This window comes from Rattus norvegicus, chromosome 10, assembly GCF_036323735.1.
Source record: "Rattus norvegicus strain BN/NHsdMcwi chromosome 10, GRCr8, whole genome shotgun sequence".
Taxonomy (NCBI): domain Eukaryota; kingdom Metazoa; phylum Chordata; class Mammalia; order Rodentia; family Muridae; genus Rattus; species Rattus norvegicus.
In genome coordinates this window covers 3,314,271-3,386,359 of record NC_086028.1, presented here as the reverse complement: position 1 = coordinate 3,386,359, position 72,089 = coordinate 3,314,271, and the positions used below count along the sequence as shown (strand labels likewise).

Genomic DNA, 72,089 nt, shown 5'->3' with positions numbered 1-72,089 from the left:
CAGACTAAGAGAAGTCATGAACCAAATGGACTTAACAGATATTTATAGAACATTCTATCCTAAAGCAAAAGGATATACCTTCTTCTCAGCTCCTCATGGTACTTTCTCCAAAATTGACCATATAATTGGTCATAAAACAGGCCTCAACAGATACAGAAAAATAGAAATAATCCCATGCGTCCTATCAGACCACCACGGGCTAAAGCTGGACTTCAATAATAGTAAGCGAAGAACGCCCACATATACATGGAAGTTGAACAATGCTCTACTCAATGATAACCTGGTCAAGGAAGAAATAAAGAAAGAAATTAAAGACTTCTTATAATTTAATAAAAATGAAGGTACAACATACCCAAACTTATGGGACACAATGAAAGCTGTGCTAAGAGAAAATCTCATAGATCTGAGTGCCTGCAGAAAGAAACAGGAGAGAGCATATATCAGCAGCTTGACAGCACACCTAAAAGCTCTAGAACAAAAAGAAGCAAATACACCCAGGAGTAGTAGAAGGCAGGAAATAATCAAACTCAGAGATGAAATCAACCAAGTAGAAACAAAAAGGACCATAGAAAGAATCAACAGAACCAAAAGTTTCTTTGAGAAAATCAACAAGATAGATAAACCCTTAGACAGACTAATGAGAGGACACAGATAGTGTGTCCAAATTAACAAAATCAGAAATTAAAAGGGAGACAAAACTACAGAATCAGAGGAAATTAAAAATTCATCAGATCCTACTACAAAAGCCTATATTCAATAAAAGTTGAAAATCTGCAGGAAATGGACAATTTCCTAGACAGATACCAGGTACCGAAGTTAAATCAGGAACAGATAAACCAGTTAAACAACCCCATAACTCCTAACGAAATAGAAGCGGTCATTAAAGGTCTCCCAACCAAAAAGAGCCCAGGTCCAGAAGGGTTCTGCTCAGAATTCTATCAGACCTTCATAGAAGACCTCATGACAATACTATCTAAATTATTTCACAATATTGAAACAGATGGAGCACTAACGAATTCCTTCTATGAAGCCACAATTACTCTTATACCTAAACCACACAAAGACCCAACAAAGAAAGAGAACGTCAGACCAATTTCCCTTATGAATATCGACGCAAAAATAGTCAATAAAATTCTGGCAAACGGAAACCAAGAGTGCTTCGAAACAATCATCCTCCATGATCAAGTACTCTCCATCCCAGGCATGCAGAGATGGTTTAATATACGGAAAACCATCAACATAATCCATTATATAAACAAACTGAAAGAACAAAACCACGTGATCATTTCATTAGATGCTGACAAAGCATTTGACAAAATTCAACACCCCTTCATGATAAAAGTCCTGGAAAGAATAGGAATTCAAGGCCCATACCTAAACATAGTAAAAGCCATATACGGCAAACCAGTCGCTAACATCAAACTAAATGGAGAGAAACTTGAAGCAATCCCACTAAAATCATGGACTAGACAAGACTGCCCACTCTCTCCCTACTTATTCAATATAGTTCATGAAGTTGTAACCAGAGCAATCAGACAACAAAAGGAGATCAAGGGGATACAGATTGGAAAAGAAGAAGTCAAAATATCATTATTTGCAGATGATATGATAGTATATTTAAGTGATCCCAAAAGTTCCACCAGAGAACTACTAAACGTGATAAACACCTTCAGCAAAGTGGCTGGGTATAAGATTAACTCAAATAAATCAGTAGCCTTCCTCTAAACAAAAGAGAAACAAGCCGAGAAAGAAATTAGTCAAACGACACCCTTCATAATAGTCCCATATAATATAAAATACATTGGTGTGACTTTAACCAAGCAAGTGAAAGATCTGTATGATAAGAACTTCAAGCCACTGAAGAAAGAAATTGAAGATCTCAGGAGATTGAAAGATCTCCCAAGCTCATGGATTGGCAGGATTAATATAGTAAAAATGGCCATTTTACCAAAAGCGATCTACAGATTCAATGCAATCCCCATCAAAATACCAATCCAATTCTTCAGAGAGTTTGACAGAACAATTTGCAAATTCATGTGGAATAACAAAAAACCCAGGATAGCTAAAACTATCCTCAACAATAAAAGGACTTCCAGGGAAAGCACTAACCCTGAACTCAAACAGTATTACAGAGCAATAGTGATAAAAACTGCATGGTATTGGTACAGAGACAAACAGATAGAGCAGTGGAATAGAATTGAAGGCCCAGAAATGAACTCACACACCTATGGTCATTTGATTTTAGACAAAGGAGCCAAAACCATCCAATGAAAAATAGATAGTATTTTCTGCAAATGGTGCTGGTTCTACAGGAGGTCAGCATGTAGAAGAATGCAGATCGATCTATGCTTATCACCCTGTACAAAGCTTAAGTCCAAGTGGATCAAAGACCTCCACATCAAACCAGATACACTTAAACTAATAGAAGAAAAAGTGGGGAAGAATCTCAAGCACATGGTCACTGGAGAAAATTTCCTGAACAAAACACCAATGGCTTATGCTCTAAGATCAAGAATCGACAAATGGGATCTCATAAAACTGCAAAGTTTCAGCAAGGCAAAGGACACTTTTGTTAGGACAAAATGGCAACCAAAAGATTGGGAGAAGATCTTTACCAATCCTACAACAGATAGAGGGCTTATATCCAAAATATACAAATAACTGAAGCAGTTAGACCGCAGGGAGACAAATAACCCTATTAAAAATGGGGTTCAGAGCCAAACAAAGAATTCACAGCTGAGGAATGCCAAATGGCTGAGAAAAACCTAAAGAAATGTTCAACATCTTTAGTCATTCATAAGGGAAATGCAAATCAAAACAACTCTGAGATTTCACCTCACACCAGTGAGAATGGCTAAGATCAAAAACTCAGGTGACAGCAAATGCTGGCAAGGATGTGGAGAAAGAGGAACACTCCTCCATTGTTGGTGGAATTGCAGACTGGTACAACCATTCTGGAAATCAGTCTAGAGGTTCCTCAGAAAATTGGACATTGAACTACCTGAGGATCCAGCTATACCTCTCTTGCGTGTGTACCCAAAAGATGCCCCAACATATAACAAAGACACGTGCTCCACTATGTTTCTAGCAGCCTTATTTATAATAGCCAGAAGCTGGAAAGAACCCAGATGCCCTTCAACAGAGGAATGGATACAGAAAATGTGGTACATCTACGCAATGGAATATTACTGAGCTATCAAAAACAATGACTTTATGAAATTCATAGGCAAATGGAGGGAACTGGAAAATATCATCCTGAGTGAGGTAACCCAATCACAGAAAAACACACATGGTATGCACTCATTGATAAGTGGCTATTAGCCCAAATGCTTGACTTACCCTAGATGCACAGAATACATGAAACTCAAGACAGATGATCAAAATGCGAATGCTTCACTCCTTCTTTAAAAGGGGAACAAGAATACCCTTGGGAGGGAATAGGGAGGCAACGGTTAGAACAGAGGCAGAAGGAACACCCATTCAGAGACTGCCCTACATGTGTCCCAGACATATACAGCCACCCAATTAGATAAGATGAATGAAGCAAAGAAGTGCAGGCCAACAGGAGCCGGATGTAGATCTCTCCTGAGAGACACACCCAGAATACAGCAAATACATAGGTGAATGCAGCAGCAAACCACTGAACTGAGAACAGGACCCCCGTTGAAGGAATCTTAGAAAGGACTGAAAGAGCTTGAAAGGGCTTGAGACCCCATATGAACAACAATGCCAACCAACCAGAGCTTCCAGGACTAAGCCACTACCCAAAGACTATAACATGGACTGACCCTGGGCTCCAACCTCATAGGTAGCAATGAATAGCCTAGTAAGATCACCAGTGGAAGGGGAAGCCCTTGGTCCTGCCAAGACTGAACCTCCAGTGAACGTGATTGTTGGGGTGAGGGTGGTAATGGGGGGAGGATGGGGAGTAGAATACCCATACAGAAGGGGAGGGGGAGGAGTTAGGGGGATGTTGGCCCGGAAACTGGGAAGGGGAATAACAATTGAAATGTAAATAATAAATACTCAAGTTAATAAAGATGGAAAAATATATTTAGTATTTGTGGGTTTAAGATATGGTAAATATACTAAATATATGTTTAGTATTTTATAAACAAAAAGAAAATCAAATCAAATATTAAAAAAAAAAAGAATGGACAAATTTGTATTCTTCTACATGCTGACCTCCAGTTGAACCAGCACCAGTTGTTGAAAATGCTATCTTTTTTCCATTGGATGGTTTTAGCTCCTTTGTCAAAGATGAAGTGATATTTCACTGATCTACCTGCCTGTCTCAGTGCCAATTCCATACAGTTTTTTTTTTCATTATTGCTCTGTAATATTGCTTGAGATCACGGATGGTAATTCCCCCAGAAGTCCTTTTATTGTTGAGTATAGTTTTCGCTATCCTGGGATTCTTGCTATTCCAAATGAGTTTGCAAATTGCTCTTTCTAACTCTATGAAGAATTGAGTTGGAATTTTGATGGGGATTGCATTGAATCTGTAGATTGCTTTTGGCAAAGTGAACATTTTTATTACATTAATTCTGCCAATCCATGAGCATGGGAGGTCTTTCCATCTTCGGATATCTTCGATTTCTTTCTTCAGAGACTTGAAGTTTTTGTCATACAGATCTTTCACTTGCTTGGTTAGAGTCACACTGAGGTATTTTATGTTATTTGGGACTATTGTAAAGGAAATCATTTCCCTAATTTCTTTCTCAACCTGTTCATCCTTGCTGAAGTTGTTTCTCAGGCTTAGTAGTTCTCTGGCAGAACTTTTGTGGTCACAAATAAATACTATCAAATCATCTGCAAATAGTGATACTTTGACTCTTTCCTTTCCAATTTGTATCCCTTTGACCTTGTTTTTTTTTGTCTGACTGCTCTGGATAGAATTTCAAGTACTATATTGAATAAGTAGGGAGAGAGTGGGCAGCCTTGTCTAGCCCCTGATTTTAGTTGGATTGCTTCAAGTTTCTCTCCATTTAGTTTAATATTGGGTACTGGTTTGCTGTATATCACTTTTACTATGTTTAGTTATGGGCCTTGAATTCCTGATTTTTTCCAGACTTTTATCATGAAGCGATGTTGAATCTTGTCAAATGATTTCTCAGCATCTAATGAAATGATCATGTGGGCTTTTTCTTTGAGTTTATTTACATAGTGGATTACATTGATGGATTTCCGTAGATTGAAGCATTCCTGCATCTCTGGGATGAAGCCTACTTGATCATGATGGATGATTGTTTTGATGTGTTCTTGGATTTGGTTTGTGAGCATTATATTGAGTATTTTTGGCTCAATATTCATAAGGGAAATTTTCCTAAAGTTCTCTTTCTTCGTTGGGTCTTTGTGTGGTTAGATATAATTGTAATTGTGGCATCATAATGGGAATTGCCTAGTGCTCTCTCTGTTTCTATTTTGTGGAATCATTTGGACAGTATTGGTATGAGCTCTTCTATGAAGGTCTGATAGAATTCTACACTAAATACATCTGGTCCTGAGCTATTTTTGGTTGGGAGACTTAGGAGTTATGGGGTTTTTAGATGGTTTATCTGTTCCTGATTTAACCTAGGTACCTGGTATTTTACTAGAAAATGTTCCATCTCCTCCAGTTTTTCAGTTTTCTTGAATATAGGCTTTTGTAGTACAATATGATTTTTTGAATTTTTCTCATATTCCATTGTTATATCTCTCTTTTCATTTATGATTGTTAATTTGGATACACTCTCTGTGCCCTCTGGTTAATCTGGCTAATGGTTTTTCTATCTGTTTGATTTTCTCAAAGAACTAGCTCCTGGTTTTGTTGACTCTTTGTATAGTCCTTTTTGTTTCTACTTTGTTGATTTCAGCCCCGACTTTGATTATTCCCTGCCTTCTACTCCTCTTGGATGTATTTGCTTCTTTTTGTTCTAGAGCTTTTAGGTGTGCTGTCAAGCTGCTGATATATGCTCTCTCCTGTTTCTTTTTGCAGGCACTCAGAGCTATGAGATTTTCTCTTAGCACAGCTTTCATTGTGTCCCATAAGTTTGGGTATGTTGTACCTTCATTTTTATTAAATTCTAAGAAGTCTTTAATTTATTTCTTTATTTCTTCCTTGACCAGGTTATCATTGAGTAGAGCATTGTTCAACTTCCATTTATATGTGGGATTTCTGTCATTTTTGTTTTTATTGAAGACCAGCCTTAGTCCATAGTGATCTGATAGGATCCATGGGATTATTTCTATTTTCCTGTATCTGTTGAGGCCTGTTTTGTGGCGGATTATATTGTCAGTTTTGGAGAAGGTACCATGAGGTGCTGAGAAGGTGAATCCTTTTGTTTTAGGATGAAATGTTCCATAGGTATATTTTAAATCCATTTGGGTCATAACTTCTGTTTGTCTATGTCTCTGTTTAGTTTCTGTTTCCATGATCTGTCCATTGATGAGAGTGGGGTGTTGAAATCTCCTACTATTATTGAGTGAGGTGAAATGTGTGCTTTGAGTTTTAGTAAAGTTTTTTTATGAATGTAGGTATCTGGTATTTTGAGCATAGATACTTAGGATTGAGAGTTCATCTTGATGGATTTTTCCTTTACTGAATATGCAGTGTCCTTATCTTTTTTGATAACTTTTGGCTAAAAGTCAATTTTATATGATATTAGAATGTCTACTCCAGCTTCTTTCTTGTCTTCTCTGTATTCTATACCAATTATCCTTAGGTGTGCTCTTCTCGTGTCCTGGATTTGCTGGTTGTTTTGGGTTAGGAGTTTGCTTTTTACATTATCTTTGATGGTTGTCTTGATGTTTTCTATGGTATCTTCTGCCCCTGTAATTCTCTCTTCAATCTCTTGTATTCTGTTGATGATGCTTGCACCTATGACTCCTGATCTCTTTCGTTATCTCCAGGGTTATCTCCCTTTGTCCTTTCTTTACTGTTTCTATTTCCATTTTTAAATCCTGGATCAACTACTTCACCCATTTGGTTCTGTTTTTCTATAATTCTTTAAGGGATTTTTGTGTTTCCTCTGCAAAGGCTTCTACTTGTTTACTTGTCTTGTCTGTATTTCTTCAAAGGAGTTATTTATGTTCTTCTTAAAGTCCTTCATCAACATCATAAACTGTGATTTGAAATATAAGTCTGACTTTTCCAGTGTGTTTGGATGTCCATTATTTTCTTTGGTGGGAGAACTGATCTCTGATGATGCCAAGTAGTCTTGGTTTCCATTGCTTAGATTCCTGTGCTTGTCTCTCACCATCAGGTTGTCTCTGGTATTAGCTTGTCTTGCAGTGGTTTGGCCCTCCTGTAGGCCTGTGTGTCAGCACTCCTGTAGAACTGTTTACTTTCAGCCAGATCTGGAAACACAGAACACTGCTCTCAGGTGTGTCTGAACTTCTGAGGATCCAGCTCCCTCCCCCATGGGATCTGGGTGCAGGGAGCTGTGCACCCAGCTGAGTTTAGTTCTAAGCACAGGCAGAAACCAGCTGGTTTCTGCCACTGACTGCTCCTATATTCCTACATCAAGAGGCACTATGCAGTTTCCTACTGGCAAAGGGATGTGGGAAGAAGTGGTGGTCTGTCCTGGAGTCTCAGAATTTTCCACACTTCTGAGGGTTCAGTTCTCTCCCCAATGGAATTTAGGTACAGGGAGCTGTGGGATCTGTTCAGTTAAGTTCTGGGCACAGCCAGAAACCACAAGTGTCCTGTCCCAGAGGACTTCTTCTACCTTTGTGTGTCCTAAGTCTACCAGACAGGTCACTTGGAGCAGAAAAGTTGGTCTTACCTCTGCTCTCAGGTATGTAGGCACTCCTGCCAAATAGCTCTCAGCTCTCAGTGCAGACAGAAACCTGAAGGGTCCTGCCCCTTACTGCTCCTGGGTCCCTGTGCCCAGGGGGCACAGATGACACTAGGTGATTTCCTCTTGGGTCAGGAATGTGAGAAGAAAGTAATTGTCCCCTCTGAGTTCTCAGGAGTGCACTTCTGAGGGTCCAGCTCTCTCTTCCAAGGGATTAGCTGTCTCTGCCAGCTTTTCTAGGCTGGGCTCAGAGAAGAGCTGACCTTCAAACATTCTCCTACATCTCTTGTATTTTGAGGTATTTCCTTTTGTTCCCTCTGACTTGGCCCCATTGGTGAGGCACCATCTTCCTCATCATCTGCACAGAGAATCCCTCTGTACTTCTGCTATTCTCCTTCCTTCCCTTGCCATAAAAAGTAAAGGCTTTCAGCAGAGATTTGCCATATTCTTGATGGATATATTGTGGCTTCATGGTAGCAACAAGTCTACTAGTTATATGTCCATCAAACTTTATGTCAGAATACCATCAATGGACAAAAACTTTTAAAAAATCAAAACATATTCCTGTGTTTATGTGTAAAATTTTCAAAGAACAAATAAAAATACATACTGTGTATGGCACTCCAATCCAAAAGAAGGCAGAGAGCCTGGAATCTTTGCCTTCTATACAGAAATTCTTGGTAGAATCTGTGAGGGGCTTAGGGGCTTTTTCTTTCTTTCTTCTTTCTCTTTCTTTCTTTCTTTCTTTCTTTCTTTCTTTCTTTCTTTCTCTCCTCTTCTCTTTGTCTTCTCCTCTTCCTCCTCTCTCTCTTCTCTCTCCCTCCCTCCCTTTTTCTCTCTCTCTCTCTCCCTCCCTCCCTCCCTCCCTCCCTCCCTCCCTCTGTGATTGAGTTGCCAGTAAGCTCAGGGAATGACCCCTCAGCCACCTAGCATGAGAGTTACAGTTGCACATCAGGGTACTCAGTTTTAAAATGGGTGCTGGGAATCAAATCTCGGGTACCAATGCTTATAAACTACTTTGCTAGCCCCTTCTGTTGTTGTTGCAGCTGCTGCTGTTTCTAGCCATTCAGTAGCTGATATGGAGTCTCTCAGTAGTCTCCAACTTACCATGGTTTAAGGTTTCTCAATTTCACAGATAACAGTGGAGCAAAAGCAATCTAGATTTAGGAGAAACCTTATTTCTTCTGATTTTTCCTCCATCCTAATATCATGATCCTCTTTTACCATAGTGAATGTTGACTGTGCAGAATGACTGGGAATTTAGCTATGTTGTAGAGTGGTTGACTGGCATGCATGAATGCCTGAGTTCTGCAACATAAACAAGGTTGCAAGACTAGAAGGCCAATGTCATCATCAGCTACATAATGAGTTTGATGCAAACTTGGAATGAAAGACCCCCAGAGAGGACCTTTCCCTCAGGAGGAGTCCCAAGCGCCCAATGACCGAGCCCAGTCCACTCGGATGCAATCAGCAAGAGGGTTTATTGGAAAACACAGGTACCTGCAGGCACACAGTCTCTTCGGAGGACTTGCGCACCCAGCGGCTCCAGCATGGGGCTTTTATAGGGATTGGGGAAGCAGAAGCGGGCGTACAGAAGCAGATGCATAGTTACGGGGATTGGTGGATTCAAACGAGGCACATAGACATGTTCACATATGATTGGCTAATTCACATGATGAGGTAATAAGGTATAGCTACACACATTGGCAGGTTTGGGGCGTCCTGGATGTCGGGGGCTGGGGGCTTATCTCTTCCTGCCAGGTGGCCTGTGAGTCAGATCTGGTACTCCTGGTCTGTTCTGCATTCCTTTCCTTTTATGGTCTGTTAGTTCTAGCGGCAGGGCGGGGCTGCCTGGACTTGCTTTTCACAGTGTTTAGTCCTGAGTTGAAACATACTCTTTTAACTTCGTATTTTTAAACCTTAAATCTGTGTAATTTTCCTTTCATTCCCCTCTTCTTCTACTAAGTAATTCTAATCTTAGAATTTTGATATCAAGTCTCGTATTTGGTCTCACCAGTTGTCCTAACTGACTGGTACTGTTGTCTCAGAACCATCAACCGCACAGCACTCACTCGATTTGTAACAAAAGCAATTAACCTGTTTGTCATGCAGGGTCCAAAAACTAAAACCAAGAAAATTATTAGTAATGGCCCAGCCATATAGCAGAGAGTAGGGTAGTCATCCAGGGAGACCGAGTGAACCAAGACTCAAACCAACCTTGTTGAGCGTCTCTATCTTTTTGTAGGAGTGAAACCTATTAACTAGTTTCTCTAACACACATGGACCTATAATCAGAAGCAGAAGCAAAACTAAGAAGGGTCCCATAAGGGAAAATACCAGAGTAGTCATCCAAGGAGATCTACTAAACCAGCTCTCAAACCATCCCTGATGCGCTTCTCTGTCTGCCTTTTGTCTAACCTTTCTCTAAGTTTATTCATGGAATCTTTAATTACTCCTGAATGGCAGTTCTGAATTCTCTATAAGCCTTGCATTGCAACAGCAGATGTCCTTGTGCTGCCCTTGCAGCACCTAGATAGCCTTACCCCTAAGTAATTCTCAACTCCTTTTTTGTGTCTTACTAAGTCTTTAGCATCAGGATTCCAATCTGGACACTATCTAAACCTACACACCAAGGTCATGACTAGCTTTTAGAACTTCTAAACTTATACAGATTGTGATCCCTGAGGCACAGTCCCAAGAAGTGTTAGGAGTACTAATATATGCAATGTTATATCATTTGTAATGGAAATCAAGCCTATCCCACACCTATCTTGATAGAACCCAGGACAAACATGACTGAATCTCCCTCTAGGTCCCAGCTCTCAGCCCCAACAGCTAGTACACGGCTGGTGAGGGCTGAGAATTGACAGCTGTCAGGGTGGTCAGCAGCACCAGTGAGGCTCGAATGTCTGGGCTCAGTGTAGCTGCAGTCTCCGACCTGGAACTCAGGGGTCTCCGGGGCATAGGCTGCTGTCAGCTGTGAGCAGATTTCTTTCTGTATCACCTGTAGGTCTTTTAGCCTAGCACACAAATCATTATTACTATGGCACTATGACATGTTGGTTCAGTAACATCATCTAATACAGTCAGGGGGGCTGAGGCCCCATTTAAGATCTCAAAGGGGGTAAGGCTGAATCTGGAAGGGGTATTTCTTGCTCTGAAGAGAGCAAGAGGGAAGGAGTGTCACCCAGTCTGCACCAGTCTCCATGGTTAATTTGGTCAGGGTCTCTTTGAGAGTTCTATTTATTTACTCTACCTGTCCTGAACTTTGAGGTCTGTAAATACAATGTAATTTCCAATCGACCTCTAAATACTTGGCCACACCCTGGCTTACCTTGGCAACGAAAGTAGGGCCGTTGTCTGACCAGATTACCTTGGGCATTCCAAATCGGGGGAAGATTTCTTCCAGTATCTTCTTGATGATTGCAGAGGCCGTCTCTCGTTTGGTGAGGAAAGCTTCTATCTATTCCTGAAAAAGTATCTACAAGCACTAGGAGATACTTGTGATTATATTTTTCTGGTTTTATCTCAGTGAAGTTCACTTCGACTTTTCACCAAACTCTCTAGGTCTCTTTGCCCTGTTTGCTAAGCATTCACTTATTGACATACCTTATACTTTCTACTGCCTCTCTGGCTAAAATCTTAAAGTCTATTACATACACTTAACTACTTGGACAACCTTTTTATCTCCTAAATGAGTCCATTTCTGTATTTGGCAAAGTGAGTCTTTTCTTTGTTCTCTGGGGAGTATAGCTTTCCCCTCAAGTGCGTCATTGTCTTTTTTTTTTTTTTCGTTTAAGCAATTTGGGCCTTTTCTTCTGTTTTACATTCTAAGTGAGGCCATCCCTTAGTCCGATCCTAGTTCTCAGTGGCTGTCTCTTGCAGGCCTGCAACCAGGATAGGCTCCTGCATCGCCATTTCCCGAGCCACTTTATCTGCTTTGTTACTGTCCAATGCCACTGAATCTCTTCCCTCCTGATATCCTGAGCAATGAATAGTACTCACAGTTGTTGGCTTCACCAGGGCATCCAAGAGATGGCAAAGGCATCTGCGGCACTGATGTACTGGGGGGTTGAGGTTCAGCCATCCTAGATGACATTGTGTTGTCCACCATGGCAGCACCCACTTATCTCTGACCTTCATGAAGAGAACTGTTCCCGTCTGTGGACAAGGTAGCCTCGGCTTTCAGCAGGGGTCAGTCAGCCAGTCGCAGAGGTCTTTCCTCCACCCATGGGCTTCTGCCAGTGCTTGACACTCGTGCTGTGGTGGCTCCAGGTCAGGATTGGGCAGCAAGGTGACCAGATTGCCCCCAACAGGTGGAGAATCTAGTCCATGGCAGCTGACCAGTGGTCCCATCTTTTGGGACACTCTATTCAAAGGCAAACATCAGCCACTCTATCACAGTTTAAGTCCTGGATTGGGTGATAATTGTTAGTGCCCGGCTGGCAGGAGTGATATGTTCCAAGTAGAACAGCGCTAAGCCATTCATCTCCCAGCATCAGGTACTGGTGCACTGAGACAGGTCTTAAGCTCCGCATACACAGTCTGTAGATATGCATACACATGGCCTCACCCAGCCGTTTCAGCCCAAGCAAGCCATTTTGGGGAGCAATTTTCTCATGAGCAAGGGATGGGGGCAGTCAGGGATGACTATGAACTAGTGGGTTACCCGGCCCACGCCAAGGTCCACTGTTCTTCGGGCAGTCCATAAGTATTGTTTGTTGCCAGTAGGCCCCTGTACCCAAGGTCTTTGGATACCGGCCCACTGGAGCATAGGAGCACAGAGCATTGGGTCCCTGTATCCATAAAACAACTGGGCAGGCTTCCCTCCTATCTCTGCACATAGCCAGCACTCCAGGACCGAGAGGCTCTCCAGTGTCCCCTCTTGTTCTTTCTGGGGCAGTCCCTGACCCCGTGTCTTTTTTTTTTCTTTGCATTAGGCACACTGATCTTTAGCCAGGAATTCTCTTCTGTTGCCAGGTACTGTCTTCCTAGGTTCCCTAACTACTGTGGCCAGTATATGTTCCTCTCTTGTCTTTTATCTCTCTTTAGCTCTCTAGCTTCCTCTTCTTTTTGTCTCTTTCCTTCCCTAGCTTTCTGCTCTTTTTACCTTTTCTCTTTCTCTTTGTTTAACCTTACTTTCTCTGTAACTTATACTAACTCTCAGCAACTTAGCTTAACCCTTCAAATTTCTGTAACTTTCTCTTCATACCCTTTCCTTATCTTAGCCAAATTGGTGGGGCATTTTCCAGCCCCTAGGAGACCCACCCTTGGAGCCTGGGGGCAGACCTGGAGCACTCCCTACCTTCAGGCGTATTGAAGTCAACAGTCAGGAGCCTTCCATCCATGTCAGGAACATTCTTTCTGGCCTCTAGCAGGATTCTGTCTTTCCTCGGTGGTAAAGAAGATCTGTAACAGTTACTAACAAGCATCCCACGTGGGATGGTGAGAAAACAAGAAGGGAATCTAGAGGAGAGAGGTCCACTGAAGAGGACAAATAGCATTTAGTCACACAGCTAAACCAGGAGGCCTTTTTTTGGACAAAAAGGCCACTGTAAATATAAGCACAAGCTTTGTCTATGAAACAGAAAGGTGAGCAGAGAGGCAGCCTAGCTGTTACCGGCTGTCTCTCTGGGCTTAGATTTTCCCTTAAGGAGTACCTACCTCCCTTCAGTGTCAGCTTGGTGGCTTTGCCTCTCAAGAGAACCAGCCTCCAAATGACACTAGGCTTCTAGTAACAACTAATAACAAAAGGATGGAGAGATGGTTAGAACCTGGTTGCTAGATGCCAGGTGGCTGAAAAAAGAATCGTAACCAGTTCACCTGGGGCTATCAGGACCTCAGTAGCAGCCCTTTACCAAACCGTCTCACTGGGTTTAAAAGCCCATGGAAAAGAAAACATTAATCCTGACTGGCAAAACAAAGTTCTTCACAGTTGTAGATTCTTTGAAACTATTTTAGGGGCTCTTTTTGTCCCCCAAACTGGTGAAAAGCACTCAGGGAGAACTTTCCCTCGGGATGGAGACCCTCCAACTCCAAAGACCAGACCGAGACACCACAGGATGCAATCAGCAAGAGGATTTGGTTTATTGTCGGGATACACAGGCACAGGCACCTGCGGGCGCTTCAGTCACTCGGGGGACTGGCGCGCCCCACGGAACCAAGGATGGGCTTTTATAGGATTTTGGGGAGCAGAAGCAAGCATACAGAAGCAGATGCATGGTTACAGGGATATAATTGGTGGATTCTAATATGGCAAGGGTTTAGCCCGGGGGCAAGTTTCCTAGCTACCTTCCTGAAACATAACGGCTGACTCGGCCCCCCAAGGGTTCAGCCCGGGGGCAAGTTTCTTAGCTACCTTCTTGGAACATAACGACTGACTCGGCCCCCCACCAGGGTGTGGGACCTCTCCTGGGGCTTTTTTTCATTGTCAGGTGCTCAACCGAAGTCGTCCTGTTGCCAGGCCTTCAACCAAACATATCTTGCTTGGCAGCCGCTGTGTACTCAGTGTTCTAACCTTTCCCTGAACCAGTCATCTTAAGTACAGCCTTGCAAAATGGCGTTACTGCTGCTAAGCTGGGGTCTTTCATTCCCCCATTTTTTTGCTAACTTTGAGTGAAATCTTTCACTCGACTTGGTCAAGAAATTTCTGTCTGGTGGGGGCTTATTTCCTCACTGACTCTAGACCACAAAAGGGCTAGGAGGAGCCACGTAGGAGTTTTAACTTTAAGGGGTTTGGAGTGTGCTGAACTCTCCATGTCTGGGGTGTAGTGTTGTGATTAGTCAATTCCTTAGACCGGACTGCCTTGACGTGTGGTGCGTGGATCTAAGCCGAGACTCCGTCCTTTCCACCGTGGCTCGAGATTCTTGGTCTGGTGTCTGTGTACCCACACGGTGTCTCCAATCTGGAACGGGTGTGGCACCACCGGATGCTCAACTTGTCCTGGTAAGCAGCGGCCAAAGGTCTCCAGACGTCTCTCTGCACAATCTGTAGGGCCTGTAAATGGGCCCTCAGAGAAGGGCTGTCAGCAAAATCAGCAATGTTTGAATCAAAGAAATACATTATTTTAAAAGGAGTTGTTCCATATATTATTTCAAAAGGAGTTAGACCATGGGGGCCCGGGGTATTCCGGGCCCGATATAGAACTAGGGGAAGGAGGGCCACCCAATCCTTTGAGCCAGTTGCAAGCGTAAGTTTGGATAAAGTCTCCTTAATTGTTCTATTTATGTGTTCTACCTGACCTGAACTCTGGGGTCTATAGGCACAATGTAATTTCCAATCAATCCCCAGCAATTTGGCCACCAACTGACTTACTTGGGAGACGAAAGCGGGCCCGTTGTCCGACCCCAACGCTTGAGGCATGTCATACCTGGGAAAGATTTTCTCGAGGAGCTTCTTGGTGACCATTTTTGTAGTCTCGTGTTTCGTGGGGAAGGCTTTGACCCATCCTGAGAAGGTGTCTACAAACACTAGGAGATACTTGTATCCATATATACCTGGTTTAATTTCAGTAAAATCAATTTCTCAATGGATGTCGGGACGGTGTCCCCTAGGACGAACTCCTTGTCTAATCATGGTCCTTTCCGGGTTAACCTGAGCGCACGCTTTGTAACTCTCAGTCACCTTTTGTATCGCTTTGTCCCGATTTAAAAAAAAAAACACAGATTTATCTCTTCCCGATCTAGTAAGGTTTTTATCTTCTTAAACCCCAAATGGGTTAATTTATGTAAAAAGGAGATCAATTAGACCCACTGTTTTAGTTGAGGGTGGTAGATGGCCCCCATTTTTTCTAGGAGCTCTATGTCCTCATGGGCATAAACCCAACTGGTTTGTCCCACTGGTGGGGGCGTGGGTTGGTCTGGGCTATTTAAGGGCAAGATTTGTTTGCTCATGGCCGCTTTTCATGCCGTGGCATCGGCCAGCCGGTTTCTTTGTGCCTCTGGGTTGTGCCCTTTCTGGTGTCCTGGACAATACATAATATTCAGTCTTTTGGGCAAGAATAGGGCTTCTAAGAGGGCCAGAATTTTAGCCTTATTTTTAATATCTTTACCCTTAGATGTGAGCAGCTCCCGCCTCCGGTAGATCTCCCCGTGGATGTGTGCCGTGGCAAAGGCATAACAGCTGTCTGTATATATATTTAGCCTCTTACCTTTTGTCATCTTGAACGCCTGAGTCAAGGCGATGAGTTCAGCCCGTTGTGCGGAGGTACCAGCAGGCAGGGCTTTTGCCCAAATCACTTTGTCCTCCGTAGTGACCGCAGCTCCAGCCTTTCACTCTCCCTCTGCCAAGAAGCTGTTGTCATCCGTGTACCATGTGTGGTCAGCATTCTGAAGAGGCTGGTCCGATAGGTCCGGCCTGGTTCCATGTACTTCTGCAAGGATTTGTAGGCAGTCATGCTGTTTTGCCTCCTCTGGTAGAGGAAGCAAGGTGGCAGGATTGAGGGCGACTATGGGCCCAAACTGAACCCGTTCTGCATCCAGTAACAAGGCTTGGTGTGAGAATTAGAGAGCCAGCGGTCTGGGGGCTGCTTTACTAAGGCCTCCACTGCGTGGGGTGCTAGGATGGTAAGTGGCTGTCCCAAAGTCAATTTTTCAGCATCCTTGATCAGGACAGCAATAGCAGCCACCATCCTTAGGCACGGTGGCCAGCCGGAGGCCACAGGGTCCAATTTCTTAGACAGGTAGGCCACAGGGCGTTTCCAGGGTCCCAACCTTTGTGTTAGGACCCCTTTAGCATACCCCTGTTTCTCATCGATGAACAGTTACTGAGCAAATTGTAAGGGTTTGGAACAGTCAGATGAATATCTTCTATCCTCTTGTTGACCTTTCTCAAGTCTTGTACTGGCCTATAATCTCTAGTGTCGGGTTTCTTAACAGGCAGAAGAGGCGTATTCTAAGGCGACCGGCAGGGGATTAGGATGCCTTGATCTAGAAGCCTCGTAATGTGAGGCCTTATACCTTGATAAGCTTCATGTGACAGGGGGTATTGTTTTATGGAGACTTGAGTTGTAATTAAGGGGGGCTGTTGGAGCGCCAACCCCATCCCACCAGTCTCTGCCCAAGCCAGTGTCCTGTCCCGGTTCATAGGGTTGGAACTTGAAGGGGAGTTCTGTGGGGGCCAGTTATTTGGGCCCCTCTTTCTTCAAAATGAATTTGTGCTTTTAGTTTGGTGAGCAGGTCACGGCCCAGCAGAGGGTACGGGCAGTCCGGAACATGTAAGAAGGAAAGGGTCACCTTACCAGTAGCCAGCTGAACCCAGCGGTCCGTAGTCCATCTGTATTGTTTCCTGAAGCTTGGGTGAGGACTGAATGTTGGGCTCCTGTGTCTACCAGGAAAGTAACCGGCTGCCCCCCAACTTTAAGCGTTACCCTAGGCTCAGGGGGGGGGCTCCTCCTGGCCCTGACCTCCCTAATCTTTATCTAGAGCCAAGAGGGAGGTTCGTGGTCGAGGCTTTCGGGGTCCGCCAGGCTTCTTGGGGCACTCTCTGGCCCAGTGTCCTTTTTCTTTGTAATAGGCACATTGATCTTTATCCAGCTTTAGCCCCTTTCGAGCTCCCCCCTATCTCCCTTCCTTTCTTGGCCCTGTACTACGGCGGCCAAGATTCGACTCAATTCTTTGTTTTTTTCTCTCTCTCTGTGAACTCTATCTTCTTTTTTTTTTTTTTTTTAGCTTCTTTAAGTAAATCCTGTAATGTATAGCCCTGCAAATTTTCTAACCTCTGTAACTTAGTCCTGATATCTGGAGCAGCCTGCCAGATGAAGGACATAGAGACACTCGTCATTTGTCCTGGGTCATCTGGGTCATAGGGAGTGTACATACGGTAGGCCTCCTTAAGTCTCTCTAGAAAGGTGGAGGGAGTTTCCCCTGCTTCCTGTAATACCTGTTTTACCTGAGCCAAATTAGTAGGGCGTCGTATAGCCCCTCGGAGACCCGCTAGAAGCAACTGGCGATAAAGACGTAGGTGTCCCTTACCTTCAGCTGTATTAAAATCCCAGTTTGGTCCTCAGGCAGCTGGGTGGGACGCCCATCATCTCCCAGAACATGCTTTCTGGCCTCTAGGAACACTCTTTGTTTTTTTTTTTTTTTTTTTTTTGAGGTTAAGAGGGACTGTAAGAGCTGTTGGCAGTCATCCCAAGTAGGCTGGTGGGTAAGTAAAACAGATTCTATTAGGTCGGTGAGTGCCACCGGATCTTTGGAGAAAGAAGGGTTGTGTTGTTTCCAATTGTAAATGTCAGCTGCTGAAAACGGCCAGTATTGGGTCTGGCCACCGGTTCCCTGTCTAAGTGGGAAAGCCTGGGAGGTTGAATCTGGCATCACCTCGCGCTTATTGCGCAATCTCCCTGCGACAGGGGAGAAACCCTTATCAGACTGTGGCCCGGCAACTGATCTGGCCGGCGGCTCTGCCTCCTCCGTTTTAGCTGGGCCTGTCAGAGAGAAGATCTATGAGAGGGGAGTTTGGGTCTGCCGGGAGGACAGGTTTCTTAGAAGGCTCTGATTTCACAAAGGTAGAGAGAGGAAGACGTGGCCGGCGGACCGGGCGGGGCAGAGGGGACAGACTGGGGGTTGAGGGGAGGCCAATTTGGGTCCACGAAGGGTTCCGCCCGGGGGGGGGGGGTTAAGGCGAGACTCTCTCAAGTGATAATATAAGAAACCTGGTCAGGATGTCCGTGGACGACCCGATCTTTAACCTGTAAAATAATGATCTTATTAAATGTGCCATTCACTGGCCATCCCGCTCCGAAAGTGGGCCACTCGGATGTGTAGAGAGTCTGCCCTTTTCCTTTTTTTTTTTTTTAACCTCGACGGACTGGTTGTGTGCCCGGTCGTGGACGTCTTTCTAATGATCAAGAGTGAGACTTAGGGGCGTTGTTAGGGACTGTCCCATGTTAGTTCTAAGGAAGATTAGAACACAGAGAAAACAAACAACACCAACAGTCAAACAAACAACAGACAGGCGTGCTGCACGGCTTTGGTACCAAACTGAAAGCAAAAAGTCAGATGGAGGTGGCAAAGGTCCGGGGCCCTCTGAAAGCCAAAAATACAGACAGAGGTGCCGTTAGTCCGGATCTTTCTCCTCTCCCAGATTGGGCCCCGAAAAGTCGGGCCCCTAACACCCTTGGAACGTCTTCCAGGGCTGCGGGGCAAGAAGTCCGAGCTCGTCAGCTCCTTCTTCGTCCCGCCCAAATTCCAAACAACCTGGCTGAGCGCTCACAGAACAGACCTGGCTGAGCGCTCACAGAACAGACCCGGCTGAGCGCTCACAGAACCTGGCTGAGCGCTCACAGAACAGACCTGGCTGAGCGCTCACAGAACAGACCTGGCTGAGCGCTCACAGAACAGACCTGGCTGAGCGCTCACAGAACAGACAGAATAAGGCAGAACGAGACAAAATCAGACAGACAGACAGACGCCGGCCGGCTTACCTCCCAGTGGGTGGTCGGTGGTCCCTGGGTGGAGGATCTCCTTTCCCGGCCAACGCACCAAATGAAAAGCACTCAGGGAGAACTTTCCCTCGGGATGGAGACCCTCCAACTCCAAAGACCAGACCGAGACACCACAGGATGCAATCAGCAAGAGGATTTGGTTTATTGTCGGGATACACAGGCACAGGCACCTGCGGGCGCTTCAGTCACTCGGGGGACTGGCGCGCCCCACGGAACCAAGGATGGGCTTTTATAGGATTTTGGGGAGCAGAAGCAAGCATACAGAAGCAGATGCATGGTTACAGGGATATAATTGGTGGATTCTAATATGGCAAGGGTTTAGCCCGGGGGCAAGTTTCCTAGCTACCTTCCTGAAACATAACGGCTGACTCGGCCCCCCAAGGGTTCAGCCCGGGGGCAAGTTTCTTAGCTACCTTCTTGGAACATAACGACTGACTCGGCCCCCCACCAGGGTGTGGGACCTCTCCTGGGGCTTTTTTTCATTGTCAGGTGCTCAACCGAAGTCGTCCTGTTGCCAGGCCTTCAACCAAACATATCTTGCTTGGCAGCCGCTGTGTACTCAGTGTTCTAACCTTTCCCTGAACCAGTCATCTTAAGTACAGCCTTGCAAAATGGCGTTACTGCTGCTAAGCTGGGGTCTTTCACTGGGGCATTTTAACCATAGGGGCAGGAACTGGCTGCTGTGGGGATAGGACCAAAGGCACTCTCCATGTTAATGATGATCAGCAAGAAAAGTAATTTAATGTTGGAGACTGACTCCTCCCTTGGAATAAGGACAGCAGATAAGGCAGGCTTCCTTAAAGAACTTCTCTTAATGAGCGCTCTCCTTCTGTGAGCAAATGTCAGAAATTCCTTTCTTGTTTTCCTTATAGTCCTCTCCCACCTCGCTCTCAGCCTTTTTAGATAGTTCTTCCCGTAGCATTTCTAACACCGCCTGTCCCTTTTTTTTTTATAGCCTGTTGACAGCATTTCTGATCTTTTAGGCAGCTACGCACTAAGTGCCATACCGGCTGAAACACCATCTTTAAGATTCCTTTCTCCCAAGGAAAATTTAAATCTTTCCCAGTTCATCACAGCTGGCTGCGAGCACAAGTACAGATAAAACACTATGTTTTTGTTTTGTTTTTCTTTCCTTTTTTTTTCAGAGCTGGGGACCGAACCCAGGGCCTTGCGCTTGCTAGGCAAGAGCTCTACCACTGAGCTAAATCCCCAACCCCCAAAACACTATGTTCTAAAAATTAACTGTGGCTATCAACCAACACACCGCCACTAGAGCGGGGTCCACAAAATTAAGTTTCTTACTCACTAAGCGTTAAGGAGACCAAGTAAAACTCTTCGACGAACAAAGCAAACAGTTTCATGATTTCAAACACAGTCGTCGGTCCAAGATTTTAAACACAGTCGTCAGTCCAAATTCAAACACGAAACAAAAGCCAAAAGGCACTAACAGACACCAACACACGTCCAGAAAACCACAGTCAGGTCACAAAGAAGACAAACAATTCCAACAGTCAAACAAGTAACAGACGCGCCACTCGGCTTCGATACCAAACTGAAACCAAGAATTCAGATGGAGTCAGCGAGGGTCTTGGATCCTCTACTCCAATAAAATTCAGACAGAGTCATCAAGGGTACGGATCCCTCCGAAAACGGACAGAGGTGCCACGGATCCGGATCTCCCTCTCCTCCAACCACCCTTGGAACGTCTTCCAGGGCTGCGGGGGAGAAGTCCGAGCTCGTCAGCTCCTTCTCTGGCCCGCCCAGATAGTCCCCAGATCTGAGCCTATTGATCGATCATTCACAGGACAAGACACAACAGACAAGACAAACGCCGGCCGGCTTACCTCCCGGTGGGTGGTCGGTGATCTCTGGGCGGAGGGTCTCCAAATCCCGGGGCGAGCCCCCATAATGAAAGACCCCCAGAGAGGACCTTTCCCTCAGGAGGAGTCCCAAGCGCCCAATGACCGAGCCCAGTCCACTCGGATGCAATCAGCAAGAGGGTTTATTGGAAAACACAGGTACCTGCGGGCACACAGTCTCTTCGGAGGACTGGCGCACCCAGAGGCTCCAGCATGGGGCTTTTATAGGGATTGGGGAAGCAGAAGCGGGCGTACAGAAGCAGATGCATAGTTACGGGGATTGGTGGATTCAAACGAGGCACATAGACATGTTCACATATGATTGGCTAATTCACATGATGAGGTAATAAGGTATAGCTACACACATTGGCAGGTTTGGGGCGTCCTGGATGTCGGGGGCTGGGGGCTTATCTCTTCCTGCCAGGTGGCCTGTGAGTCAGATCCGGTACTCCTGGTCTGTTCTGCATTCCTTTCCTTTTGTGGTCTGTTAGTTCTAGCGGCAGGGCGGGGCTGCCTGGACTTGCTTTTCACAGTGTTTAGTCCTGAGTTGAAACATACTCTTTTAACTTCGTATTTTTAAACCTTAAATCTGTATAATTTTCCTTTCAGGGATATATTGACACCGTCTCAAAGAAAAAGGAGGGGGGCAATGTGGTTGCTCAGTAGAAAGCAATTGCTCTCTGAGAGCAATAATCTGAGTGAAAATCCACAGAATCCATGTGAGACCAACTCTAGCACAGTAGCATGTACATCTATACTCCCATAGCTCCTTGCTGAAGTGGACAGCAGAAGCAAGAAAGAACTCCAAAAGAAAAGGCCAGCTAGCCTGACTTACACAGCACAGAAACCAGAGACACTGTTTCAACTAAGGTAGAAAGCGAGGCCTCACACCTGAGGGCACTGAAAGTATACACTGGGGGTGGCAATGGGGGGTGAGGGGTGAAAGGTGGAGGTGGAGGGGTGCACTCTGATTTTTTTAACTTACAGGTTTAATAGAACATAACCCACCAAAAACCAAGGATCATCTGTACTTCATAATGAGTAGGAGGGTTTTTTTTTAATGTATTAACCATATACAACCTTTACTGAATATGGGTTTAACAGAAACACAAGACATGGTGGACAGATAAGGCACATCCACTTCAACGCATAGACACCCTTTGCTCTACCCCTTCCTTCACTGTGAAATTTGGGGAGCTGGTAGGATCTTGAACACTCCTATGAAACCAAATGCTACCCAAAACCACAACAACTTAATCCCCAAGCCTCAATCAAGTGGGGTGTTTCATATGTAGATGCTCAACCCCCTGCCATTCATCCTGTGGGTATGAGGAGTAAGGCCTGTGAGACCCTGAATACACAGGTAAGAGTCAGAGAAATTAACATATTTCCAAGTGCTTCTGTGGGTGAAGAAAATATGCTCAAACAATTTGAGCAAATTCAGTATGATGAGGAAAAATACAACACAACCCACAAGTAGCATGTTACTGGATAATTGAGGGTCCCCCACTACCACCACTTCTGTACACCATAAGAAAAATAAATTAAAAAAAAAAGGTCAGAAGATTAAGGACCATTTTATTACAGTTTGAGAAATAAGACAGGCAAGCTAAGAACTCTAAGCAGCTTGGTGATAGGAGAAAGAACTGTGCCCTTTTGACTTTACATCCAAGACCGCATTGGATCAGTGCAAGCATGCTTAGGATTTTGGATGGCATTCAGAGAACATACAGAAAGGGTACCATGCCTTGCTGGGAGCCTCCCAGGCTGGAGCAGGTTGAAACAGGACACAGAGTAGGACACTGGTGTGGCTTTAAACACTGATGGTCTTAGGATATTCTAGCTCTCTAACTATACTGAATGCTGATGATAAAACCTTCTTGCTCATTCTGAGGGTTAAAAACCACTGGCTAAGGTGATTAATGTCTGTAGCCTAATAGTGGAAGACTAAGTAATGTAGCCTTTCTTCTACCTCTGCAGGAATTTCACAGCTTTAACGTTTAGCCTGCTGGTTCACATGAAGAGGGGACACTTTGAAAAAAGTGGGAAAGCAGAATGACCATGATGATCCTAAGTGGAACAAGGAAAGTTCTAAAAAGAGGGGGATATGGAGTATAATTCTAAGAAAGGCTAGGATAAGGAGAGTGTAAGAGAGAGAGAGAGAGAGAGAGAGAGAGAGAGAGAGAGAGGTGGGGGGGGGGGAGACTTTCTCCTTGTCCTCATTGTCCTCGGCAGTTATACATCTTTCAGTATACATGGTCATATGGTAAAAAATTCATCACAAGTTTACATGTAAATTCAAAACAAATTGATTAAGAATTTTACAACAGTGAATGTTTACATGCATATCCATCAGGAATAATTATCTGGCTAAACACTCATCACCTGTCTCAGTTCCACAGGTACATGGAGAGTTAAAAAGCATAACTAGGTTATTGGGAAGTTTTGTGCAGATAAACCCAATCAATATTTTATCTTCTGTCCTAAACACTTATAATAAATCATTAGTTCCCCTTTTGTGGCCTTTGGTTAATGGTTTTACAACCTCTTGCAATGTTCTCTGAGTAGTAGAATGCCTAGTTACTATGTAGAAACAATTAACTGGTGATACCTGGGAGACTGGCAGAGTTCTCATTGCAGTTTCTACTATCAGAAAGAACCTAATAGCAATCCCACTGTAAAAGAGCTTAATAGATATTGATATAGTTTTAGGAATTCTTATAGGATTCCTCATGGACTTTATCACCCAGTTCCCTGATAACTCTGATTTTAAGAAAAATAAGTATAACGGGCCTGCAAATCAAAATTTAATAGACCATATGAAAGTGGGTGGAGAGAGCAGGGTTACTATGAGGTTCATTATGGGAAAGTGACCTTTGTCTATATAGCATCCTCAAAAGAGTGGACGAATACCTAGTGATTGTTATATATGCTTAATGACAGGAAAAACATGTTTAAATGATTCTCTCATGGGCATTGCCTATAGGAGCAAATCTGTCTAGGTATTAGTCCACTCTTTTGAGGATGCTATATAAACAAATAGGTCACTTTCCCATAATGAACCTCAGAGTAACCCTGCTCTCTCCACCTACTTTCATATGGTATCTTAAATTTTGATTTGAGGGGCCATTATACTTATTGTTCTTAAAATTAGAGTTATCAGGGAACTGAGTGATGAAGTCCATGAGGATAATGGGTCACAAAAAATGACAGTGGCATCTTTACTGGTTCTATGGGGAAATTTCTTTGTCTTTCTTGTTAAGGTTTTGGGGTTATCAGAAAACTTTAACTTATAGACACATCACTTCTCCATATCTATCATTACATGTCATTCTACCTCTATCAACTTTATTCTAAAATTAGCATACAGTCTTTATGATAAATTCAATTGTAAAAGAGTAACAACAAATCTAAGAAACACTGTAATCTACGGATCATTGCAGTCCAGCAAGGAATAGTGCAGGGATTTTCCCCAGTCCAACAAGATACTGAACAGGCAGAACGGCAGCTGTCTTCAAACTCGCTTTCGGGCCATTGGCCTAGATGCTTTAGAAGACTGTTGTCTTGCCTATATCTTTAAGGAATGGAATTCGCATGAAGAGACTTGAGTCATTTGCTGTCTCTCTCCTGGATCTTCCCAGGCCTCTGGACTTTATGCGTGTGTCCCTCCCAGCAGTTCCTTGAGTCCACTCATGAATAATCCCCAACACCGTGACCCCATAATTCAGAGGACATCAGCACCTTTGGCTGGCCTCCGGCTTCTTGTCTTCCTCCTATGCCTCCATTTGGGGCACCACTCTGTTGTTCTTAAGTGGTATGCAGCAGCAGCAGCAGCAGCAGCAGCAGAGCTGTAATAAACTGGCCCCAATTCTCCCTGTCCACCTCTTCCAGCTCCTGTACGCACCTCGGATTGAGTCCATAGTTGAATTGTGCTGTCTTCTGTTGTTGACCCTCTCATCAGAAAAAATGATTATCCTCTTCTGTGGGCAGTGAGGTGGCATTATAGGCGCAGTTGCACTTCTTCTTAGCCTCTGCCCTCCATGTTCTTTGTCCTTGGAAGAGTCAGTTTTTGAGCTTAATGATAGAAAGGCTCGAATAGCTGGTCTATCAGTTGTCTGCTCTCGGTAGGAAGGGAAGCTTGTAGGATCTGTGAGAGTGGGGAAAGGTGTTAATCCTGGTTGCACTGGCTCAGGTTGGCTAGTGTGGTCATCCTGCTTGCCTGCCTGGCGTTTTAATAGGCCATAAGTCGCCATCGGTTCATTATACAGCTTATCGACTAAAGATTTCTGGACAACACATGGGTCAAAGCCCATATCTGCCATGGCTGCTATGATTGCAGGATCCAGGTGACTAGAGTCTATCTTATCACAGTGGCTTAAGAAACCTGCATTTCCTTGCTTAAGCCAAGGGTGTGTCATAATATCCTTTAGTGTTGGTCTTTCTGTAGGATTTACAGTAAGTAAATACCGGATAATCTCTCGAAGTTCTTTTGAAAGGTGCCGGGGAATAGCATATCGTCCCAGCAAAACTTGGTTTCCAAGCTCTTTAAGGGTGGTACCTACAAATGGCAGGTCCCCGGTCACCATGAAGTATAAAACAACGCCTATATTCCAAGTGTCCACTTTCGTTCCATCATATGGTTGGTTTAGGAAAAATTCCGGGGCACAAAATCGTAAGGCACCACAATGCTCAGAAAGCTTCATACCGGGTGTAACTAGGGCACCCAGACCAAAGTCTACAATTTTAACTTTTCCTGAGGCATCAACCATGATGTTGTCAGGCTTAAGATCTCTATGTACTATGCCTATGTCATGACAGTAACTCATGGCATGTACAATCTGAATGAATATTTTCCGGGCTAGGCCCTCATGTAAATGGCCTGATTTCTCAATCCAATCAAACAGCTCACGTCCATCGGCCAGTTCCAAGATCAGGAAGATGTTCTGTTCAGTTTCAATGATTTGGTGTAACGAAATGATGTTTGGATGGTTCATCTTCTTCAATATCCCCACTTCCGTTCTGATCGGATAGTATTGTGTTCTCTCCTTCAGCAGGACTTTTATCGCCACAGCTGTGCCCGTGAGTCTGTGGTGAGCCAATTTCACCTGGCCATAACTTCCTTGGCCTATGGTCCTCAAAATAACATACTGAGCCCCAAGAGTCTCATATGGGAGGGTGGGCCCTGCTGTCACCTCACCCTTTAGACCACACATCACTGGTATCAAGGCTACCCAGACAGGTAGGTAGGTAGGTAGGCAGGCAGGCAGGTAGGTAGGTAGAGAATAGGTAGGAGGTATGTAGGTACGTAGGTTGATGATAAGTAGGTAGGCAGGCAGGTAGGTAGGTAAATAGGTAGGTAAGTAGAGGATAGGTAGGTAAGTAGATAATAGGTAGGTATGTGGGTAGGTAGGTAGGTAGGTAAGAAGGTAGATGGATATAAAAATTAATAGGTAGAATTAAAATAATTTTAAAAAATTTAAAAAAACAAGCAAAATCAACCCTTTCACTAACATACACACCAAAAAGAAAAAATCAAAATAAAAAGCCAAACACTCAAAGCTAAACACACACAAACACACATACATACGAAGGTATAATAAGGTACACACACACACACACACACACGTTCACTATATATCAGTCAAATTACACAGGACACTTCACCTATCAGAACGCCTCTCAAAACACCCACAGAAAGTCAACCTGGTTTGTCCTCCCTTATATCTGTTGGTTCAGACGCTCTCACAATGGCCCTCCTGATGAGGTCACACAGACCAGTTACTATGGATACAGCTCATACCAAGAGAAAGCAGTCAAAGAGTCTTAGGTGTATCTTAGGTGTGCTTTCAAGACTAACATTTGAACTTTTAAAATGAAAGTTTCCACGTCCTTATGGTTTCAGGTTTGAACATCTAGAATGCCTCTTGCCCCTCCATTCACTACTACAGTTTCTTGCAGTTCTGGCTAGTTGGTTGCAAATCTTTGTTACCACTTAACTAATATAATAATATTGTTTATCACATGTAATAAAATTACCTATGAGGCTATTTATAAGACACCTTTATGGATTTTTAAATACATGTAATAAATATCACAACTTCTTCACAATCAATGCAGCAATTTGACATGATTTCCATTGTCTGTGTGGTAGCAGCATGGGAGTAGCTACCTTGACTACAACCACATGTTGCTGGGTGTTTCTAGTAAGCATTTGAAGCCCTGGAGTACAGTGTCAGCCAGATGAGTGAGGCATCTTGATCGTCAATACCCAGACTCCTCTTTAACTGACCTTTGGCCATGTTGAGAAGGGTGTGTTCTCCCCCTTGAGATACAAGGCTCTGTCTTGAAGATGCTCACCGTGTTGTTTCTGCCTGCGAATCATCTCTGCAGCCCTAGATCTGTCTCTTTGGTCTCATGGCTGCCTCTGCCATTGGTAGCTGGATTTTATATAATGAAATTGGGCAGTTATTTGGGTTTCGTCTGTTCTTTGTTACAGTGACTTGATCTAGTCCCCAAACCATCATACACTTCAAAGGTTCTTGTTGTGAAAAACCACATTTATATTTCTATGCCATTAAGTCTCGCCTTTGTCTCAAGAGTATATATTCTGTGTAGAGTGTATGGCTTTCCTGCGTCACTCTCTTTCTTCTTCTTTTTCTCCCCCCACCTCCCTTAGTCCCTCTCGTTCACCTAGACAATTCCATTTCACTTGTACCTGACTCATACATAGATAGTTTATGTGACTCTATAAGATTTAGGAACAACAGATGAGAAAAAAATATGCTAGGTTTGTCTCTCTGAGACTGAATCAACTTTGCTTAATGTGACTGTCTCCCGTTTCATCCGTTATCTGCAATGATATACCATGTTCTTCTTGAGCATTTTCCCATTATGTGTGTAGAACACATTTTCTATAATTTACTCTTCTGTTGTTGGACATCTGGGCACATTCCACACCTCAGCTGTTGAGAATAGCACTGTAATAACCATTGATGTACAAGTGTCTCTGTGGTATGTGGACTTTATAGTCTTTGGGATAAATGCCTGAAAGACAGCCGGGTCAGATGGAAGCAGTGTTCAGAGACATCTCTACCCTGGTTTAAATAGAGTTGGATACGTACGATCTTCCCTTTTGTCTGTAGCCTCATGAGCATTTGATGTTATTTCTTTTCTTATAGCTACCATTTTGACTGTGGTAAGGTATAATCTCAACGTGGTTTTCATTTGCATTTTAATGGCTAATGAGGTTGTAAATGTGTGCTGGTTGTCTATTCAAATTTCCTCTTTTGTGAACTGTCTGTTCATTGCATAAGCTCACTTGTTGACAATTCTCTCCTCTTAGTGCTTGGATATAGAACTGATCAAGAGTTTCCCTCTTTCTATAGGAGGTCTCTTCATGCTTTTAAATGTTTCTTTTGCTGTGCAGAAGCAAAGTTCCCTCTTCTAAGTATAGTCACTGATTTCTACCCATTCTGATACAATGTGACTACATCTTGGCTTAGTCATATTTGCAGAGACCTTGCTTAGAAACAAGGAAACAGTCAAAAGTTTCAAGGAGAAATTAATTTAGAGGCCACATTATGTCACACACAACACACACACACACACACACACACACACACACACACACACACATTTTATACTGCTCTAAGAGACTTTATTTTTTTATTCGTTAGAAATTTTTCTTACAATGGCAATACTAATAAAGGTAAACTCATCAGGAAGTGGGAGACACAAGATTAAGATATCCGTGATGCTTAAAATCTTAACAACTTGACTGTAGTGAGGCCCCCTAGGGGACTGGACAAGCACACTCCTGGGTGCATCTGTGGAAGTGTTTCCAATGATGGTTGACTTGTGGAACAGAAGCTAGGGAAGACCTGATTGTGGACAACACTGTCTAGCAAGCCATGGACTTAGATGAAAGAAAAATATGGAGGAGGAGGGAAGGGGAGGATGAAGTAGAAGAGGAGGAAGAGGAGGAGGAGGAGAGGGAGGAAGAGGAGGAAGAAGAGGAGAGGAAGAGGAAGAGGAAGAAGAGGAAACAAATGCCATAGGCAGCTCTCTGACACCATAAACCAAATTAAAATTTCCCACCTACGATATTGATTTGGTCATGTATTTTGTTACAATCAGTATAAATTCACAGTTTGAAGCTGAATATGTCCAGTTTGACTGAACTTAGCTAGAGGTAAAGGTCAGAAGTGAATCAAGGACTAGGTGGCCAGAAAGCAGAGAAGATACCCTGTTCCTTCCAATATGATTATCTTACCAGGAAAAGCATGGAAAGAGAGGAATAACTTACAAGGGCAAGGGTTGGAAGGCAACATGTATCACAGATCTTGCCTCCACCAGGAGATCTATGTGCTGTTTCTAAGGGTGTCCAATTACTCCAGAATTCAGTAAGACATTTCACTACTTCCTTGGGCAGCTTGCCACATGTAACAGCCTTCACATTTTTATATGCACGCATGGCTATGTGAGAACACTGGAAGAACCAACCCACACAGTGTTACAAAACCTAATTGTTAAAGCTCTTATTAGAAAGTTGAATGGGAATCAAAACCCAACCATAGGTAATCAGCTTCTATGCCTCCTTGATTACACTACTGTGGAATTCTTTTAGCTGTTAAGGAATTCCTAAACTGTAGACAACACTACAGCTATATACACAATGAGAGAGATTCAGAGACAAGGATGGCTGCACTTGATAATGGTACAGGTAACAGAGGGTCTCATAAAAGCAAGAGGAATTGGGAAAGTGTCACGGCCTCAACTCCTGTTTGTCTTAATTACTACCTTGACAGTCCAGTTCAGAAATAGAAAAGAAGCATCATTTTCTTGCCTAACCCCATAGTGATATTCCCCAAGAGGGAATCATCACTTTCAACATAAAAAAGAACATAATGCTTTACTTTCTTCTACTCATACATGTATTTGACCAGTAATAGTTGAACAGTGAAAGAAACTTACAATACTTTAATGTTTGGGTTTTTTGTTTGTTTGTTTGTTTAAAGAAACACCTAGTCCTTTGAAGGAGTATTTCTCCTGTGCATCACAGGCATTTGAATGTGTCCCTTTATAGTAAGTGCTCAAATATTGCTAAATGTTTTGAGACTACACTATACATATACATATACATGTATGCACATATTTACATATACATATATATATATATATATATGCCGCCTAAGATGAATTCAAATTTCCTATGTAGCTGAGGCTAACTTGAACTCCTTATCTTCTTGCCTTTACTTCTCCAGTAGAATTATAGGCATTGGCACCATATTCAAATTCCATACACTGTTTTATCTTTCAATTATCTTTGTAGTATCAACTTATTTGACCCATATAACTACTCATTCCATTATAACTATACCCATTTTAGAATCAAAAGGACTATAGTAGAGAAAGTGTGATGGTTTGCCCAATTATTGCCAACATTTGGAAATGGCTAACCTGAAATCTTGAGGTCTAACCCTCTTTTCTTTCTCCATGTTTCCTATCTACCACAGTATAAGTCCAAAGTCAATCTGTGACAGGCATACACTTCTGTAGACAGAGGAAGAAGTTGTCTTACAATACATTGATGAAAATTATATATTTGCTGTGTTTTGAAACTCCAAAAACTAAGTCTCTTCAGAGAGAAAAAAAATAATCACAGGTGTAAAGGAAAAAGAAATCTACCAAATATATAGTATAGGAAATCCCTTGCTCTATTGTGATTTAGATATAAAAGGACCTCCTTCAGACTCTGGTGCCTAAAGGTTCCCCACTGCAACACTAATAAGAGGTGGGGCTTTTAGTGTGTGATTAGATCTTGATGACTCTGTGCTCATCAATGGACTAATAAAATAATAAATCCATAATTTAGTGGAATGACTGGGAGGTGACAGAAACTTTCGAATGTGGGGCCTACTTGAAGGAATGAGGTAAACCCCATCCATCTCTCAGCCTCCTGTCTGCTATGGCATGATCCAATCTGCATTACCACACATGCTCCTCACTGTGAAGCTCCCCTTCCCCATGGACTCAGAATCAATGGAGTCAAGAGAGCATAAGCTGTTGTCCCTGAGACTGTGAGCAAAAACAAGCCTTTCATCTTCTGAATTGTTTTTTAAAAGAAAAAAATTCGGGTACTTTGTTACAGTGATGAGATGCTGACTCGACTACCTGCGCTGAAACAAGAACAGAAATGATAAATGTCTAGAATATCTTACGTAGTCATAGCAGGGATATCTGGACCAGTGGGTCTCAACCTAGGGTGGCAGCCAGCACAGTGATGGAAGGACTGTCGCAAGTTGCCCAGGGACAGAGGCCAGGGATGTATCTATGTATCCACAATGAACACAAAGCTGTTGCTTGATGCCTAGTAAATAATAATATTCAATAGAGTTAATGGTCACCCCAAGAATATTGCTTTCATACTGGCCATTCTGTCTATAGACATTAGCCAAAGCACACTCAGCGAGTTTCCAGGTGTGTGACAGTGAGTGGCTGGTAGATGGAGAACAAGGCCCCAAGGGAGTCCTCTCCTGGATGTTTATTCTATGAAATGTTGGCCTTGTATGATATAAGCATCAGTCATGGAAGAATGTCCAATCAGGTCCTTTGTCAAAGCTTCTTGGACCGTAAAGGAATAAGAACACTGGCAAACTTACCAATTATGATCTTGGAGGCAAAAATTGGCCTGTCCCTCATGGAAACCATAGGAGATACAAAGAAAATTCAGGATGACTCGAGCCCTTTTGTCGTTTTATGTTTGGATGTCTTATGTTCTGGAAAAGAGAGGGGGGAAGTTATGTTTACGGTAGAGAGCATCAGCTGCTTCCCCAGCAGCTGTGACTATTCCCTCTCTCTCTTCCTACGGAATGTTTGTAACGATGACCTGTGTGTTCCCTAGCTAGAAGTTAAATTTAACTCTAGGATACCGTGGCAGCTCCCTTGTCTGTGAATAGGTGGAAACGGGATACATTTTGGGGATACAACAGAGTTCAAAAGTCCAAAAGAGCCTCCTCGCTCCTGGTACCAACTTCAAGTCAGAGGTCTTATAACACCCTTGGCTGGCCACAGGGACTACCCAGGATATACAGAACTCCATGAACAGGAAGCAATGAACCCATGAACCAAAATGAACCTTTTCTTCCTCAAGTCAGTTACTTTAGGTGTCTTGTTACCACAGTATAGACAGGAGCCTGGGAAGCCTGTATGAAGTTCAGTGTTCTGACCTCCCTGTGTGACCATGAACAGTTTTTTCAATGGCTCTGAGCCCCCATTTCTTCATCTGAGACAGACTAAACAACGATGTACTTAATGGACAGTATTTGGGGAAATTGTTTGGGAAGGTTTGCCTTTGAGGAAAAGAAACCCAGTTAAATTATCCTGAGCAAGAAACAGGTGGTAGGTGGCGCATGAGTACATTATCTCAAGGCCTCATGGCAGTGCTGAGGTAAACAGCTTACCTGGGGTATTACAGGGTCCCTTTGGGAGGAGCTACCCCAGGCTTAGTGGAGGGATACTTCCCTAGTTCCAGCTTAAAGAATGGATTGTTCATATGGTGTGCATTGAGGAGTGTTCTGGAGTGAAGAGGTAAGGAGCAATACAAAACATACATAAGAATACTTTCTTCATAAGGGCAAAGTACATGTCCTGAAGTGGCCTTGAATTCATTCTATAGTTAAAGCAGATCTTCAGCAGACAGCGTCCCCTATCTTGGCTTAGCAAATAACCAGAATTACAGGTCTATAAGGAAACAAGCAAACAACAAGCCACAGCACTAGATTTTAATTTCTGCACTGCTCCCATTTCACAAACGAGTAACTGAAAAATGGATAGACGTGTTTTACTAATATACACATGCATAAAACACTACACAAAGTGAAGGGACAAAAATGGGTGAGTTTAAGGATTTTAAGAGATATGCTGAACACCTGAATTCCCAGGATTTCTTGATTTTTTTCCCGCATGGTCTTAATACCTAGACTAGAGAGGCTCATTTGAAGTAGTTCACTTGGATACATAGGAGAGACCACTTCCTGGACAAAAGAGTCACAGAAAGTCACTCTGGAGAAACTGGCTTTAAGTAGGTCATCTTAGAGCTAGAACACAACTCAATGCTACAGCATTTGCCTTAGCAATACACACATACACACACACACACACACACACAAACACAAACACACACACAGACACACGCACAAACACACACACACACAAACACAAACACACACACAGACACACACACAAACACACACATACACATGTACACACACAGACACACACACAAACACACACACACCAACACACACAAAAGACACACACAAATACACACACAAACACACACACACACACACACACACACAAGCTAATATCATTGTCCACATTTTGCAGGTCAGGAACCTAAGACTCTGAGAGGTTATCACTATCCAATGGATGCACAGCCTCTAATACTGGAGAGGGGTTTACAGTCTAGTCTTCTGACTTCAAATCTCAGATTCCAATCATTTTTTAAATAGTATGACATTTTGAAAAAGAAACATCCTCTTTCCTCTGTTGGTCCCTAGATATTGAGACACATAAAATCATGTATGACCTGGAAGTAGAAATGATAGTATGGCCAAGACAGAGATGGGAGACAGGAGAAGATTTGCCAGCACACAACCTACAGTTGTATAAAAGTTTATAGGAACCACTAAGTGTGCTAACAATGAAATTGACTGCAGGGAGCTGTTTGACCAGTTCAGTTTAGTTCTGGGCACAGGCAGAAACCAGCTGGTTTCTGCCGCTGATTGCTCCTATATAACTGTATCCAGAGGCACTATGCAGTTTCCTCTTGTGCCAGAGATGTGGGCAGAAGTGGTGGTCTGTGCTGGGGTCTCAGGATTGTCCACACTTCTGGGAGTTCAGCCCTCTCCCCAATGGAATTTGGTTACAGGGAGCTGTGGGATCTGCTCAGTTAAGTTCTGGGCACAGCCAGAAACCAGAAGTGTCCTGTCCCAGAGGACTTCTTCTACCTTTGTGTGTCCTAAGTCTACCAGGCAGGTAAATTGGACGAGAATAGTTTGTCTTACCTCTGCTCTCAGGTATGTTGGCACTCCTAGCAACTAGCTCTCTGGCTCTCAGCGCAGACAGAAACCTGAAGGGTCCTGCACCTTACTGCTCCTGGGATTCCTGTGCCCAGAGGGCACAGATGACACTAGGTGATTTCCTCTTGGGTCAGGAATGTGAGCAGAAAGTAATTGTCCCCTCTGAGTTCTCAGGAGTGCACTTCTGAGGGTCCAGCTCTCTCTTCCAAGGGATTAGCTGTCTCTGTCAGCTTTTCTAGGCTGGGCTCAGAGAAGAGCTGACCTTCAAACATTCTCCTACATCTCTTGTATTTTGAGGTATTTCCTTTTGTTCCCTCTGACTTGGCCCCATCGGTGAGGCACCATCTTCCTCACCATCTGCACAGAGAATCCCTCTGTACTTCTGCTCTTCTCCTTCCTTCCCTTGCCATAAAAAGTAAAGGCTTTCAGCAGAGATTTGCCATATTCTTGATGGATATATTGTGGCTTCATGGTAGCAATGTCTACTAGTTATATGTCCATCAAACTTTATGTCAGAATACCATCAATGGACAAAAACTTTAAAAAAATCAAAACATATTCCTGTGTTTATGTGTGAAATTTTCAAAGAACAAATAAAAATACATACTGTGTATGGCACTCCAATCCAAAAGGCAGAGAGCCTGGAATCTTTGCCTTCTATACAGAACTTCTTGGTAGAATCTGTGAGGGGCTTAGGGGCTCTCTTTCTTTTTCTTTCTTTCTTCCTTTCTTTTCCTTTCTTTCTTTCTCTCCTCTTCTTTTTCTCCTCCTCTTCCTCCTCTCTTCTCTCTCTCAACCTCTCTCTCTCTCTCTCAACCTCTCTCTCTCTCTCTCTCTTTCTCTCGCTCTCGCTCTCCCTCCCTCCCTCCCTCTGTGATTGAGTTGCCAGTAAGCTCAGGGAACGACTCCTCAGCCACCTAGCATGAGAGTTACAGTTGCACATCAGGGTACTCAGTTTTAAAATGGGTGCTGGGAATCAAATCTCGGGTACCAATGCTTATAAACTACTTTGCTAGCCCCTTCTGTTGTTGTTGCAGCTGCTGCTGTTTCTAGCCATTCAGTAGCTGATATGGAGTCTCTCAGTAGTCTCCAACTTACCATGGTTTAAGGTTTCTCAATTTCACAGATAACAGTGGAGCAAAAGCAATCTAGATTTAGGAGAAACCTTATTTCTTCTGATTTTTCCTCCATCCTAATATCATGATCCTCTTTTACCATAGTGAATGTTGGCTGTGCAGAATGACTGGGAATGTAGCTATGTTGTAGAGTGGTTGACTGGCATGCATGAATGCCTGAGTTCTGCAACATAAACAAGGTTGCAAGACTAGAAGGCCAATGTCATCATCAGCTACATAATGAGTTTGATGCAAACTTGGGATATATTGACACCGTCTCAAAGAAAAAGGAGGGGGGCAATGTGGTTGCTCAGTACAAAGCAATTGCTCTCTGAGAGCAATAATCTGAGTGAAAATCCACAGAATCCATGTGAGACCAACTCTAGCACAGTAGCATATACATCTATACTCCCATAGCTCCTTGCTGAAGTGGACAGCAGAAGCAAGAAAGAACTCCAAAAGAAAAGGCCGGCTAGCCTGACTTACACAGCACAGAAACCAGAGACACTGTTTCAACTAAGGTAGAAAGCGAGGCCTCACACCTGAGGGCACTGAAAGTATACACTGGGGGTGGCAATGGGGGGTGAGGGGTGAAAGGTGGAGGTGGAGGGGTGCACTCTGATTTTTTTAACTTACAGGTTTAATAGAACATAACCCACCAAAAACCAAGGATCATCTGTACTTCATAATGAGTAGGAGGGTTTTTTTTTAATGTATTAACCATATACAACCTATACTGAATATGGGTTTAACAGAAACACAAGACATGGTGGACAGATAAGGCACATCCACTTCAACGCATAGACACCCTTTGCTCTACCCCTTCCTTCACTGTGAAATTTGGGGAGCTGGTTGGATCTTGAACACTCCTATGAAACCAAATGCTACCCAAAACCACAACAACTTGGGGCTGGGGATTTAGCTCAGTGGTAGAGCGCTTACCTAGGAAGCGCAAGGCCCTGGGTTCAGTCCCCAGCTCCGAAAAAAAAAACCAAAAAAAAAAAAAAAAAAAACCACAACAACTTAACCCCAAGCCTCAATCAAGTGGGGTGTTTCATATGTAGATGCTCAACCCCCTGCCATTCATCCTGTGGGTATGAGGAGTAAGGCCTGTGAGACCCTGAATACACAGGTAAGAGTCAGAGAAATTAACATATTTCCAAGTGCTTCTGTGGGTGAAGAAAATATGCTCAAACAATTTGAGCAAATTCAGTATGATGAGGAAAAATACAACACAACCCACAAGTAGCATGTTACTGGATAATTGAGGGTCCCCCACTACCACCACTTCTGTACACCATAAGAAAAATAAATTTAAAAAAAAGGTCAGAAGATTAAGGACCATTTTATTACAGTTTGAGAAATGAGACAGGCAAGCTAAGAACTCTAAGCAGCTTGGTGATAGGAGAAAGAACTGTGCCCTTTTGACTTTACATCCAAGACCGCATTGGATCAGTGCAAGCATGCTTAGGATTTTGGATGGCATTCAGAGAACATACAGAAAGGGTACCATGCCTTGCTGGGAGCCTCCCAGGCTGGAGCAGGTTGAAACAGGACACAGAGTAGGACACTGGTGTGGCTTTAAACACTGATGGTCTTAGGATATTCTAGCTCTCTAACTATACTGAATGCTGATGATAAAACCTTCTTGCTCATTCTGAGGGTTAAAAACCACTGGCTAAGGTGATTAATGTCTGTAGCCTAATAGTGGAAGACTAAGTAATGTAGCCTTTCTTCTACCTCTGCAGGAATTTCACAGCTTTAACGTTTAGCCTGCTGGTTCACATGAAGAGGGGACACTTTGAAAAAAGTGGGAAAGCAGAATGACCATGATGATCCTAAGTGGAACAAGGAAAGTTCTAAAAAGAGGGGGATATGGAGTATAATTCTAAGAAAGGCTAGGATAAGGAGAATGTAAGAGAGAGAGAGAGAGAGAGAGAGAGAGAGAGAGAGAGAGAGAGAGAGAGAGAGACTTTCTCCTTGTCCTCATTGTCCTCGGCAGTTATACATCTTTCAGTATACATGGTCATATGGTAAAAAATTCATCACAAGTTTACATGTAAATTCAAAACAAATTGATTAAGAAGTTCACAACAGTGAATGTTTACATGCATATCCATCAGGAATAATTATCTGGCTAAACACTCATCACCTGTCTCAGTTCCACAGGTACATGGAGAGTTAAAAAGCAAAACTAGGTTATTGGGAAGTTTTGTGCAGATAAACCCAATCAATATTTTATCTTCTGTCCTAAACACTTATAATAAATCATTAGTTCCCCTTTTGTGGCCTTTGGTTAATGGTTTTACAACCTCTTGCAATGTTCTCTGAGTAGTAGAATGCCTAGTTACTATGTAGAAACAATTAACTGGTGATACCTGGGAGACTGGCAGAGTTCTCATTGCAGTTTCTACTATCAGAAAGAACCTAATAGCAATCCCACTGTAAAAGAGCTTAATAGATATTGATATAGTTTTAGGAATTCTTATAGGATTCCTCATGGACTTTATCACCCAGTTCCCTGATAACTCTGATTTTAAGAAAAATAAGTATAACGGGCCTGCAAATCAAAATTTAATAGACCATATGAAAGTGGGTGGAGAGAGCAGGGTTACTATGAGGTTCATTATGGGAAAGTGACCTTTGTCTATATAGCATCCTCAAAAGAGTGGACGAATACCTAGTGATTGTTATATATGCTTAATGACAGGAAAAACATGTTTAAATGATTCTCTCATGGGCATTGCCTATAGGAGCAAATCTGTCTAGGTATTAGTCCACTCTTTTGAGGATGCTATATAAACAAATAGGTCACTTTCCCATAATGAACCTCAGAGTAACCCTGCTCTCTCCACCTACTTTCATATGGTATCTTAAATTTTGATTTGAGGGGCCATTATACTTATTGTTCTTAAAATTAGAGTTATCAGGGAACTGAGTGATGAAGTCCATGAGGATAATGGGTCACAAAAAATGACAGTGGCATCTTTACTGGTTCTATGGGGAAATTTCTTTGTCTTTCTTGTTAAGGTTTTGGGGTTATCAGAAAACTTTAACTTATAGACACATCACTTCTCCATATCTATCATTACATGTCATTCTACCTCTATCAACTTTATTCTAAAATTAGCATACAGTCTTTATGATAAATTCAATTGTAAAAGAGTAACAACAAATCTAAGAAACACTGTAATCTACGGATCATTGCAGTCCAGCAAGGAATAGTGCAGGGATTTTCCCCAGTCCAACAAGATACTGAACAGGCAGAACGGCAGCTGTCTTCAAACTCGCTTTCGGGCCATTGGCCTAGATGCTTTAGAAGACTGTTGTCTTGCCTATATCTTTAAGGAATGGAATTCGCATGAAGAGACTTGAGTCATTTGCTGTCTCTCTCCTGGATCTTCCCAGGCCTCTGGACTTTATGCGTGTGTCCCTCCCAGCAGTTCCTTGAGTCCACTCATGAATAATCCCCAACACCGTGACCCCATAATTCAGAGGACATCAGCACCTTTGGCTGGCCTCCGGCTTCTTGTCTTCCTCCTATGCCTCCATTTGGGGCACCACTCTGTTGTTCTTAAGTGGTATGCAGCAGCAGCAGCAGCAGCAGCAGCAGAGCTGTAATAAACTGGCCCCAATTCTCCCTGTCCACCTCTTCCAGCTCCTGTACGCACCTCGGATTGAGTCCATAGTTGAATTGTGCTGTCTTCTGTTGTTGACCCTCTCATCAGAAAAAATGATTATCCTCTTCTGTGGGCAGTGAGGTGGCATTATAGGCGCAGTTGCACTTCTTCTTAGCCTCTGCCCTCCATGTTCTTTGTCCTTGGAAGAGTCAGTTTTTGAGCTTAATGATAGAAAGGCTCGAATAGCTGGTCTATCAGTTGTCTGCTCTCGGTAGGAAGGGAAGCTTGTAGGATCTGTGAGAGTGGGGAAAGGTGTTAATCCTGGTTGCACTGGCTCAGGTTGGCTAGTGTGGTCATCCTGCTTGCCTGCCTGGCGTTTTAATAGGCCATAAGTCGCCATCGGTTCATTATACAGCTTATCGACTAAAGATTTCTGGACAACACATGGGTCAAAGCCCATATCTGCCATGGCTGCTATGATTGCAGGATCCAGGTGACTAGAGTCTATCTTATCACAGTGGCTTAAGAAACCTGCATTTCCTTGCTTAAGCCAAGGGTGTGTCATAATATCCTTTAGTGTTGGTCTTTCTGTAGGATTTACAGTAAGTAAATACCGGATAATCTCTCGAAGTTCTTTTGAAAGGTGCCGGGGAATAGCATATCGTCCCAGCAAAACTTGGTTTCCAAGCTCTTTAAGGGTGGTACCTACAAATGGCAGGTCCCCGGTCACCATGAAGTATAAAACAACGCCTATATTCCAAGTGTCCACTTTCGTTCCATCATATGGTTGGTTTAGGAAAAATTCCGGGGCACAAAATCGTAAGGCACCACAATGCTCAGAAAGCTTCATACCGGGTGTAACTAGGGCACCCAGACCAAAGTCTACAATTTTAACTTTTCCTGAGGCATCAACCATGATGTTGTCAGGCTTAAGATCTCTATGTACTATGCCTATGTCATGACAGTAACTCATGGCATGTACAATCTGAATGAATATTTTCCGGGCTAGGCCCTCATGTAAATGGCCCGATTTCTCAATCCAATCAAACAGCTCACGTCCATCGGCCAGTTCCAAGATCAGGAAGATGTTCTGTTCAGTTTCAATGATTTGGTGTAACGAAATGATGTTTGGATGGTTCATCTTCTTCAATATCCCCACTTCCGTTCTGATCGGATAGTATTGTGTTCTCTCCTTCAGCAGGACTTTTATCGCCACAGCTGTGCCCGTGAGTCTGTGGTGAGCCAATTTCACCTGGCCATAACTTCCTTGGCCTATGGTCCTCAAAATAACATACTGAGCCCCAAGAGTCTCATATGGGAGGGTGGGCCCTGCTGTCACCTCACCCTTTAGACCACACATCACTGGTATCAAGGCTACCCAGACAGGTAGGTAGGTAGGTAGGCAGGCAGGCAGGTAGGTAGGTAGAGAATAGGTAGGAGGTATGTAGGTACGTAGGTTGATGATAAGTAGGTAGGCAGGCAGGTAGGTAGGTAAATAGGTAGGTAAGTAGAGGATAGGTAGGTAAGTAGATAATAGGTAGGTATGTGGGTAGGTAGGTAGGTAGGTAAGAAGGTAGATGGATATAAAAATTAATAGGTAGAATTAAAATAATTTTAAAAAATTTAAAAAAAACAAGCAAAATCAACCCTTTCACTAACATACACACCAAAAAGAAAAAATCAAAATAAAAAGCCAAACACTCAAAGCTAAACACACACAAACACACATACATACGAAGGTATAATAAGGTACACACACACACACACACACACGTTCACTATATATCAGTCAAATTACACAGGACACTTCACCTATCAGAACGCCTCTCAAAACACCCACAGAAAGTCAACCTGGTTTGTCCTCCCTTATATCTGTTGGTTCAGACGCTCTCACAATGGCCCTCCTGATGAGGTCACACAGACCAGTTACTATGGATACAGCTCATACCAAGAGAAAGCAGTCAAAGAGTCTTAGGTGTATCTTAGGTGTGCTTTCAAGACTAACATTTGAACTTTTAAAATGAAAGTTTCCACGTCCTTATGGTTTCAGGTTTGAACATCTAGAATGCCTCTTGCCCCTCCATTCACTACTACAGTTTCTTGCAGTTCTGGCTAGTTGGTTGCAAATCTTTGTTACCACTTAACTAATATAATAATATTGTTTATCACATGTAATAAAATTACCTATGAGGCTATTTATAAGACACCTTTATGGATTTTTAAATACATGTAATAAATATCACAACTTCTTCACAATCAATGCAGCAATTTGACATGATTTCCATTGTCTGTGTGGTAGCAGCATGGGAGTAGCTACCTTGACTACAACCACATGTTGCTGGGTGTTTCTAGTAAGCATTTGAAGCCCTGGAGTACAGTGTCAGCCAGATGAGTGAGGCATCTTGATCGTCAATACCCAGACTCCTCTTTAACTGACCTTTGGCCATGTTGAGAAGGGTGTGTTCTCCCCCTTGAGATACAAGGCTCTGTCTTGAAGATGCTCACCGTGTTGTTTCTGCCTGCGAATCATCTCTGCAGCCCTAGATCTGTCTCTTTGGTCTCATGGCTGCCTCTGCCATTGGTAGCTGGATTTTATATAATGAAATTGGGCAGTTATTTGGGTTTCGTCTGTTCTTTGTTACAGTGACTTGATCTAGTCCCCAAACCATCATACACTTCAAAGGTTCTTGTTGTGAAAAACCACATTTATATTTCTATGCCATTAAGTCTCGCCTTTGTCTCAAGAGTATATATTCTGTGTAGAGTGTATGGCTTTCCTGCGTCACTCTCTTTCTTCTTCTTTTTCTCCCCCCACCTCCCTTAGTCCCTCTCGTTCACCTAGACAATTCCATTTCACTTGTACCTGACTCATACATAGATAGTTTATGTGACTCTATAAGATTTAGGAACAACAGATGAGAAAAAAATATGCTAGGTTTGTCTCTCTGAGACTGAATCAACTTTGCTTAATGTGACTGTCTCCCGTTTCATCCGTTATCTGCAATGATATACCATGTTCTTCTTGAGCATTTTCCCATTATGTGTGTAGAACACATTTTCTATAATTTACTCTTCTGTTGTTGGACATCTGGGCACATTCCACACCTCAGCTGTTGAGAATAGCACTGTAATAACCATTGATGTACAAGTGTCTCTGTGGTATGTGGACTTTATAGTCTTTGGGATAAATGCCTGAAAGACAGCCGGGTCAGATGGAAGCAGTGTTCAGAGACATCTCTACCCTGGTTTAAATAGAGTTGGATACGTACGATCTTCCCTTTTGTCTGTAGCCTCATGAGCATTTGATGTTATTTCTTTTCTTATAGCTACCATTTTGACTGTGGTAAGGTATAATCTCAACGTGGTTTTCATTTGCATTTTAATGGCTAATGAGGTTGTAAATGTGTGCTGGTTGTCTATTCAAATTTCCTCTTCTGTGAACTGTCTGTTCATTGCATAAGCTCACTTGTTGACAATTCTCTCCTCTTAGTGCTTGGATATAGAACTGATCAAGAGTTTCCCTCTTTCTATAGGAGGTCTCTTCATGCTTTTAAATGTTTCTTTTGCTGTGCAGAAGCAAAGTTCCCTCTTCTAAGTATAGTCACTGATTTCTACCCATTCTGATACAATGTGACTACATCTTGGCTTAGTCATATTTGCAGAGACCTTGCTTAGAAACAAGGAAACAGTCAAAAGTTTCAAGGAGAAATTAATTTAGAGGCCACATTATGTCACACACAACACACACACACACACACACACATTTTATACTGCTCTAAGAGACTTTATTTTTTTATTCGTTAGAAATTTTTCTTACAATGGCAATACTAATAAAGGTAAACTCATCAGGAAGTGGGAGACACAAGATTAAGATGTCCGTGATGCTTAAAATCTTAACAACTTGACTGTAGTGAGGCCCCCTAGGGGACTGGACAAGCACACTCCTGGGTGCATCTGTGGAAGTGTTTCCAATGATGGTTGACTTGTGGAACAGAAGCTAGGGAAGACCTGATTGTGGACAACACTGTCTAGCAAGCCATGGACTTAGATGAAAGAAAAATATGGAGGAGGAGGGAAGGGGAGGATGAAGAAGAAGAGGAGGAAGAGGAGGAGGAGGAGAGGGAGGAAGAGGAGGAAGAAGAGGAGAGGAAGAGGAAGAGGAAGAAGAGGAAACAAATGCCATAGGCAGCTCTCTGACACCATTAACCAAATTAAAATTTCCCACCTACGATATTGATTTGGTCATGTATTTTGTTACAATCAGTATAAATTCACAGTTTGAAGCTGAATATGTCCAGTTTGACTGAACTTAGCTAGAGGTAAAGGTCAGAAGTGAATCAAGGACTAGGTGGCCAGAAAGCAGAGAAGATACCCTGTTCCTTCCAATATGATTATCTTACCAGGAAAAGCATGGAAAGAGAGGAATAACTTACAAGGGCAAGGGTTGGAAGGCAACATGTATCACAGATCTTGCCTCCACCAGGAGATCTATGTGCTGTTTCTAAGGGTGTCCAATTACTCCAGAATTCAGTAAGACATTTCACTACTTCCTTGGGCAGCTTGCCACATGTAACAGCCTTCACATTTTTATATGCACGCATGGCTATGTGAGAACACTGGAAGAACCAACCCACACAGTGTTACAAAACCTAATTGTTAAAGCTCTTATTAGAAAGTTGAATGGGAATCAAAACCCAACCATAGGTAATCAGCTTCTATGCCTCCTTGATTACACTACTGTGGAATTCTTTTAGCTGTTAAGGAATTCCTAAACTGTAGACAACACTACAGCTATATACACAATGAGAGAGATTCAGAGACAAGGATGGCTGCACTTGATAATGGTACAGGTAACAGAGGGTCTCATAAAAGCAAGAGGAATTGGGAAAGTGTCACGGCCTCAACTCCTGTTTGTCTTAATTACTACCTTGACAGTCCAGTTCAGAAATAGAAAAGAAGCATCATTTTCTTGCCTAACCCCATAGTGATATTCCCCAAGAGGGAATCATCACTTTCAACATAAAAAAGAACATAATGCTTTACTTTCTTCTACTCATACATGTATTTGACCAGTAATAGTTGAACAGTGAAAGAAACTTACAATACTTTAATGTTTGGGTTTTTTGTTTGTTTGTTTGTTTAAAGAAACACCTAGTCCTTTGAAGGAGTATTTCTCCTGTGCATCACAGGCATTTGAATGTGTCCCTTTATAGTAAGTGCTCAAATATTGCTAAATGTTTTGAGACTACACTATACATATACATATACATGTATGCACATATTTACATATACATATATATATATATATATGCCGCCTAAGATGAATTCAAATTTCCTATGTAGCTGAGGCTAACTTGAACTCCTTATCTTCTTGCCTTTACTTCTCCAGTAGAATTATAGGCATTGGCACCATATTCAAATTCCATACACTGTTTTATCTTTCAATTATCTTTGTAGTATCAACTTATTTGACCCATATAACTACTCATTCCATTATAACTATACCCATTTTAGAATCAAAAGGACTATAGTAGAGAAAGTGTGATGGTTTGCCCAATTATTGCCAACATTTGGAAATGGCTAACCTGAAATCTTGAGGTCTAACCCTCTTTTCTTTCTCCATGTTTCCTATCTACCACAGTATAAGTCCAAAGTCAATCTGTGACAGGCATACACTTCTGTAGACAGAGGAAGAAGTTGTCTTACAATACATTGATGAAAATTATATATTTGCTGTGTTTTGAAACTCCAAAAACTAAGTCTCTTCAGAGAGAAAAAAAATAATCACAGGTGTAAAGGAAAAAGAAATCTACCAAATATATAGTATAGGAAATCCCTTGCTCTATTGTGATTTAGATATAAAAGGACCTCCTTCAGACTCTGGTGCCTAAAGGTTCCCCACTGCAACACTAATAAGAGGTGGGGCTTTTAGTGTGTGATTAGATCTTGATGACTCTGTGCTCATCAATGGACTAATAAAATAATAAATCCATAATTTAGTGGAATGACTGGGAGGTGACAGAAACTTTCGAATGTGGGGCCTACTTGAAGGAATGAGGTAAACCCCATCCATCTCTCAGCCTCCTGTCTGCTATGGCATGATCCAATCTGCATTACCACACATGCTCCTCACTGTGAAGCTCCCCTTCCCCATGGACTCAGAATCAATGGAGTCAAGAGAGCATAAGCTGTTGTCCCTGAGACTGTGAGCAAAAACAAGCCTTTCATCTTCTGAATTGTTTTTTAAAAGAAAAAAATTCGGGTACTTTGTTACAGTGATGAGATGCTGACTCGACTACCTGCGCTGAAACAAGAACAGAAATGATAAATGTCTAGAATATCTTACGTAGTCATAGCAGGGATATCTGGACCAGTGGGTCTCAACCTAGGGTGGCAGCCAGCACAGTGATGGAAGGACTGTCGCAAGTTGCCCAGGGACAGAGGCCAGGGATGTATCTATGTATCCACAATGAACACAAAGCTGTTGCTTGATGCCTAGTAAATAATAATATTCAATAGAGTTAATGGTCACCCCAAGAATATTGCTTTCATACTGGCCATTCTGTCTATAGACATTAGCCAAAGCACACTCAGCGAGTTTCCAGGTGTGTGACAGTGAGTGGCTGGTAGATGGAGAACAAGGCCCCAAGGGAGTCCTCTCCTGGATGTTTATTCTATGAAATGTTGGCCTTGTATGATATAAGCATCAGTCATGGAAGAATGTCCAATCAGGTCCTTTGTCAAAGCTTCTTGGACCGTAAAGGAATAAGAACACTGGCAAACTTACCAATTATGATCTTGGAGGCAAAAATTGGCCTGTCCCTCATGGAAACCATAGGAGATACAAAGAAAATTCAGGATGACTCGAGCCCTTTTGTCGTTTTATGTTTGGATGTCTTATGTTCTGGAAAAGAGAGGGGGGAAGTTATGTTTACGGTAGAGAGCATCAGCTGCTTCCCCAGCAGCTGTGACTATTCCCTCTCTCTCTTCCTACGGAATGTTTGTAACGATGACCTGTGTGTTCCCTAGCTAGAAGTTAAATTTAACTCTAGGATACCGTGGCAGCTCCCTTGTCTGTGAATAGGTGGAAACGGGATACATTTTGGGGATACAACAGAGTTCAAAAGTCCAAAAGAGCCTCCTCGCTCCTGGTACCAACTTCAAGTCAGAGGTCTTATAACACCCTTGGCTGGCCACAGGGACTACCCAGGATATACAGAACTCCATGAACAGGAAGCAATGAACCCATGAACCAAAATGAACCTTTTCTTCCTCAAGTCAGTTACTTTAGGTGTCTTGTTACCACAGTATAGACAGGAGCCTGGGAAGCCTGTATGAAGTTCAGTGTTCTGACCTCCCTGTGTGACCATGAACAGTTTTTTCAATGGCTCTGAGCCCCCATTTCTTCATCTGAGACAGACTAAACAACGATGTACTTAATGGACAGTATTTGGGGAAATTGTTTGGGAAGGTTTGCCTTTGAGGAAAAGAAACCCAGTTAAATTATCCTGAGCAAGAAACAGGTGGTAGGTGGCGCATGAGTACATTATCTCAAGGCCTCATGGCAGTGCTGAGGTAAACAGCTTACCTGGGGTATTACAGGGTCCCTTTGGGAGGAGCTACCCCAGGCTTAGTGGAGGGATACTTCCCTAGTTCCAGCTTAAAGAATGGATTGTTCATATGGTGTGCATTGAGGAGTGTTCTGGAGTGAAGAGGTAAGGAGCAATACAAAACATACATAAGAATACTTTCTTCATAAGGGCAAAGTACATGTCCTGAAGTGGCCTTGAATTCATTCTATAGTTAAAGCAGATCTTCAGCAGACAGCGTCCCCTATCTTGGCTTAGCAAATAACCAGAATTACAGGTCTATAAGGAAACAAGCAAACAACAAGCCACAGCACTAGATTTTAATTTCTGCACTGCTCCCATTTCACAAACGAGTAACTGAAAAATGGATAGACGTGTTTTACTAATATACACATGCATAAAACACTACACAAAGTGAAGGGACAAAAATGGGTGAGTTTAAGGATTTTAAGAGATATGCTGAACACCTGAATTCCCAGGATTTCTTGATTTTTTTCCCGCATGGTCTTAATACCTAGACTAGAGAGGCTCATTTGAAGTAGTTCACTTGGATACATAGGAGAGACCACTTCCTGGACAAAAGAGTCACAGAAAGTCACTCTGGAGAAACTGGCTTTAAGTAGGTCATCTTAGAGCTAGAACACAACTCAATGCTACAGCATTTGCCTTAGCAATACACACATACACACACACACACACACACACACACACAAACACAAACACACACACAGACACACACACAAACACACACACACACAAACACAAACACACACACAGACACACACACAAACACACACATACACATGTACACACACAGACACACACACAAACACACACACACCAACACACACAAAAGACACACACAAATACACACACAAACACACACACACACACACACACACACACACAAGCTAATATCATTGTCCACATTTTGCAGGTCAGGAACCTAAGACTCTGAGAGGTTATCACTATCCAATGGATGCACAGCCTCTAATACTGGAGAGGGGTTTACAGTCTAGTCTTCTGACTTCAAATCTCAGATTCCAATCATTTTTTAAATAGTATGACATTTTGAAAAAGAAACATCCTCTTTCCTCTGTTGGTCCCTAGATATTGAGACACATAAAATCATGTATGACCTGGAAGTAGAAATGATAGTATGGCCAAGACAGAGATGGGAGACAGGAGAAGATTTGCCAGCACACAACCTACAGTTGTATAAAAGTTTATAGGAACCACTAAGTGTGCTAACAATGAAATTGACTGCAGGGAGCTGTTTGACCAGTTCAGTTTAGTTCTGGGCACAGGCAGAAACCAGCTGGTTTCTGCCGCTGATTGCTCCTATATAACTGTATCCAGAGGCACTATGCAGTTTCCTCTTGTGCCAGAGATGTGGGCAGAAGTGGTGGTCTGTGCTGGGGTCTCAGGATTGTCCACACTTCTGGGAGTTCAGCCCTCTCCCCAATGGAATTTGGTTACAGGGAGCTGTGGGATCTGCTCAGTTAAGTTCTGGGCACAGCCAGAAACCAGAAGTATCCTGTCCCAGAGGACTTCTTCTACCTTTGTGTGTCCTAAGTCTACCAGGCAGGTAAATTGGACGAGAATAGTTTGTCTTACCTCTGCTCTCAGGTATGTTGGCACTCCTAGCAACTAGCTCTCTGGCTCTCAGCGCAGACAGAAACCTGAAGGGTCCTGCACCTTACTGCTCCTGGGATTCCTGTGCCCAGAGGGCACAGATGACACTAGGTGATTTCCTCTTGGGTCAGGAATGTGAGCAGAAAGTAATTGTCCCCTCTGAGTTCTCAGGAGTGCACTTCTGAGGGTCCAGCTCTCTCTTCCAAGGGATTAGCTGTCTCTGTCAGCTTTTCTAGGCTGGGCTCAGAGAAGAGCTGACCTTCAAACATTCTCCTACATCTCTTGTATTTTGAGGTATTTCCTTTTGTTCCCTCTGACTTGGCCCCATCGGTGAGGCACCATCTTCCTCACCATCTGCACAGAGAATCCCTCTGTACTTCTGCTATTCTCCTTCCTTCCCTTGCCATAAAAAGTAAAGGCTTTCAGCAGAGATTTGCCATATTCTTGATGGATATATTGTGGCTTCATGGTAGCAATGTCTACTAGTTATATGTCCATCAAACTTTATGTCAGAATACCATCAATGGACAAAAACTTTAAAAAAATCAAAACATATTCCTGTGTTTATGTGTGAAATTTTCAAAGAACAAATAAAAATACATACTGTGTATGGCACTCCAATCCAAAAGGCAGAGAGCCTGGAATCTTTGCCTTCTATACAGAACTTCTTGGTAGAATCTGTGAGGGGCTTAGAGGCTCTCTTTCTTTTTCTTTCTTTCTTCCTTTCTTTTTCTTTCTTTCTTTCTCTCCTCTTCTCTTTTTCTCCTCCTCTTCCTCCTCTCTTCTCTCTCTCAACCTCTCTCTCTCTCTCTCAACCTCTCTCTCTCTCTCTCTCTCTTTCTCTCGCTCTCGCTCTCCCTCCCTCCCTCCCTCTGTGATTGAGTTGCCAGTAAGCTCAGGGAACGACTCCTCAGCCACCTAGCATGAGAGTTACAGTTGCACATCAGGGTACTCAGTTTTAAAATGGGTGCTGGGAATCAAATCTCGGGTACCAATGCTTATAAACTACTTTGCTAGCCCCTTCTGTTGTTGTTGCAGCTGCTGCTGTTTCTAGCCATTCAGTAGCTGATATGGAGTCTCTCAGTAGTCTCCAACTTACCATGGTTTAAGGTTTCTCAATTTCACAGATAACAGTGGAGCAAAAGCAATCTAGATTTAGGAGAAACCTTATTTCTTCTGATTTTTCCTCCATCCTAATATCATGATCCTCTTTTACCATAGTGAATGTTGGCTGTGCAGAATGACTGGGAATGTAGCTATGTTGTAGAGTGGTTGACTGGCATGCATGAATGCCTGAGTTCTGCAACATAAACAAGGTTGCAAGACTAGAAGGCCAATGTCATCATCAGCTACATAATGAGTTTGATGCAAACTTGGGATATATTGACACCGTCTCAAAGAAAAAGGAGGGGGGCAATGTGGTTGCTCAGTACAAAGCAATTGCTCTCTGAGAGCAATAATCTGAGTGAAAATCCACAGAATCCATGTGAGACCAACTCTAGCACAGTAGCATATACATCTATACTCCCATAGCTCCTTGCTGAAGTGGACAGCAGAAGCAAGAAAGAACTCCAAAAGAAAAGGCCGGCTAGCCTGACTTACACAGCACAGAAACCAGAGACACTGTTTCAACTAAGGTAGAAAGCGAGGCCTCACACCTGAGGGCACTGAAAGTATACACTGGGGGTGGCAATGGGGGGTGAGGGGTGAAAGGTGGAGGTGGAGGGGTGCACTCTGATTTTTTTAACTTACAGGTTTAATAGAACATAACCCACCAAAAACCAAGGATCATCTGTACTTCATAATGAGTAGGAGGGTTTTTTTTTTAATGTATTAACCATATACAACCTATACTGAATATGGGTTTAACAGAAACACAAGACATGGTGGACAGATAAGGCACATCCACTTCAACGCATAGACACCCTTTGCTCTACCCCTTCCTTCACTGTGAAATTTGGGGAGCTGGTTGGATCTTGAACACTCCTATGAAACCAAATGCTACCCAAAACCACAACAACTTAATCCCCAAGCCTCAATCAAGTGGGGTGTTTCATATGTAGATGCTCAACCCCCTGCCATTCATCCTGTGGGTATGAGGAGTAAGGCCTGTGAGACCCTGAATACACAGGTAAGAGTCAGAGAAATTAACATATTTCCAAGTGCTTCTGTGGGTGAAGAAAATATGCTCAAACAATTTGAGCAAATTCAGTATGATGAGGAAAAATACAACACAACCCACAAGTAGCATGTTACTGGATAATTGAGGGTCCCCCACTACCACCACTTCTGTACACCATAAGAAAAATAAATTTAAAAAAAAGGTCAGAAGATTAAGGACCATTTTATTACAGTTTGAGAAATGAGACAGGCAAGCTAAGAACTCTAAGCAGCTTGGTGATAGGAGAAAGAACTGTGCCCTTTTGACTTTACATCCAAGACCGCATTGGATCAGTGCAAGCATGCTTAGGATTTTGGATGGCATTCAGAGAACATACAGAAAGGGTACCATGCCTTGCTGGGAGCCTCCCAGGCTGGAGCAGGTTGAAACAGGACACAGAGTAGGACACTGGTGTGGCTTTAAACACTGATGGTCTTAGGATATTCTAGCTCTCTAACTATACTGAATGCTGATGATAAAACCTTCTTGCTCATTCTGAGGGTTAAAAACCACTGGCTAAGGTGATTAATGTCTGTAGCCTAATAGTGGAAGACTAAGTAATGTAGCCTTTCTTCTACCTCTGCAGGAATTTCACAGCTTTAATGTTTAGCCTGCTGGTTCACATGAAGAGGGGACACTTTGAAAAAAGTGGGAAAGCAGAATGACCATGATGATCCTAAGTGGAACAAGGAAAGTTCTAAAAAGAGGGGGATATGGAGTATAATTCTAAGAAAGGCTAGGATAAGGAGAGTGTAAGAGAGAGAGAGAGAGAGAGAGAGAGAGAGAGAGAGAGAGAGAGAGAGAGGTGGGGGGGGGGAGACTTTCTCCTTGTCCTCATTGTCCTCGGCAGTTATACATCTTTCAGTATACATGGTCATATGGTAAAAAATTCATCACAAGTTTACATGTAAATTCAAAACAAATTGATTAAGAATTTTACAACAGTGAATGTTTACATGCATATCCATCAGGAATAATTATCTGGCTAAACACTCATCACCTGTCTCAGTTCCACAGGTACATGGAGAGTTAAAAAGCATAACTAGGTTATTGGGAAGTTTTGTGCAGATAAACCCAATCAATATTTTATCTTCTGTCCTAAACACTTATAATAAATCATTAGTTCCCCTTTTGTGGCCTTTGGTTAATGGTTTTACAACCTCTTGCAATGTTCTCTGAGTAGTAGAATGCCTAGTTACTATGTAGAAACAATTAACTGGTGATACCTGGGAGACTGGCAGAGTTCTCATTGCAGTTTCTACTATCAGAAAGAACCTAATAGCAATCCCACTGTAAAAGAGCTTAATAGATATTGATATAGTTTTAGGAATTCTTATAGGATTCCTCATGGACTTTATCACCCAGTTCCCTGATAACTCTGATTTTAAGAAAAATAAGTATAACGGGCCTGCAAATCAAAATTTAATAGACCATATGAAAGTGGGTGGAGAGAGCAGGGTTACTATGAGGTTCATTATGGGAAAGTGACCTTTGTCTATATAGCATCCTCAAAAGAGTGGACGAATACCTAGTGATTGTTATATATGCTTAATGACAGGAAAAACATGTTTAAATGATTCTCTCATGGGCATTGCCTATAGGAGCAAATCTGTCTAGGTATTAGTCCACTCTTTTGAGGATGCTATATAAACAAATAGGTCACTTTCCCATAATGAACCTCAGAGTAACCCTGCTCTCTCCACCTACTTTCATATGGTATCTTAAATTTTGATTTGAGGGGCCATTATACTTATTGTTCTTAAAATTAGAGTTATCAGGGAACTGAGTGATGAAGTCCATGAGGATAATGGGTCACAAAAAATGACAGTGGCATCTTTACTGGTTCTATGGGGAAATTTCTTTGTCTTTCTTGTTAAGGTTTTGGGGTTATCAGAAAACTTTAACTTATAGACACATCACTTCTCCATATCTATCATTACATGTCATTCTACCTCTATCAACTTTATTCTAAAATTAGCATACAGTCTTTATGATAAATTCAATTGTAAAAGAGTAACAACAAATCTAAGAAACACTGTAATCTACGGATCATTGCAGTCCAGCAAGGAATAGTGCAGGGATTTTCCCCAGTCCAACAAGATACTGAACAGGCAGAACGGCAGCTGTCTTCAAACTCGCTTTCGGGCCATTGGCCTAGATGCTTTAGAAGACTGTTGTCTTGCCTATATCTTTAAGGAATGGAATTCGCATGAAGAGACTTGAGTCATTTGCTGTCTCTCTCCTGGATCTTCCCAGGCCTCTGGACTTTATGCGTGTGTCCCTCCCAGCAGTTCCTTGAGTCCACTCATGAATAATCCCCAACACCGTGACCCCATAATTCAGAGGACATCAGCACCTTTGGCTGGCCTCCGGCTTCTTGTCTTCCTCCTATGCCTCCATTTGGGGCACCACTCTGTTGTTCTTAAGTGGTATGCAGCAGCAGCAGCAGCAGCAGCAGCAGAGCTGTAATAAACTGGCCCCAATTCTCCCTGTCCACCTCTTCCAGCTCCTGTACGCACCTCGGATTGAGTCCATAGTTGAATTGTGCTGTCTTCTGTTGTTGACCCTCTCATCAGAAAAAATGATTATCCTCTTCTGTGGGCAGTGAGGTGGCATTATAGGCGCAGTTGCACTTCTTCTTAGCCTCTGCCCTCCATGTTCTTTGTCCTTGGAAGAGTCAGTTTTTGAGCTTAATGATAGAAAGGCTCGAATAGCTGGTCTATCAGTTGTCTGCTCTCGGTAGGAAGGGAAGCTTGTAGGATCTGTGAGAGTGGGGAAAGGTGTTAATCCTGGTTGCACTGGCTCAGGTTGGCTAGTGTGGTCATCCTGCTTGCCTGCCTGGCGTTTTAATAGGCCATAAGTCGCCATCGGTTCATTATACAGCTTATCGACTAAAGATTTCTGGACAACACATGGGTCAAAGCCCATATCTGCCATGGCTGCTATGATTGCAGGATCCAGGTGACTAGAGTCTATCTTATCACAGTGGCTTAAGAAACCTGCATTTCCTTGCTTAAGCCAAGGGTGTGTCATAATATCCTTTAGTGTTGGTCTTTCTGTAGGATTTACAGTAAGTAAATACCGGATAATCTCTCGAAGTTCTTTTGAAAGGTGCCGGGGAATAGCATATCGTCCCAGCAAAACTTGGTTTCCAAGCTCTTTAAGGGTGGTACCTACAAATGGCAGGTCCCCGGTCACCATGAAGTATAAAACAACGCCTATATTCCAAGTGTCCACTTTCGTTCCATCATATGGTTGGTTTAGGAAAAATTCCGGGGCACAAAATCGTAAGGCACCACAATGCTCAGAAAGCTTCATACCGGGTGTAACTAGGGCACCCAGACCAAAGTCTACAATTTTAACTTTTCCTGAGGCATCAACCATGATGTTGTCAGGCTTAAGATCTCTATGTACTATGCCTATGTCATGACAGTAACTCATGGCATGTACAATCTGAATGAATATTTTCCGGGCTAGGCCCTCATGTAAATGGCCTGATTTCTCAATCCAATCAAACAGCTCACGTCCATCGGCCAGTTCCAAGATCAGGAAGATGTTCTGTTCAGTTTCAATGATTTGGTGTAACGAAATGATGTTTGGATGGTTCATCTTCTTCAATATCCCCACTTCCGTTCTGATCGGATAGTATTGTGTTCTCTCCTTCAGCAGGACTTTTATCGCCACAGCTGTGCCCGTGAGTCTGTGGTGAGCCAATTTCACCTGGCCATAACTTCCTTGGCCTATGGTCCTCAAAATAACATACTGAGCCCCAAGAGTCTCATATGGGAGGGTGGGCCCTGCTGTCACCTCACCCTTTAGACCACACATCACTGGTATCAAGGCTACCCAGACAGGTAGGTAGGTAGGTAGGCAGGCAGGCAGGTAGGTAGGTAGAGAATAGGTAGGAGGTATGTAGGTACGTAGGTTGATGATAAGTAGGTAGGCAGGCAGGTAGGTAGGTAAATAGGTAGGTAAGTAGAGGATAGGTAGGTAAGTAGATAATAGGTAGGTATGTGGGTAGGTAGGTAGGTAGGTAAGAAGGTAGATGGATATAAAAATTAATAGGTAGAATTAAAATAATTTTAAAAAATTTAAAAAAACAAGCAAAATCAACCCTTTCACTAACATACACACCAAAAAGAAAAAATCAAAATAAAAAGCCAAACACTCAAAGCTAAACACACACAAACACACATACATACGAAGGTATAATAAGGTACACACACACACACACACACACACACGTTCACTATATATCAGCCAAATTACACAGGACACTTCACCTATCAGAACGCCTCTCAAAACACCCACAGAAAGTCAACCTGGTTTGTCCTCCCTTATATCTGTTGGTTCAGACGCTCTCACAATGGCCCTCCTGATGAGGTCACACAGACCAGTTACTATGGATACAGCTCATACCAAGAGAAAGCAGTCAAAGAGTCTTAGGTGTATCTTAGGTGTGCTTTCAAGACTAACATTTGAACTTTTAAAATGAAAGTTTCCACGTCCTTATGGTTTCAGGTTTGAACATCTAGAATGCCTCTTGCCCCTCCATTCACTACTACAGTTTCTTGCAGTTCTGGCTAGTTGGTTGCAAATCTTTGTTACCACTTAACTAATATAATAATATTGTTTATCACATGTAATAAAATTACCTATGAGGCTATTTATAAGACACCTTTATGGATTTTTAAATACATGTAATAAATATCACAACTTCTTCACAATCAATGCAGCAATTTGACATGATTTCCATTGTCTGTGTGGTAGCAGCATGGGAGTAGCTACCTTGACTACAACCACATGTTGCTGGGTGTTTCTAGTAAGCATTTGAAGCCCTGGAGTACAGTGTCAGCCAGATGAGTGAGGCATCTTGATCGTCAATACCCAGACTCCTCTTTAACTGACCTTTGGCCATGTTGAGAAGGGTGTGTTCTCCCCCTTGAGATACAAGGCTCTGTCTTGAAGATGCTCACCGTGTTGTTTCTGCCTGCGAATCATCTCTGCAGCCCTAGATCTGTCTCTTTGGTCTCATGGCTGCCTCTGCCATTGGTAGCTGGATTTTATATAATGAAATTGGGCAGTTATTTGGGTTTCGTCTGTTCTTTGTTACAGTGACTTGATCTAGTCCCCAAACCATCATACACTTCAAAGGTTCTTGTTGTGAAAAACCACATTTATATTTCTATGCCATTAAGTCTCGCCTTTGTCTCAAGAGTATATATTCTGTGTAGAGTGTATGGCTTTCCTGAGTCACTCTCTTTCTTCTTCTTTTTCTCCCCCCACCTCCCTTAGTCCCTCTCGTTCACCTAGACAATTCCATTTCACTTGTACCTGACTCGTACATAGATAGTTTATGTGACTCTATAAGATTTAGGAACAACAGATGAGAAAAAAATATGCTAGGTTTGTCTCTCTGAGACTGAATCAACTTTGCTTAATGTGACTGTCTCCCGTTTCATCCGTTATCTGCAATGATATACCATGTTCTTCTTGAGCATTTTCCCATTATGTGTGTAGAACACATTTTCTATAATTTACTCTTCTGTTGTTGGACATCTGGGCACATTCCACACCTCAGCTGTTGAGAATAGCACTGTAATAACCATTGATGTACAAGTGTCTCTGTGGTATGTGGACTTTATAGTCTTTGGGATAAATGCCTGAAAGACAGCCGGGTCAGATGGAAGCAGTGTTCAGAGACATCTCTACCCTGGTTTAAATAGAGTTGGATACGTACGATCTTCCCTTTTGTCTGTAGCCTCATGAGCATTTGATGTTATTTCTTTTCTTATAGCTACCATTTTGACTGTGGTAAGGTATAATCTCAACGTGGTTTTCATTTGCATTTTAATGGCTAATGAGGTTGTAAATGTGTGCTGGTTGTCTATTCAAATTTCCTCTTCTGTGAACTGTCTGTTCATTGCATAAGCTCACTTGTTGACAATTCTCTCCTCTTAGTGCTTGGATATAGAACTGATCAAGAGTTTCCCTCTTTCTATAGGAGGTCTCTTCATGCTTTTAAATGTTTCTTTTGCTGTGCAGAAGCAAAGTTCCCTCTTCTAAGTATAGTCACTGATTTCTACCCATTCTGATACAATGTGACTACATCTTGGCTTAGTCATATTTGCAGAGACCTTGCTTAGAAACAAGGAAACAGTCAAAAGTTTCAAGGAGAAATTAATTTAGAGGCCACATTATGTCACACACAACACACACACACACACACACACACACACACACACACACATTTTATACTGCTCTAAGAGACTTTATTTTTTTATTCGTTAGAAATTTTTCTTACAATGGCAGTACTAATAAAGGTAAACTCATCAGGAAGTGGGAGACACAAGATTAAGATATCCGTGATGCTTAAAATCTTAACAACTTGACTGTAGTGAGGCCCCCTAGGGGACTGGACAAGCACACTCCTGGGTGCATCTGTGGAAGTGTTTCCAATGATGGTTGACTTGTGGAACAGAAGCTAGGGAAGACCTGATTGTGGACAACACTGTCTAGCAAGCCATGGACTTAGATGAAAGAAAAATATGGAGGAGGAGGGAAGGGGAGGATGAAGAAGAAGAGGAGGAAGAGGAGGAGGAGGAGAGGGAGGAAGAGGAGGAAGAAGAGGAGAGGAAGAGGAAGAGGAAGAAGAGGAAACAAATGCCATAGGCAGCTCTCTGACACCATAAACCAAATTAAAATTTCCCACCTACGATATTGATTTGGTCATGTATTTTGTTACAATCAGTATAAATTCACAGTTTGAAGCTGAATATGTCCAGTTTGACTGAACTTAGCTAGAGGTAAAGGTCAGAAGTGAATCAAGGACTAGGTGGCCAGAAAGCAGAGAAGATACCCTGTTCCTTCCAATATGATTATCTTACCAGGAAAAGCATGGAAAGAGAGGAATAACTTACAAGGGCAAGGGTTGGAAGGCAACATGTATCACAGATCTTGCCTCCACCAGGAGATCTATGTGCTGTTTCTAAGGGTGTCCAATTACTCCAGAATTCAGTAAGACATTTCACTACTTCCTTGGGCAGCTTGCCACATGTAACAGCCTTCACATTTTTATATGCACGCATGGCTATGTGAGAACACTGGAAGAACCAACCCACACAGTGTTACAAAACCTAATTGTTAAAGCTCTTATTAGAAAGTTGAATGGGAATCAAAACCCAACCATAGGTAATCAGCTTCTATGCCTCCTTGATTACACTACTGTGGAATTCTTTTAGCTGTTAAGGAATTCCTAAACTGTAGACAACACTACAGCTATATACACAATGAGAGAGATTCAGAGACAAGGATGGCTGCACTTGATAATGGTACAGGTAACAGAGGGTCTCATAAAAGCAAGAGGAATTGGGAAAGTGTCACGGCCTCAACTCCTGTTTGTCTTAATTACTACCTTGACAGTCCAGTTCAGAAATAGAAAAGAAGCATCATTTTCTTGCCTAACCCCATAGTGATATTCCCCAAGAGGGAATCATCACTTTCAACATAAAAAAGAACATAATGCTTTACTTTCTTCTACTCATACATGTATTTGACCAGTAATAGTTGAACAGTGAAAGAAACTTACAATACTTTAATGTTTGGGTTTTTTGTTTGTTTGTTTGTTTAAAGAAACACCTAGTCCTTTGAAGGAGTATTTCTCCTGTGCATCACAGGCATTTGAATGTGTCCCTTTATAGTAAGTGCTCAAATATTGCTAAATGTTTTGAGACTACACTATACATATACATATACATGTATGCACATATTTACATATACATATATATATATATATATGCCGCCTAAGATGAATTCAAATTTCCTATGTAGCTGAGGCTAACTTGAACTCCTTATCTTCTTGCCTTTACTTCTCCAGTAGAATTATAGGCATTGGCACCATATTCAAATTCCATACACTGTTTTATCTTTCAATTATCTTTGTAGTATCAACTTATTTGACCCATATAACTACTCATTCCATTATAACTATACCCATTTTAGAATCAAAAGGACTATAGTAGAGAAAGTGTGATGGTTTGCCCAATTATTGCCAACATTTGGAAATGGCTAACCTGAAATCTTGAGGTCTAACCCTCTTTTCTTTCTCCATGTTTCCTATCTACCACAGTATAAGTCCAAAGTCAATCTGTGACAGGCATACACTTCTGTAGACAGAGGAAGAAGTTGTCTTACAATACATTGATGAAAATTATATATTTGCTGTGTTTTGAAACTCCAAAAACTAAGTCTCTTCAGAGAGAAAAAAAATAATCACAGGTGTAAAGGAAAAAGAAATCTACCAAATATATAGTATAGGAAATCCCTTGCTCTATTGTGATTTAGATATAAAAGGACCTCCTTCAGACTCTGGTGCCTAAAGGTTCCCCACTGCAACACTAATAAGAGGTGGGGCTTTTAGTGTGTGATTAGATCTTGATGACTCTGTGCTCATCAATGGACTAATAAAATAATAAATCCATAATTTAGTGGAATGACTGGGAGGTGACAGAAACTTTCGAATGTGGGGCCTACTTGAAGGAATGAGGTAAACCCCATCCATCTCTCAGCCTCCTGTCTGCTATGGCATGATCCAATCTGCATTACCACACATGCTCCTCACTGTGAAGCTCCCCTTCCCCATGGACTCAGAATCAATGGAGTCAAGAGAGCATAAGCTGTTGTCCCTGAGACTGTGAGCAAAAACAAGCCTTTCATCTTCTGAATTGTTTTTTAAAAGAAAAAAATTCGGGTACTTTGTTACAGTGATGAGATGCTGACTCGACTACCTGCGCTGAAACAAGAACAGAAATGATAAATGTCTAGAATATCTTACGTAGTCATAGCAGGGATATCTGGACCAGTGGGTCTCAACCTAGGGTGGCAGCCAGCACAGTGATGGAAGGACTGTCGCAAGTTGCCCAGGGACAGAGGCCAGGGATGTATCTATGTATCCACAATGAACACAAAGCTGTTGCTTGATGCCTAGTAAATAATAATATTCAATAGAGTTAATGGTCACCCCAAGAATATTGCTTTCATACTGGCCATTCTGTCTATAGACATTAGCCAAAGCACACTCAGCGAGTTTCCAGGTGTGTGACAGTGAGTGGCTGGTAGATGGAGAACAAGGCCCCAAGGGAGTCCTCTCCTGGATGTTTATTCTATGAAATGTTGGCCTTGTATGATATAAGCATCAGTCATGGAAGAATGTCCAATCAGGTCCTTTGTCAAAGCTTCTTGGACCGTAAAGGAATAAGAACACTGGCAAACTTACCAATTATGATCTTGGAGGCAAAAATTGGCCTGTCCCTCATGGAAACCATAGGAGATACAAAGAAAATTCAGGATGACTCGAGCCCTTTTGTCGTTTTATGTTTGGATGTCTTATGTTCTGGAAAAGAGAGGGGGGAAGTTATGTTTACGGTAGAGAGCATCAGCTGCTTCCCCAGCAGCTGTGACTATTCCCTCTCTCTCTTCCTACGGAATGTTTGTAACGATGACCTGTGTGTTCCCTAGCTAGAAGTTAAATTTAACTCTAGGATACCGTGGCAGCTCCCTTGTCTGTGAATAGGTGGAAACGGGATACATTTTGGGGATACAACAGAGTTCAAAAGTCCAAAAGAGCCTCCTCGCTCCTGGTACCAACTTCAAGTCAGAGGTCTTATAACACCCTTGGCTGGCCACAGGGACTACCCAGGATATACAGAACTCCATGAACAGGAAGCAATGAACCCATGAACCAAAATGAACCTTTTCTTCCTCAAGTCAGTTACTTTAGGTGTCTTGTTACCACAGTATAGACAGGAGCCTGGGAAGCCTGTATGAAGTTCAGTGTTCTGACCTCCCTGTGTGACCATGAACAGTTTTTTCAATGGCTCTGAGCCCCCATTTCTTCATCTGAGACAGACTAAACAACGATGTACTTAATGGACAGTATTTGGGGAAATTGTTTGGGAAGGTTTGCCTTTGAGGAAAAGAAACCCAGTTAAATTATCCTGAGCAAGAAACAGGTGGTAGGTGGCGCATGAGTACATTATCTCAAGGCCTCATGGCAGTGCTGAGGTAAACAGCTTACCTGGGGTATTACAGGGTCCCTTTGGGAGGAGCTACCCCAGGCTTAGTGGAGGGATACTTCCCTAGTTCCAGCTTAAAGAATGGATTGTTCATATGGTGTGCATTGAGGAGTGTTCTGGAGTGAAGAGGTAAGGAGCAATACAAAACATACATAAGAATACTTTCTTCATAAGGGCAAAGTACATGTCCTGAAGTGGCCTTGAATTCATTCTATAGTTAAAGCAGATCTTCAGCAGACAGCGTCCCCTATCTTGGCTTAGCAAATAACCAGAATTACAGGTCTATAAGGAAACAAGCAAACAACAAGCCACAGCACTAGATTTTAATTTCTGCACTGCTCCCATTTCACAAACGAGTAACTGAAAAATGGATAGACGTGTTTTACTAATATACACATGCATAAAACACTACACAAAGTGAAGGGACAAAAATGGGTGAGTTTAAGGATTTTAAGAGATATGCTGAACACCTGAATTCCCAGGATTTCTTGATTTTTTTCCCGCATGGTCTTAATACCTAGACTAGAGAGGCTCATTTGAAGTAGTTCACTTGGATACATAGGAGAGACCACTTCCTGGACAAAAGAGTCACAGAAAGTCACTCTGGAGAAACTGGCTTTAAGTAGGTCATCTTAGAGCTAGAACACAACTCAATGCTACAGCATTTGCCTTAGCAATACACACATACACACACACACACACACACACACACACACAAACACAAACACACACACAGACACACACACAAACACACACACACACAAACACAAACACACACACAGACACACACACAAACACACACATACACATGTACACACACAGACACACACACAAACACACACACACCAACACACACAAAAGACACACACAAATACACACACAAACACACACACACACACACACACACACACAAGCTAATATCATTGTCCACATTTTGCAGGTCAGGAACCTAAGACTCTGAGAGGTTATCACTATCCAATGGATGCACAGCCTCTAATACTGGAGAGGGGTTTACAGTCTAGTCTTCTGACTTCAAATCTCAGATTCCAATCATTTTTTAAATAATATGACATTTTGAAAAAGAAACATCCTTTTTCCTCTTTTGGTACCTAGATATTATTGAGACACATAAAATCATGTATGACCTGGAAGTAGAAATGATAGTATGGCCAAGACAGAGATGGGAGACAGGAGAAGATTTGCCAGCACACAACCTACAGTTGTATAAAAGTTTATAGGAACCACTAAGTGTGCTAACAATGAATTCTGTTGAGCAAGTCCCTCCTTCAATGGATCTGCTGCTTTGTAAACAGTGCCCGCTGTAGGTGAATCACAGCTTATTTTCACAGCAGCTTCATCCTTACATGAGTCTTATGAATGGAACCAAGCTGTCAAGCTCTACCAGTAAGTAGCATGCGACATAGTGTTACCCCAAATCAAGCTTTCTGTGGCTAATTTTTCACTGCATAGCAGGCTCTAATTTAGCTGTCAGACCCTAGGTCTTTTGGCAATGCTAATGCAGAACTCTGGCAGGGGTGATAATTATCTCCAGACTCTAGTACCTCCTTCCTTTACCTTCTGGCCACAAATACTCAGCAGCTTCAAGCTAATTTCCTCTCTTATTTTCTTTATTAGTTTGCAAACTACCACCGCCAACAAAACAACCCATCTGATAAAAAAAAAATGTCAACACAGAGTGCTTAAAATATTAAAACTGTTAAATAAGAACTGCATTTTTACATACCAGTTCAATGAGGCCCCATGTGTGGAAACTGAGTTCTAAAATTATATTGTGCAGATTACAAGGTTGTTGGAATTTTCTGTTAGGCCTATACAATCTGGCCCCACAATGATGGTTCTTGTACTTCGAAATCAGCTTCCAATCTACCCTTGGACAAGATTGATTTTTGTCTCAATTGTAATGTCAAATGTCCTCCGCTCAAATGAAGGCTCTGTGGATTTTGCACTCAGTGAAACTAAGAGGAAAATTACCTGAAAGAAGAAACTAGGATTTTGCTTGCTATTTGTATTTCTTTCTCCCACCATTAAACGAGGAAGACAGAAAGTGGAGCCCATCAGCCAATGCTTATTATCTGGGGTACTGTTCTCTAGAAAACCTCATAAGCTGAGCACCCTAATTCAAACTCTACTAACTAAAATTGTAAATGGGAATGAAAGTGACATAGATAATTGAAAATCAGAGAAGAAAGGGATAGTACTTGGAAAGGGCTAAGCTCCAGATAGAAACAGTATTAAATGAGACTTCACATCCAAAGGCAGAACTTCTAAACGGAATATTTGTCCAAATAACACTATTATGTCTGCAACTTGGATCAATAGAAAAGGAATGCTTTACTGAGTCCCTTCACTTGGCCTAATTAAAGGAGGTTCTGGTGAGAGAAGGCAGTAGATGGGTGTGGATTGTTGAAGTTCACCTCCTCATGGTAAAAGGAGTTGGTATAAAGTCAAAGAAGCAGCTATGAGTGTCATGACCATGTGTGTATATGCATACATACATACATTCACAAACAGGCTTACATGCATCTATGTGGCATATGCATATATATGTACCATAAACAAATATACATACATACATGCATATGCAGACAGACAGACAAACAAACATATGACACTGCATGTGTTGTTCTGGGATATGCTAAAAAGCCAGAAGTATCGAAAAGTAGACAATGGCAGAAACCAAGACAAAGCTGTAGAGATACCTTAAGAAGACAAATTCATTGGGAGGCAGAAAAGAGAGCAAGCAGCATCTATTTACGAATGAACAATAATTGTACATTCAAACAACCAGGACTTAGTTATTCTCTTTACATGCATTTTTAAAGCTTATGTACATGTGAGGGAGAATTAGAGGAGCCAAGAATTTGCACATTCATTGAAATGAGCAAAAGAGATTTTCAAACTACCCAGGAACATATTTGGGGGAAGGAGATTAGAATTTCTTGTTCAATATGAGTTTTCAATGGCATTGGTTTTTACTTATTGTTTTAAGATTTTCTTTTCATTTTGATTCATGTTTATGCATCCGTCTGTGATTATGACTTCACACATATTCATGCAGTTGCCCAAAGAGGCCTAAAGAAGGAATAGAATAGTCTGAAATTGGACTTCCAGACCATGTAAGCCACCCAACATAGGTGCTAGCAACCATACTTGGGTTCTCTCTGCAAGAGCAGCAAGTGTTCTTAACTGCTGTTGAGTCAGCTTTCCAGAACCTCTGTTAACTGATGAACCAGCTCCCCAGACCCTGTTTAGCTGCTGAGTCAGCTCTCCAGCCCCTTTGTTAACTGCTGAGTCAGCTCTCCAGCTCCATTAGTGCATTCTCAACATTCCAGGGTTTAAGCATCCAAACCCTATCCTGTCATTTATTCTTCATGGAAAGCACATGTGTAAAAACATCTAACAGTGAGCAGCTTCCAGGGATTAGGCATTTCATCCTGTACTTATATACAGATTAATCCATTTCCTCTCCAAACACAGCTATACTAAGTGAAAACTATGAGCACCATTGCCTTAGTGTTTTCTTGTGAACAGACACCATGACCACGGTGACTCTTTTAAGGGACAATGTTTAGTTGGGGCTGGCTTACAGTTTCAAGGATTAGTCCACTATTGTCATGGCCAGAAACATGGTGGCAGGTAGGCAGACATAGTGCTGGAGAAGGAACTGAGAGTTGTACATCTTGAGCCACAGGCAGCAGAAGTGACTGTCACACTGAGCATGGCTTGAGCATAGATGACACACTTCCTCCAACAAGGGCATACCTTCTAATGGTGTATTCCTGTAGCCAAGCATTCAAACACATGAGCCTATGAAACAATTCCAATTTAAACCAGCAGAGTCACCTTCATTTTGCACATGAGGAAACTGAGTCAATAAGATCAAATAAGTAAAGTTCTATAACTGGAGGCTATGGAGCTGGGAGGTAATGTAGGCACACCTGACATCCCTGTTAAATGTTTTTAAAACTACAGTGTCTTCAGTCCCTGCTGTGCTACCATGTACATTATACATTTAATTCCAGTGTACAAAATAAAGTGATATGAGGATTTCCAAAGATATAAAGTGGCACAGCCAGAGACCATCTTGTAAGCTAGTTGCCCAGGGAGATGGTGAATGCTGTCATTTGGCTGGCCCGACCTGGGCATGTCTGTGAGGGACTTTCAGGATTGGGTGACCTGATATGGGCAGAGTCACTGTGAACATGGATGGCGCTATTGTACGGACTGGGATTCCAGACACAATATAAAGGGAAAGGAAATCTCACACCAGCATTCCTCTCCGTTTCCTAACTGCAGATGCAGTGGAACCAGATGCCACCTCACATCTTTGCTGCACGATGGGTTGTGCCTGCAAACTCTGGGCAAGAATAGATTCTTCTTCCTTAGGTTGCCTCTGTTTGGTATACTGTCACAGAAGCATGTAAAGTTACCAATACTCCCAGTTGTCAGGAGAAGCTCCAGGAAGCTAATTTCTCCACAGCAGTATGTCTTGCCTGTCCTGGGCTGGTGTGTATCACTGTTCTTGGGACAAATCCCCTTCCAAGCCCTTTCCGTTTCCCCATGATAAATTCCTAAAAAATTTAAAAGGCATCAGAGCTAGACTCAACCAGGCCATCTGATTGTTATGCCTGCCTGGCCGCTGGCTGGAGTCTGCTGTGGCCTTAAACAGGTATCATCAGCAAGGGAATGATCCAGAGTAACAAAGCAAGCATATTTATCTCAGCAAGACTGTAAATTTTTCAGTTTTTATTGTCTGCAAAGGATGCTGCAATATAGGGTGCTGTATTGAAAAATAAAAAAGGTATTCCTGGCTCAAGGCTTCAGACTATTCAGAATTACTAATGAAAACACCCACAATATTTTAATTCAAAAAAATTATTAATTAGTGGCAAACCTTCAATTAGCAACAGCCCCGATGGCCTTGGCTTTTTTTATACTCTCAATTCAAGAAAATGGGAATCGAATAAACACCCAGCTTCCATGTCATGAAAAAACTAATGGTTTTTCATAAATCATTGCATGTTAAGCTTCCTTCATTTGTATACATTATTTGGGATTCTTTCCTGGAAAACATGACTATGAAAGCTGGCCTCTAAGCTTTTTCAAGCTTATGCCTCTCCGTCGATGTTGCTAGCTATGAGTTTTTCTACCAAAAACTCTTGAGCTATGTTTTGTTTATCAAGTTTCAGAGAAATTGGACCTGTTCATTTGAATATGAAAGAGATAGGAAATGGGTAAATAGATTAGAGTTAGACAACAGATAGGAAGATAGACTGATGACAAAGAGATAGAGATAATTTCATTTAATATTTCTTTTTTACATATTTTATATATTTACATATATTAAATTATAATACATCATTATGTTTTATATTATATTTTATATTAAATTATTGCATTTTATATTATATTGCTTGTATAATATATAGTTTTTATATATTTCATATAACAAAATATATACTATATTATGTCATATATCAATATTATATCATTATATATTATTTTTATATTTTATATAATATAAAGTATTACATATTCTATAATATGAAATGGAAATATAGTATATAATTATATGATATGTTTAATATATAATCTAGCTATATAAATATAGATATTTATGTCCAACCATGGAAGAAAATGTATAATAAAAACATCTTTGTTAATCTTCATAAGAACACTGTATGAAACAATTGTATTTGGTGGGTTGGTTTTGGATTTTTTAGACATGTAGTCCTGGCTATCCTGAGTTTGCCGCATAATCCAGGCTGGCCTAGAAGTCTTAGAGATCCCTCTGACCCTGCCTCTGGTGGCTGGGATTAAAACCATGCAACAGTATGCTCAACAAAGCAGTTAATCCCCAATTTACACAAGTAAAGCGAATCTGAGAGATGTTAAGTAATTTGTCCCGAGGTATTCAGTTTAAATACAAAGGAAATGTTGAAAATGATGGTGGTGGGTAACAGTGACACTGGTGATGATGGTGGTTGTCATCGTAATTATGATGATGGGAACAGTGCTGGTAAAAGCAATAATTATGAGATATTGATCACAAATCACAATAATTATTTTAAAATCTATGTGAGTCTGGAGAGATGGCTCAACAAATAAAAATACTTACTACTAAGTTGACCACCTAAGCTGGAATAAACACCTTAGAATAAAAGTGACTTCCAGAAGTTCTCCTCAGACCTCCACACAAGTGAGCACCAAGGCAAGCTCCCTCTGCAGCCCCCCTCCCTCTTGACCCCTCCCTTCTTCCCTTACTTAGTAAATAAAAATCCAAGAAAAATATTAAAGTATCAGTGTGCTGCACTTCATTTATTGCATTTGCACTGCATACATGTATATGTCATAGGCACAGTAGCACAACTTTAACTGACACTCTCTAAAATAAGGAGCTAGAAAACCAGAACACTGATTCTGCATAGCACGAAACACAAAGGTAAAAACGCTGGCATTATAGCCAGAACTCCACATCTGTCAGTATCAAGGACCCATAGTACCCCATTGCCTAGCAGCACAGCATACCTTGCCTCTATTCACATGGCCTTTTGAAATTTTAATCAGCATTGAACCCAAACTCAACAGCTCTGTATGTGCCTCTGCCAGATGTCCATTGAGAGGCCTATAAGATTTTTAGTGCCCTTCTGATTCTATGGTTGCTGACAGAAGCCACAGCTACAGAACATCAGAAATACTGTGCTGTGAAATACTTCCTGGGTATTATATTCTGAGAGTCAAATAAATAACAGCCTCCTTTAAGATGTAGATGCCACTGGAAATTTTAAGCATATTAGAAAGTCTCAGTTTGAACAGATAATTCATTTAACAGTGAGGAGTATATCCAGTGGGGATGTGACTGTCACCAATGAGCCAGGGCCTTCTTTTCTTTTAGCACGGGACACTACAAAAGAAAAATGGGAAATATTTTTCCACTTTTTGACTAGGTTTGGGTTTATGGGGAAAAAAATCATAAGAATAAGGCAAAATTAGTTACTGTGCATTTATCAAAACTATTTAACCAGTATTGGTAGAGTATTATGAGCAATGATCTGTATATAGTTAATTTGTCTTACTTTGAGGTTTTGCCTTTTACAGTTTATTGTAATGCTAAGTCCTGACCTCCAAGATCTGGAGTCTGCATGTAGCCTAGGGGACCCTGCCCCCAGTTAATTCTGGTTAGTAAATAAAAATACCCAACAGTTGGGTAGAAGAGATGTAGGTAGGTTTAGGTTTCCCAGGCTTGGGACCAGGAGGAAGGAGCAGAGGACATAGAAGCCACCATGGATAGTAAGAGAAGAGAACCCTGGGCTCTGGGCCAAGAGAATGTGGCCCAGAGGACTGACTAATCAAAATTAAGAGTACCCCAGATGAAGCACAGTAAGTAATAGTGGGGTTATACATAGGAGATAGATGCTAACAGCATGGAGGGTAGGCAGCTGTCCAGCTATTGTGCTGCTTAAGGCATATAAAATATAAAAGCTGTGTTTGTATGTGTTCTTCATTCCAGGAACATAGATGATTCAAAGGCCGAAGGAACCTCAGGGCAGGATTTTTTTTTTTAATATTTACTACAACAGGGTTAACTCTGTGTCTACCTGATAGCTTCTCTCTGTCCCAGGATTCCAAGTGGGCACAGGAACACATCTAATAACAGTATTTCCTTAGCATCCTTTGGCTGTGGCACTGCCAGAGATTAAGATACTTTTTATAATCTCCAGTTTGTCAAGTATCTGTGGCTGTTCCTGTAGGATTTTTAAGAGGAAGAACACTGAGGTACAGAGATCTGACATGGAGGACATTAATTTCTAACTGGCTGAACCCTGTTGAGGCTAACTTTGGTCTCAACAGAGTACTGTCTTCTAAGTTTCTCTATTTGCAGGTGTGGTAGCTACTTTACTCGTTGCTGTGCAATGGAAGATAAGAAAGTTTCCTTTGTCTTACAGTTAAAGTACTATGGTCCAATATGGTGGGAAAGGCAAATTGGCAGAAGCATTAGGCCACTGGACACATAGCACTCTCAGGAACTTGAGAGTGAACAGGAAGCATGGCCAACCCACAAGATTCTAGGCTCGTCACTTCCTCCACCAAAGCTCTGCTTTCTAATATTACAAACATTTCCAAACCGTAGTGGCATCTGAAGGCCAAGTGTTCAAATATATGAGCCTCTGAGGGGTGTGTCCCAAGCAAAGCACAACATGAAGCTACTCTTTTGCTTCCTTTGCATACCGTACTCTTCCTTTGCATACGTACCACACTCATGGAGTGGAGACTCACACTCCCTTCTTTGAAGAAGTAAGTATCTATATACGTTATTTGGGTTGTTCTTTATTGTTTATTGATTTGTTCTATTTATTTATGTGAGTACAGACTCATGGGCATTTATTTTATGCTGTAGTGTGTCATCTAACACTCTTTTGTTCTTGTGTTTCTAATTGTTTCAACTCTGCCCATTGCCATTAAGGACTAAATTGATTTGTATGTCTTTGGCCCCATCATTGTAGAATTTTGTCTTTATTGATTCCATATGTCCTGTCATTCTAAGATGCTACAGTTTTGTCCTGTGAATTTTTTTCTCATCTTACAATCACATCTCTTCAAAGAGTCCTAGTTTCTTTTATTAGAAATTGGCACTATTAGAAAATGCTATTGTTACTCATAAATCATTCATTGCTTTTAAAAAAAAAAGAAAATGCTATTGTAACAAGGATATATTGGTTCTTGGGATGCTAGTTGCTACTGGAGTGTCATTGCTTCTAGGCCACCACAGCTGGCAAAAGAGTATTAACAGTGGATAGATGAGATAGATGGCTGGATGGATAGACAGACAGACAGATAGATTTTCTGTAAGTATTTCTATATATTTCATTTCTATTAGTTCCAACCATTGTATCTCTGTTAGTTAAACATGAATCTGTACAAATGACTGAGATCAATTGAAGAAGAATCAGTTAGAGCTTACAAAGTGGCTCAGTGACCAAAGGCCAAGACTGCTGATAGAGCTAATCCCTACAAGTTGTCCTCGGGCCGCCACACATACACTATGGTATGTGTGTACCTGCCCATATACCAGAAATAAATTAATGCACTTTCATTTTTAAAAAAGAATCAGTTACATTTGAACACAGACAGGCGGAAAAGCTATAGAGCACTGGCACTGTTTTGAAATCTCCCCAAGAATCCGAAATGTGACATTATCCATCAGAGTCATGGATGGAAACAAGAAGGCAGGTGCCAAGGCACAGTGAGGTATCCCTGGGAAGTCACTGGTTTAAATCACCAATAGATGAAAGAATTAGCAAAAGTGTTTTCCTAATCATTATGCCATTAGAGTTTTCCTAAAATTTTTAATTTGATTTGATATTTGATATTGATTAGAAACCAGTGGCAGCAGAGTTGATATATTATAAATAAGACAAAATGGAGTCACACAAATCTATTAACAAGATCTAGATGAGAAGAAAAGTCCAGGTGGGTGAGATACTCAAACAAATATTCGTAATTTCCGAGAAGATTGGAAATCACCAAAACTGACACAGGTGCTGGAACACCTGTGATATGTACTGTGTTAGGATGTCATACATAAGAGTCACCATCCAAAGAGCAGTGGAAATCACCAAAACTGACACAGGTGCTGGAACACCTATGATATGTACTGTGTTAGGATGTCATACATAAGAGTCACCATCCAAAGAGCAGTGCGTTGAGAATATATAAACGAGCATTGGATCTTTGTCTTTGTTCTTTCTGACTGGTCTTAGCACAGAGAGTCAAAGCCCACTAAACTTCCCAGAGTGACAGGGTGATGAAGTTGTGTGAAGAGATTTCTGAGAGCCTGTGAGAGAACTCCCAGTAAACAAGACAGGATTCTTGTAATTTCTCTTCCTCCATAACTTTGGTTGTTCTTGGAATGCACTTTTGTGCCCCTCCCAGGTGTAATAAGAGGAGTGGTTTTTTATTTACATAGCCACCATCTTACCCATTATCACTCAGAATAACATTTCCAGGCATGACTTATCCTCCAGAGATACAGAAATAATCTGACCTTGCTTTCTAGGCTCTAAATGTCTAAACTCATTTGATATTACCCTTGTGGCTTTATACAACTACAACTTTAAATCAAGTGAACTTTGCTAACATGACTTTGCCAAACTTCAGAATGCCCTCAGTATATAAATTGTCTGGTACCCTGAATAAACTCAACTATTGCATGAGACTTTAGTCTGTCCCATTTTTAGACTCCATTCTCCCAGGTTCATGTGGCCAAAAAGAGTGGCAACAGTGGCTGATGACCTACTCATGCAAGCCCAAGTAAAGAAGCCTTAACGGTTCTGACCACCGAGGCTCAGGGTGCTTCCAAATCAGGACCACATCGATGATCCAGGGTGTCAGTGCACCATGACTACATCAAAACAACAGCTCCTGCAAAAGGGACCGTTCTAAACCTTGCAATTCTTACAAGTCTTCATGTGGCTGTTTATGTAATGTCTGTTAATGTGGTGATATTAAATACAAAGTAAATGCATTTTCTATGCTGTTAGTCCCCAGAAGAGCAGCCTCTCTTAAAAAAAAAAAATGTCACAGGCATCGAATGTATAGATAAGGTGCTTGGGAGGTATTTAACTATTAGATGGGATCTAACTATTAGAAAAGCCATCAGCAAAAATTCTCTGTTGAACAAATTGAATCAGCCAAAGGAAAGGTACACGAGCGTGCGCGCGCGCGCGCACACACACACACACACACACACATCATCATCATCATCATCATCATCCCCTTGGAGTGTTTAATATTCTCATTGATATAAGCTTTGCTTATATCATGGGACATGGCATGCTATTTGGCTAGGGGAGTTTGAGAAGTAATTGTCTAAGTTACTTTTCTCAGACTATAGCCAAATACCTGACAGCAGCAACAGACAGGAGGAAGGATTTATTTCAGCTCATCATATAAACAAGGCAGTTCATTACAGAAGAAAAAAGTGGAGAGAGAGAGCCTGGGAGTGGTGCAAGCTTATGTGGCTCAACTTTCTTGCATATTCAAGTCTGCAGAAGCAGAAAGGGAAATTGAAAATAGGGACTGCCTAGAACTCTCAAGGCCCACACTTCTCAGATAATCACAGTAACTCTGAAGGGAATGAAGGGCTGAGGAACAAGCAGCTTAGGCATGCATAACTGCAGTAGGTGATCCTCAGCTTACTTAGAAACCACCCTCTTTAAAAATCTGCACTCTTGGGAGATGGCTCAGTGGGCACAGTACCTTTTCCATAAGAATGAAGACGAATTAGTGAGCTTGGGACATAAGGCAGGAGAGGCCCAGCAGTTGCCTGTACTCCCAGTTATTCAAGAGGCAGAGACTGATTCCCAGGCGTCTCAGTGAATATTCTCCTGCTGTTAAGAGACGCCATGAGCAGCATATCACGTTCAAGAAGACATTTAATTGAAGGATTTCTCACAGGTTCAGAGGGTTAGTCCATTGTCCTCACAGTGGGGAGCAGGCCTCATAAACAGAGCAATGGAGGAGGACACCCAGAATTTCTCAGTGCAGTTTGAAGGCATCTGTTCCTTTTTCTCACAGAAGTGATTGTACACCCACTATTTCAGGATTATGTTATCCATCCCAGGAGTGACACTGATCTCTCTTTTCGTCTTCTCTGGCTGCTGTAACAAAGCACCATCAACTGGGTGGCTTAAACAGTAGAAATTTATT

At 42.1% G+C, this 72,089-nt stretch overlaps 3 protein-coding genes across 10 annotated transcripts; all 3 read right to left on the bottom strand.

The window, feature by feature from the left end:
* Positions 1-17,843: 17,843 nt before the first annotated feature.
* Smok4al (sperm motility kinase 4A like) lies at positions 17,844-45,819 on the bottom strand. Of its 8 annotated transcripts, none has more exons than XM_063270070.1 (3): positions 45,248-45,387; positions 31,743-31,859; positions 17,844-31,450 (listed from the first exon to the last, which is right to left on the bottom strand). In XM_063270070.1, exon 3 carries the CDS (start codon positions 26,292-26,294, stop codon positions 24,855-24,857), a length of 1,440 nt encoding a protein of 479 aa, XP_063126140.1. In that variant the 5' UTR covers positions 26,295-31,450; positions 31,743-31,859; positions 45,248-45,387; the 3' UTR covers positions 17,844-24,854. The 8 variants fall into 8 exon arrangements, with proteins under 8 accessions (XP_063126140.1, XP_063126141.1, XP_063126139.1 ...); XM_063270071.1 differs by adding an exon at positions 44,487-44,579 and having other exon boundaries at positions 17,844-31,859; positions 45,248-45,291; XM_063270069.1 differs by lacking the exon at positions 45,248-45,387 and adding an exon at positions 44,487-44,579.
* Positions 38,370-41,341, bottom strand: Smok3al1 (sperm motility kinase 3A like 1). Its single transcript, XM_063270073.1, has one exon. The coding sequence runs from the start codon at positions 40,259-40,261 to the stop codon at positions 38,822-38,824; it is 1,440 nt and encodes a 479-aa protein (XP_063126143.1). The 5' UTR covers positions 40,262-41,341; the 3' UTR covers positions 38,370-38,821.
* Positions 45,820-52,222: 6,403 nt separating the features above from the next.
* On the bottom strand, positions 52,223-55,197 carry Smok2bl (sperm motility kinase 2B like). Its single transcript, XM_039087030.2, has one exon. The coding sequence runs from the start codon at positions 54,112-54,114 to the stop codon at positions 52,675-52,677; it is 1,440 nt and encodes a 479-aa protein (XP_038942958.1). The 5' UTR covers positions 54,115-55,197; the 3' UTR covers positions 52,223-52,674.
* Positions 55,198-72,089: the final 16,892 nt, after the last annotated feature.

Excerpts from the sequence above, each read along its gene's own strand:
- Smok4al (XM_063270072.1), bottom strand. The coding sequence starts at position 26,294 with ATGTGTGGTCTAAAGGGTGAGGTGACAGCAGGGCCCACCCTCCCATAT.
- Smok2bl (XM_039087030.2), bottom strand. The coding sequence starts at position 54,114 with ATGTGTGGTCTAAAGGGTGAGGTGACAGCAGGGCCCACCCTCCCATAT.
- Smok3al1 (XM_063270073.1), bottom strand. The coding sequence starts at position 40,261 with ATGTGTGGTCTAAAGGGTGAGGTGACAGCAGGGCCCACCCTCCCATAT.